Source organism: Thamnophis elegans, chromosome 3 (assembly GCF_009769535.1).
Source record: "Thamnophis elegans isolate rThaEle1 chromosome 3, rThaEle1.pri, whole genome shotgun sequence".
NCBI lineage: Eukaryota > Metazoa > Chordata > Lepidosauria > Squamata > Colubridae > Thamnophis > Thamnophis elegans.
Genome location: NC_045543.1, coordinates 75,926,094 through 75,998,182, shown reverse-complemented (window position 1 = coordinate 75,998,182; position 72,089 = coordinate 75,926,094). Strand labels below are relative to the sequence as shown.

The 72,089-nt window shown below is 40.2% G+C and overlaps 1 protein-coding gene across 2 annotated transcripts; it reads left to right on the top strand.

The window, feature by feature from the left end:
* Positions 1–36,932: 36,932 nt before the first annotated feature.
* On the top strand, positions 36,933–71,635 carry VLDLR (very low density lipoprotein receptor). Of its 2 annotated transcripts, XM_032214696.1 has the most exons (19): positions 36,937–37,777; positions 51,284–51,403; positions 55,909–56,031; positions 57,209–57,331; positions 58,228–58,608; positions 60,148–60,270; positions 60,989–61,111; positions 61,332–61,451; positions 61,537–61,662; positions 62,030–62,201; positions 63,578–63,802; positions 64,439–64,557; positions 64,969–65,108; positions 65,618–65,759; positions 66,795–66,944; positions 67,736–67,813; positions 68,930–69,010; positions 69,777–69,946; positions 71,045–71,635. In XM_032214696.1, the coding sequence occupies exons 1-19, from the start codon at positions 37,699–37,701 to the stop codon at positions 71,078–71,080; spliced, it is 2,631 nt and encodes an 876-aa protein (XP_032070587.1). In that variant the 5' UTR covers positions 36,937–37,698; the 3' UTR covers positions 71,081–71,635. The 2 variants fall into 2 exon arrangements, with proteins under 2 accessions (XP_032070588.1, XP_032070587.1); XM_032214697.1 differs by lacking the exon at positions 67,736–67,813 and having other exon boundaries at positions 36,933–37,777.
* Positions 71,636–72,089: the final 454 nt, after the last annotated feature.

Here is a 72,089-nt window from a genome sequence, read left to right as displayed (position 1 = left end):
GCAGAATTACTAGTTCAATACATCAGGTGGAGACCCATTACAGGTAGTCCTTGACTAACAAACATCCATTCAGTGACCAGTCATTCAAAAAAATCATTTTATCAAGTCCTTACACTTATGACCAACACAACATCCGAGTGATCAAAATTCATGCATTTGGCCACAGATATTTATGTCAGTTGCAGTAACCCGGAGTCACAAGATTGCAATTCCCAGCCAGCTTCTAGCAAGCAAAGTGAACAGGTGAAGCCAGATTTGCTTAATGACTGTCCTTATTCACTTAACAACTGCATTTGCTTAATGACTGTGGCCAAAAAGGTCATAAAATTGAGTGGTACTCACTTTGAACCCTCTGGTTTAGCAATCAATTCTGGTCTCAGCTGTGTTCATAAGTCAAGGACTGCCTGTAAGAGCAGCCTTACAAAACTGCCAAGGTGGCGCAGTGGTTAAATGCAGCACTGCAGGCTACTGCTAGATCAGCAGGTCAGCGGTTCAAATCTCACCGGCTCAGGGTTGACTCAGCCTTCCATCCTTCCGAGGTGGGTAAAATGAGGACCCAGATTGTTGGGGGCAATATGCTGACTCTCTGTAAACCGCTTAGAGAGGCCTGAAAGGCCTATGAAGCGGTATATAAGTCTACTGCTATTGCTATTGCTAAAACTAAATTAAATAAAATGTAGACTGTTAGGCCTTTAAAAATATTTCCCTTCCCCCAACTCAATGTCTCTCCCCTACCCCAGTGTTTCTCAGCCTCAGTAACTTTAAGGGGTGTGCATTTCAGCTCCCAGAATTCCTTAGCCATTCCTACCCTGAAAGTATAAATTCGTCACTTACAGAGGGGATTTGCTAATTCTTTTACTAGCAGTTCGGGTGCGCTCCCATGCTTGCTCCCGCCCACCCACGATGCTTCTGCGCATGCACAGAAACATCCAGGAAGGTGGGTGGAGCCTCCTGCCGCCACTACTACCGGTTTGGCTGATCCGGGCCAAACCAGCAGCAACCCATCTTTGATCACTTATTGCAGTGTTTTTCAACCTTTTTTGTGCAAAGGCACACTTTTTTCATGAAAAAAATCACGAGGCACACCACCATTAGAAAATGTTAAAAAAATTTAACTCTGTGCCTATATTGACTATATATAAAGTGTTTTTCCCACGGCACACCTTACACTGTGTCACGGCACACTAGTGTGCCGCGGCACAGTGGTTGAAAAACACTGACTTATTGTTCTGCAGAGGTGTCAAACTGTTGGCCCATGGGCCAGATGTGACACACTCAGAACATGTGAAAGAAAAAAAGTTGCAATATGTCATGTGACGGCAACATGATGCTGCAAGTTTGACACCCGTGTAGTACGGTAATAAGATAATAATCATATTGTAAATCCTTTGGAAAGAAATGGATTGAGTTTATGGTATACCTTCCGTGAACTGCGATGGCTAATCTCTGAAAGTTGAATCAGCCATCTATATAATAAACCTGGATATTCAACTAAGTAGAGCTGAATATAAGAGGCTTGACTTCAAAAAGCGGTTGATTGAAAAGGTCCCATTCATAGATAATTGTATACAGTATTTATCCCATTGTGCTATGAATAATTCTATTCATAGTCGTCCCCCTAATATAAATATATATTTTATACTTTAATCTCCCATTAAAACTAAGGAGGGCTTCAGTGCCGGAAATGTATCAATGAGACATTTTTATAACAAAAGCTCAGGAAATGCACACATGTGGGGGTTTTTTGTTCCTAGCTTTTTATAATTAACGTACACGAATTTAGTTCTATGTTTTTTGTAATGTTTTCTAGCATGGATGTGCTTTAAAAAAAAAAAGAACTATATTTGGCTGAGCGGCTGGAGCCCCATTCAGAACTGCTTTTGATTAGTGCCTGCTGCACATCAGCAATTAAAACCCATTGCAGAATCAGCTTCTCATCAACTTGTGAAAGAAAAATTCAATTAAAAAAATGAAGACAAATATTTTCAGTCCTTAATTTGGGAAACGACTGGTTATACCGGTGGGGGTGAGGAAGCAGAAATTCAATGAAGTTCATTGGGGGAGAAAAATGTTCTGGTATTCAAGTTTAAACAAGCACCTCAGAAATTTTACAATTATACTAGTTATCTGGGTCATCTTAAGCACCATTTTCAGTATTAGTGGAGTACTGTGCGCTCATGAATGGAGCATTGTTCATTCATTCAGGTCTGTTTTGGTCACTACATTTTTTTTCTTCCTAAACTACCATACACATTGAAAAATATATTGTTAACTGTTGCTTTGTAGCCTGTGTTGCTTCCCAGAGAACTAAAATGGTGATATTGATTCTCCAAAGTCTGCTGACCCTTCAGAAATGGGCAGTGCTGAGTCATTATACAATTGGCACAATTAACTTTATTCAGATTAAGATTAAGGCACAAGTAAGATGATCTTAAAGGGATGCGGTGGCTCAGTGGCTAAGACACTGAGCTTGTTGATCAGAAAGGTCGACGTAACAGAGTGAGCTTCCATTACTTGTCCCAGCTTCTGCCAACCTAGCAGCTCAAAAGCATGTAAAAAATGCAAGTAGAAAAATAGAGGCCATCTTTGGTGGGAAGGTAACAGCATTCTGTGCTCCTTCAGCATTTAGTCGTGCCGGCCACATCACCACGGAGACATCTTCAGCTTTGAAACAGAGATGAGACTGCCCTCTAGAGTCAGGAAAGACTAGCATATGTGTGCGAGGGGAAGCCTTTACCTAAGCTCGTCTTGAAGTTGTGAGCACTATTCTTCATATGTGTGTGTATGCACACACAATCATTCATGTGTGTGTGTATGTACACACAGAGAAAAACATACATGAAACATACATACAAATGTGAAGAATACATACATACATATACATATATCTACACACATATGTTCACACACTCATGCATAACTAATTTGTGAAGCCATTATCTGTAATCTTGGGAAGAAACAATGAGACAGCCTCATTGTGTGTGAAATGAGGTGGGGTTTGCCCTGGGATTCTGCTTTTATCAGTTTGATTCCTGCAGACCCCTCCCTGCTAATATCATTTGCTTCAAGAGAGACATTTTTTTCCCAATTTGGCTGCCTTTGCTGGACTGTATTGAGGAATAAATGAAACGCCCCCAAATAAAACCCCTTTAGGCATTATAAAATGCTTTGGCCTTACCAATGAGTCAGGTATGAAAACCTTCCTATATATGGTAGCGTGCCCTTGGATGTTACTAGATAATTAGCTTCTAAAACAAAAACTGGTTGACATGGGCCTCAGGAAGAATTATTTTAGCCTTGGATTTCTGCTTGCATGAAGTTTTTACAGTAGAAATGCAGATGTAAATGTGGACAAAAGTATCAGCACCACTTTATTCATGGCCCTGTGAACTGGATGTGAAATCTAGGACACTGCATCTAACCCTAGCAGGCATATTTTGTTTTGTTCTTTATAAGTTAAAGTTAACGCACAGACCTTGTGATCTATTTTGTTCCCGCTTGAAGGGAATGGAAATGTTAATAGCTTTTCTATGTCATCCTCTATGTTAATAGATGTGCTATTTATAGAAGATCCTATCACTGAGAAGTGTTTTAAAGGCTTTTTTTCTGACTCTGAAAAAAGCATTTAGTCTAAGAGAAGTACCAACAGATGACCTTTGAGTGTTCCATGCACTTTTTCCCTTTTGACTCTGTGAAATTAAAAAAAAAATCCATACCTCTATAAAATGTTTACAAGAAAAAGTCCTGATGATTAGAACAGTAGGAATTGGAAAAAGATTTACTCCTACACACTTCTGGAATATTAAAGTGTAATTAAAAATATGTTTATTAAAAAAAAACCTAATGGATTGCATTAAAATCAGAAAAATGTATATTTAGAGAAGGAACCTGCCATAGCTTGAATGGCTTGGCTCAATGGAGTACTGTATATAAATGGTGGGATTCAAAAATGTTTACTACCGCTTCTGTGGGCGCAGCTTGGTGGATGTGGCATGGCTTGGTGGGCATAACAGGGGAAGGATACTATAAAATCTCTATTCCCAACACACTCCAGGGGAAGGTTACTGCAAAATCCCCATTTCCTCCCAGTCAGCTGGGACTTGTGAGGGAGACAGTAGATGGGGGCGGGGCCAGTCACAGGTGGTATGTACTGGTTTTCTGAACTACTCAAAATTTCCACTAGCGGTTCTCCAGAACTAGTCAGAACCTGCTGAATACTACCACCTCTGCATGCATAGGAGAGCCACCAAACGCAACAAGGCCAGCTTACCATATTTTGAAAGAGTAAACATAATAAACCGTCAAAAGCGCCCCAGCTCAATAGAATATTCCAGCATTTGTAGAAGAAAAAGTATTTCCTATTTCCACAGTTCTGCTCATGAATATTTTTTTTCCCTGCAAACATTTTGTAAAATAAGAAATTTTATTTTATTGATGTTCAAATGCAGAGTCTAAAATGATTGAGCGTTATTTCGGATAGATGTCCACCCACCAAAGGCTATGCTTCATGCATATCTGGATTAATGATGCGTTCACAGCTGGAGAACTTTCCAAGGCGAGTTTTGCTGCCTGCAAATTTTCAGTTATCAGAAAAAAGAGCAGCCAGCTTGCTGGTTGATTAAAAAAAAAAAGAAACTGAAAAAGTCTCAGCCTCAACAGATGGAAAGAGAAATTGAGTTTGAAAATGAAAATAATCCAGCAGTTGAAATTTCTATAACCTTACGCTCTTTTCTTTCAATAAATCTTGGAAGAAGACTTTATGAAGATCTTGTTGGTTGAACTGGCTACAAAAGACCTGACCTATGAAACTCTGGTATGTTCCAGGATTCACATTTAATTCACAGTAAGCTATTTATAAAGATATTGTAAAATGAGCATTAGGGATGCCAAAATGCTCTATATAGTTTAGGAATTCTCCAGCATTCTAGATCATTTGAAAGGGGAAAAATTAGTGATGGAAGGAAATGTCTATCTTCTACTGTATAAAAAGGAATCAATATAGGTGCTCATATGATTAGGTAAAAAGTGCTGGCTGGGGAATTATGGGAGTTGAAGTCCACAAGTCTTAAAGTTCCCAAGGTTGGGGACCCTGTGCTAAAGAATCTGTTGAGTGATCCCTATCACATTTGTTCCTGGTCTGTATTTGGTCTCAGCTCTCAAACTTACATTTTCACTTCCTTTTTCTTATCTTCCTTGTCTGTCATTCTATCCTGCTAGGGCCAGTCAAATACTATTTCTACAGCTGCTATCAGCATTTATTTGTCTTATTTTAGCTTCCCCAATGGACATCTGCCACCACATCATTCTTCTGTATCATATTTTCTTGCTAAATAGCTTCACTTTACTTCCTTTTTGATTTTATTTTGTTTATCTTGTGGTTTATTCCAATAGAGGCATATCTGCTATCTTGCCTTCTGCTATCACTGAATCTATTGCTCAGCTTCCTTCGTGATTAAAGATGCCAAATGATCTCTCTCTCTCTCTCTCTCTCTCTCACACACACACACACACACATATACACACACACACATTATTTCTTACTCAGGACACTTTTTATTCCCTCAGCAAAATTTTGCAATGGCAGAACCATTATCCAGATGATATAGTCAGCAATGAGGGCTTTAAAAGCCAGGTGAGGGTCACACAGCACACCTATTGACTGGCTGTATAATTTAAGAGACAAATTTCAAACAAACAAACAAACAAACAGGAACTGACCTTCCTAAAGTCCAGGTGCTACTGAACTTTTATTGCCATTTGTTTCTACTAATAATGTCCTTTAAAGTTGTTAGAACATTCAAATATATTTAAGGAAGTAACAGAAACAATGAAATTAGGGGTCGGAATTCAATTTAAGGAAGCATTTAAAATTAATGAGTGATTTGTGTTTTGCCTGCGGTATCCAAGAGTGTTTAGTTACCTACGACTCAGTAATCAATACTATTCTAATCAATTTTTACTGAGATTAGATATTATATTAGAACCAACATTTGATATATTGCTCAAATTAGGCTATCATGGTTTTCAAACATGATCAGATGTTGGAAAGAGGAGATTCTTCGCAGAGAACATCAGTAATATCAACTACCTCTGCTTACAACAGGTAGATCTTGACTCAAAAGATGGGTTGCCAATATATTGCCCTTGAAGAGTGTTCGAAGACTCCAATTAGTCCAGAATGCAGCCGCACAAGCGATTGTGGGTGCACCAAGGTACACCCACGTTATACCTATCCTCCGCGAGCTGCACTGGCTACCTATTAGTCTCCGAATCCGCTTCAAGGTGCTGGTCGCTACCTATAAAGCCCTACATGGCATCGGACCTGGGTACCTGAGAGACCGCCTCCTGCCGATTACCTCTCTCAGACCAATTAGATCGCACAGGTTAGGTCTCCTCTGGATTCCATCTGCCAGCCAATGTCGGCTGGCGACTCCCCGGGGGAGAGCCTTCTCTGTTGCAGCTCCGACCCTCTGGAACAAGCTCCCTGTTGAGATCTGGACCCTTACTACCCTCCCGGCCTTCCGCAAAGCCACCAAGTCCTGGCTGTTCCAGCAGGCTGGGGGGGGGGGGGCTGAGAAGCATTTACCTCCACGGAAATTGTGAATGTTGGTTTTGTTTTTAATATGTTGTCTTTGTCTCGTTTTCCCCCTTTCCCTTGTCTTTTGTGAGCCGCCCGGAGTCCTCTGGGAGTGGGCGGCATACAAGACAAATAAATAAATAAATAAATAAATAAATATTTACTACTGGTTTAGGCGCGCTCCTATGTGCGTGCGCTCACGTGATGCTTCTGTGCATGTAGAGAATCATCCAGGCGGGTTGGTAGAGTCTCCTGCCACCGCTACTACTGGTTCGGCCGATCTGGGCTGAATCGGCAGCAACCCACCTCTGGTAGGATCAGAATTTCTATTGCCAAGAAAGGAGTTAAGTGAGTTCAGCCTCACAGCACGTCCTCAGGTCCCTGTATCAACTCTGTCACCATCTTCTGAACCTGTTTGGGAAGCATGAAATTTCCTTAAGCCTCCAGGCTGCATGTAGCCCACAATGTATAGTACAAACAGAACAAAGGTTACATGGGGCTAGGAGGAAAACAGAATAGAAGAGTTAAAATCAAAACATAACCAAAATGGTATCATGCATTATGTATGCTTTGCAACAATATAATTAAAACACACAAGCATAATTAGTTGTTGACATTATTTAATAAGTCTGCAGTGATTAGACTGATAAGGGAAAATATGATTTGGCGTGCTTGGAGGCTACACCTGTCAGCAGCTATTTTAAAAAGCCATCTTTGATGTCTCTCTTCTTAGATGGGGAAAATAAATGTATCACTCAATAGGAATGCAAAATCTGAGTTTCTGTGAAAATGCCATCAAATGTGGATGGCACAATTGCTGAATATTTCTAATTTTTCTCCATCTTGTTTCTAGTCTGGTTTTAAATCTCCCGGCTACCAGTTTAGACAGATATGTCAACTACACACACTATATCCTGCACTGTGAAGCATTTGATGTGCAGGATGGACTCTCTAACTAGAACATTTCCAAGCCCAACCGAATGTCCATTTTGAACTTCAAAGGCTGAAATGAACTGAGGCCAAAGTACTTGAAAAATCCTCTCCACCCATATAAGTCTGCTGAAATATGCTTTTGGGTGCCATCTCAAAAAATCTCTTTTGTTCAGTCTCTTCAGTATCCTTGGCTTTTAGTTGCAGTTAATGGCTTTACATTTGAGTAATGTCTATAAAGTAGATGCTTGTAACTGTCCCTTTTATTGTTTTTTTAAAGCATTTTCTTAAATATAAAGTGACCTAGATATACTTAAAGGAATCAAGTCAAAATTAGATACAGGGATTTTTCTTAGGCTGTTCAGTGAATGTTTATCAGTTTTAAGAGTTGTCAGAAAGTTTTGCATCTTTACGCTACCATGCTGCAAACTTCACTGAAGGAGGGGTATGGGTGGGCAGCCTTTTTGTTTGTTTGGTTTCCCTTCAGGATGCCTCTCCTGAAGCTTTTGCCTTCAACGCTGACAAAAGTGTAGCTTCAATCTTCAACAGTAACCAGCAGTCGGTAACATCACTGGTGCTGTATGATACAGTTTTTCACAAATCATTGCCAATAAAAAAAAGGGAATAAAGACTGGGAATCCCGGAAGATATCAAGAGGGGGCCAATTGCTGTTATTAAGTCATTTCTCATTAGTATTTTGCTAATTAATTTTCTGAGAATAGAAAAAAGATTTGATAGCAGAAAATCATTCTCCAGTCATTCTAATGATGGATAATTCCCCACTTAGGAAAAACATAGCTCCATTAGAAGGTTCAGACCTACAGTATTTTACTGTAGCTAAGATTTACAGTATCTATTTCCGTGGCACGACAAAACCACGCTTGTCAAAATAGCGGTGATAAAACCGCATCACTGAAGCCGTGACGTCATCACCGCAACGTCATCACTGCCGCGACAACAGCGTGGCGACAGAAGGGCGCTTTAAAACAGCGCGGCGGCAGAAAGCCGATTTAAATTAAGGTAAGGGTTAGGATTAGGTTTAGGGGTTTGCTTTAGGGCTAGGTTTAGGTTTAGGGTTAGGGTTAGGTTTAGGGTTAGGGTTAGGGTTAGGGTTAGGGTTAGGGTTAGGGTTAGGTTTAGGCTGCTGAGTGCTTCGGAAGGCGCGGATTTGCCCTCCGCGGTTATGTCATCGCGGTAGGGTCGCCTTTTTCCTTAGCGCTTCGGACGGCGTGGATTTGCCCTCCGCACTTATGTCAGCGCGGATAAGGGCTTCACGGTTTTGTGGTGGAACCATCTATTTCAAATTCTAACATTCTACAGGTACTCCTCAATTTACAACCATTTGTTTAGTTGACTGTTCAAAGTTACAATGGCGCAAAAAAAGATAACTTATGATTGCTTTTCACACTTATGACCGTTGCAGCATCTCCATGGTCACATGATCAAAATTCAGACTCTTGGCAACTGGATCATATTTATGGCGGTTTCAGTGTCCCAGGGTCATGCAATCAATCACCTTTTGCAAAATTCTGGCAAGCAAAGTCAATGGGAAAGCCAGATTCACTTAACAACTGTGTTACTAACTTAACAACAGCTGTGGTACACTTAACAATTGTGGCAAAGGGGGTCATAAAATGGAGCAAAACTCACATAACCGCCTCGCTTAGCAATAGAAATTTTGGGCTCAATTGCTCAAAATTGCTCAATTGTCAGTCAAGGGCTATCTATATAGAGCACTATTATTTCCCTGTGACAATCCAGACCATGGGTACTCAAAGTCATACAACATTTTTATTACTCCATTAATTAAATACAATAAAAAACAACAAAAATGCACAATGCAGAAACTTATAAAGAATAAAAAATAGATTAAAACCACAGGGTATATATTTGTAGTAGATGCATCTTAATATGTAAAACATTTACAGTTTCAATAAAGAGTAGCTATATTTCATTAAAATCATCCATAATTAAACTATGTCAAAAAGAAATTTGTTCATCCGTTAATAAAACTAACTCTGTAAACCACCGACTAATTGAAGCCATATATTTATCCATCTAATGTGAAATAAAAAGGGTTTTTTTTTTTGCTATAAGTGAGATAGATAATATTTCTTTGCAGGTGTCAATCTCCATGCAATAGGGGTAATGACAAGGGGAACATGAACAGCTGAGAATATAAAAACTCCATCTTATCTGACAGTTCAGTTAATATATATAATAACCTTCCCCCGAAAAGATAAACTATAGTTGATTGTACAAACTTGTGTTTACAGTATTAATCTCATTGATCTCCTGTTGCAGGATGATTTACTCCTACACTGATCAATAAATTTGAAGTATTATTTTTGTTGTAGAAGATGTAGTTTAATATTTATTGAAGTTTTTGTTATTAATGTTAATACCTTTTCCTATTGCCAAATACCTTTTTAAGATTTCAGGGATATAATTGCTGTTTGTTCTTCCCTATCAGTAGTGGGATTCAATTTTTTTTACTACCGGTTCTGTGGGCGTGGCTTGGAGGACATGGTTTGGTGAGCATGGCAGGAGAAGAATACTGCAAAATCCCCATTCCCTCCCCACCCCACTAACCTGCTTTCCAACTCCGTTCTCCTGTGAAAGGGCAGCAAATAGATGGGGGTGGGGACAGCCAGAGGTGTTATTTTCCAGTTCTCCGAACTACTCAAAATTTCCACTACCACTTCTCCAAAACTGGTCAGAACTGGCTAAATACCACCTCTGTTCCCTATCCTTATTCAAATTCATCCAATCTACCATAAGATGAATATTGTCTGATCAGTGTCTGTTTTTTTTTAAAGTTTAACTTTTTAAAAGAATGGTTAATGTATAACTTTTTGCAATCTATTTACTGAAATGTATTATTTGGACATTAATCAAAAAGTAAGTTGATAATGAGGTTAGTTGGATGTAATATAAATTTCATTAAATGATAAAAAGCTTCTCCCAATTTTTTTTCTTCCATTCAATGATGTCAGATTCACTGAGGACAAGTTGCTGTAGTTTTCCTGGCAAGGTTTTCCAAAAGTAATTTGCCATTGCCTTCTTCCTAGGGCTAATTGCTAATTGCAGGTGATACATTTTAGTAAAAGAGGCCTCTATATCCTCTTGAGATTCTCAGGCTGACTGTACAGATTTTAGAATTTATGTGTGTAAATAAACTGTAACATATTTTATTCCTTACTAACAATTTAATACATGTAATAATTCTTTTTGTCTTTAAGCAATTTACAAAGATTTGGCCAGATTTCCCATTATTTCCCAAATACATTTAACATCAACATCAACATCAACACAGATCTTTATGAGAAGGGATTATTTCACTCTAATCTAACATCCTGCATCTCTCTATTTAAACTATTAATAGGACTTGTAGCCATCTGTGCTCAGAGTTGTACCTTGTTTTTCAAACTGTAAGCTGCTCCTGACCAAACAGTATTTTCCTTTGGTTAATTCAGTCCAGTTTACAAATGTAAACTCTCCATTAATAGACCTACTTGGGGGAAAGATATTGAAGGCAAAGTTACTAAGAGAACAATTTCTGTCCACTGACTGGCATCCTGGACATAAATTGTTTCAGCTCCTGCCCTCAAAACAATGCTATAGAGCACTGCACACCAAGACAACTAGACACAAGAACAGTTTTTTCCTGAATGCCATCACTCTGCTAAACAAATAATTCCCTCAACACTGTCAAACTATTCACTAAGGCTGCACAACTATTACTATTAGAATTCTTATCGTTCCTATCACCCATCTTCTCCCATTTATGACTGTATGATTGTAACCTTGTTGCTTGTATCCTTACGATTTATATTGATATTAATTGCTTCTTGATTGCTTATTTGTATCCTATGACTATGATTAAGTGCTGTACCTTATGATTCTTGACAAATGTATCTTGTCTTTTTATGTATACTGAGTGCATATGCACCAAAGGCAAATTCCTTGTGTATCCAATCACTTGGTCAATAAAGAATTCTATTCTATTCTATTTTGTCTGCTACAAAATATAATTCTATAAACTTTGCGGGGTAGATAAGTTCCATCTATCTAAATGGCACTCAGTTATAAGGAGACATATCATTTTGCTATATGCATATTTAATTGATGTATCATCAAGTGGGTATCAACTCTTGGAAGATATTTTTGATGATTGTCCCGAGCCCAGTTTTTCTATCTTGTTGCTGGTCATTCTCTTCCATTTCATTTTACCCTTCTCAGCAGTAATGTCTTCTTAAAAAGCTAGATCTTTGCATAATGTATCAAAAGTAGGATAATTTGAACGTGGTCATTTGTGCCTGAGTGAGACCTCTAGGTAGATTTGCTTGATAATCCATTTCTGTTTTCTTGGCTGTTCACGGTTTTCCTAGAAATTTTCTCCAGCACCAAAAGGATTATCACACCTTAGTGACAACAGCCCCATTCATCCCGGGTAGAAGACAATAACTAACTATCCCTGTATTTTTATCAAGAGAAGCCCCCATTTTTTAAGCTATTTTCTTCAAGGAAGTTAAAAAACCATGCAGTCTTCCTGTCATTTGGTTTTGAATTTTAAATATGTTCCTGCAAATCAAAAATGGAAGCCATCTAAATTCAGAAGACCGGATTAATCATTGGTAACATTTCTAGCCTGGTTAAAAACCACCCACTGTAAAGGTGAGAAGAAAAGAAATAAAACAATATGTGCATCTCAAACTAAGCTTTTCATTCATAGTGTAGTTTATCTAAAGAAACATCAGGTATATTCAGACTTGTGAACTTCAGCTCCCAGAATTCCCCATGCATGGCTGGCTGGGAATTTTGGGAATTGAAGTCCACAGGTCTAAAGTTGCCAAGGTTGGACACTTCTGATCTAAACGGTCCCAAAACCCAAATAGGTTTTCTCTCTGGGTGACAGACTGGCCTCTGTGGTCCTCCCATATTCCCAACGAGGACTTTTATTGAGAAGGATGCAAATGAGAAAACGTCCTCAACACTGTAGCTACCACGTATTTTGCATTTATATACATTTTCTCTTTGTACTACAAAGTTTGTAGAGACATTTCGCAAGGCAGTTGGTTATTTGTAATTAATCAGTAATATTTAACAAAAGCAGATCCGGGAGTTGTATGCCACAAACTTATTTATAAATCAAATTTGTTCTTATACTTGTTCAACCATTGCTATTCCAGTAACTTTTAATGCCTTACATGGAACTCGCTATTAAAATATCTCACTCCGTATTTCTATAGAGCTGTTTCTAATAGAAATCTGAGCATTTAATTCAAGATAGGCAACTCGCGGCTCCCAGTTTAAAAGCCACCTTTGCAATTATTTCACGCACTTCTTCGCCCAGCGTGAAACCGCCCTCCAGTCAAATTGAAGGAGGAAAAAAATGGGACAGGCGGCTGGGATTGGAGGAGGTCTCAGCCAACCAGCGATCGCGGAGAAAGATATAAAAGCGGCAAGAACGTCGTGGAGGTGCCCGTCGCTTTTTGCCCGCATTCTTCTCACCTGCGTTAGCCAGCCAGGGGCTCAGGTCAGCTAGGCGAGCCTCCCTTGCACAGCGCCCCCTGCAGTTCTCGTCACTTTTGCCGCCCGCTTCCTCTCCGCCTTTCCCGGAGTGGTTTTGCACGCTTGTTGTCGGGGAACCAAATCATCAATAGTTATTATTTTTTTAAAGGGAAAGATGAACGAGGCTCCCCCACCCGATTTCACTTTTCCCTTCCTGAAGGATGTGAACTGGTGGCGGGCGCCGCGAGCATCGGCTTAGTGAGAGGAAGGGGTTCCGAGCCCTGGGAGGGGGGGGCACTAGTCGACCATGAAGGCGCAAGAGGCAGTCCGCGTTTGCTTTACCCGGTGAGGACTTTTACCCCTGAGGATGTAGGAGGAGTTGAGGACTCCCTTGTTCCTCAGTTGCATTAATTCATTCTTCTAAAGAAGGGCTTGACAAAATCACAAATGAGGAGGTGAGAAGTCGCCTGGGAAAGCAAAGGAAAATCATCAAAGCCATTAAAAAGCGAAAGTTAGAATATTTTGGACATGTGATGTGACACCTAGAAAAATCCTTCACTTAATCCTCCAGGGGAAGTTTGAAGGCAAACGAGGTCCAGGCAGAAGAAGAACATCATGGTTTCAAAACCTGAGGGACTGGTTTGGACAAAATTCAGCAGCACTTTTTCACCTGGCTGTTGACAAAAATAGGATTGCCAACATCATTGCCAACGTCCGATGATGGCTATGGCACAAGAAGAAAGAAGGGCTAGGAGTATTGTGTCTTTAAGCAAAGGCTTGTCCTCCACCTTGGGGTGTAGGATGGAAAGGCAGAGGTGCACTGCTTTCCTGTTGTGGTTGGGGGGGGGAGGGAAGACAAGAGAAGCCTCAATGCCTACTGAGGAGCCCCATATGGAGAAAGGAGTCACCAGATTTCTCCTTTCTTTTTGGGGGGCTGCTTCACAGCCCTTGATAGCAGCCCACATAATTGCTAGGTTTTCCATTTATCCTGGAAGAAAGAAATGGGCGGCAGGTTTTGAGGAATGTGAACGTGGCACGACATAACCGTGAACGTCAAAAGTGCGCCGACAACACCGCGGCGCTAAAACCGCGATGTCAAAAGCGCGCCCACAACAGCGCGCCGACAGAAGCGCGATTTAACTTAAGGTAAGGTTTAGGTTTAGGGTTAGGTTTAGGGTAGGTTTAGCGTTAGGTTTAGGGTTATTTTTAGGGTTATGTTACAGCGCGCTTCTGTCGGCGCGCTGTTGTCGGCGCGCTGTTGTTGCACGGTTTTGACGGTGCGGTTTTGTCACCGCGCTTTAGTCACACGCGCTTTAGTCTACCGCGGTTTTGTGGTGGAACCGAATGTGAAACATGGCATAAGCTTAATAATTTTTTAGAAAATATAAAATTTATATAAATTTTACAAAGTTATATAATTATACATTTATAAATAAATGTATAATTTATTTATAAATGTATAATTATATAACTTAGGCTCTTCCCATACTGATAGAAGGTAATATTTGGAGCTCAGGGTTGAATTGTGGGGTCCTACGGTGCTCTTTGAGCTTGCTGGTTTCCTTTCATATTGTTGGGTTTGTGAACTTTTAACTCTGATCTATTACAATAAATTATATGTTCTACTTAATGGCAGTTGGGATCATCTTACAGTATACAGATGTAAGATTAAAAACAAAAATAAATACAATTGTTTTCAATTACACTAATGCACCATTGGGGGGGGGGTTGTTGGGAATGATGGCCTCAAATAAATTTCTAAAGTATTTCTACAGTTTGGTTCTCTGAAAATGTAGTAATGAAGGGGTTCTTTGAATATCTGGGGAATGAACTGCTCTCAAGGAGGTCAGCCATTACCAGAAAGTATTGAGTGCTAGTTCCCTGACCTGGAAATTCTTCAGCAAACCTCTCTTCCAGAGCATATGGGCCCCTAGCTCTGTAGGGCTCTAAAGTGACAACCAACATTGTTAGTGGATAGACATTGATAAACTTATAACCAGTAGTGGGATTCAAATAATTTAACAACCGGTTCTCTGCCCTAATGATTTCTTCCAACAACCAGTTCACCAAACTGCTCAGAAAGTTAACAACCGGTTTTCCAGAAGCAGTGTGAACCGGCTGAATGCCACCACTGCTTATAACCATTTGGGCTGGTGTGTGCTATAGCATTAAAGTTTCCAGGTGATCTTCAAGAGCATTATCACGCAAAATGTGTTGTGATGTGACAAAGATCATGACTGACTGAGAAAAGGCCTCTTGATCCTGGGAAAGTAGAAATTGGTGCACAAGATGCAGTTGTATAAAAGATCACAGCTTCCATTTTCTGAAAATGGGAACTATGAATCCATTGATGTGGCCAAACACCCAAACATCTGGAGGGGGATTCCCCAACCAGAGTTTTCCAATCCGTAGCATCTGTGCCTTATACAGAAATGCTAACAACTTCCAGGTGCAACAAGACCCCAATATATCTTCTACCCAGCTAAAATAGAAATAATTAACTGAACATCGCTGGCATACTAAGGTTACCTCATTCTAGGCCAGTGATGGCGAACCTATGACACGCGTGTCAGTGTTGACACGCGTAGCCATTTGGGGTGACATGCACAGGATTTCATGTGATTCATCCTCGGCTCCTGCACGGCCGCCGAGGATGAAAGAATCTGTGCTGGAGGAACCGGGGGGGGCGGGACGTGTGATCTCCCCCGCCCACACTCACTTACTGTATCGCCGCCGCCCCTTTCTGAGCGCAGGGGCTGCTGGTAAGGCGTGCGTGCCGTGCGCACACACGTCATCAGCGCGGCGAGGGAGGACCCGCAGGAGAGGAGCGCGGGAACAGTGCGCGCCTCTCTCCAGTCAGGCCGGCACAGAGAGTCTACTCCTGGGACTGTCGGTTACGACCGCACCACACTTATCTCAGTTCACAGCAGGGCTGTGGAGTCTGCTGCTTCCAGCTCCACGTCCTCATCAACATGCCGCTCCGGCCCGCCCCCGCTATGAATATTCATATTCTTCGCCCTCGTGTCACTAGGAATATTCATAGCAGGGGTGGGCTGGAGCGGCATGTTGATGAGGACGTGGAGCTGGAAGCAGCCGACTCCACAGCCCTGGTTCACGGCACCCCAAACAAGTTCAATAATATCAAGGGCAACATACGAAATCGACTGATGAACAAAGAAGTTACTAAGCAGGTATGTTAAATACTTTGTTTTTGGTTTATTAAATACAATTATATATTGCAATTATACATTTTTGTAGTTTAAACTATAAATTGTGCAAAATTATGTTTTTGTCGAAGTGACACACAACGCGAGTTATGCTCAATTTTTTGCCGATTTTTGACACACCACACCAAAAAGGTTGCCCATCACTGTTCTAGGCCATTGATGTAAAGTAGATGCTAAACAGTAAAGGGAGAGGACCAAGACCAGAAGACTTAAAATACCTGTGGCAAAAACTAATGGTTCTAGGTGAGCAAGCTAGTCGAGAAAGACCCACAGAGAAGATAACTGCTGTATTCATAGATATTAAAAGTTCAACCCTGAAAGAGATGGGGCCCTGACCACAATGAAAGATGCCAAGACTACTGTGACACTAATTGTGAAGACCCTCAATGTTTTTAGTTAACACTTGGGAGTGTTTGAGTTGTTTAATCATGAATCAGTTATCATTTGAACATGCATTTATTTTTTCAAGTTTGCCTCATTTGAATTGGATACCTATAAGAAACTCAAGAGCTCACATACAATTAAGTATAAAAACTCCCAGTACTTCATATTTCTGCTGGTTCCTTCTTTTCTGGGTTGATTTAAAATTTCAGTTGTTAACTACAAAGTCCTACATGGCATAAAACTGTGATGGCAAACCTGTGGCATGTGTGCCAGAGATGGCACACAAAGCCCTCTCTGTGGGCATATACACTGTCACCAGCTGCTCTTCATGCATGCTATCAAGCTGGTCTTCATGGCATGAAAACGGCCCCCAAACCGGCCATTTTTTGGACTGTTTTTGGACCATTTTCAGACTGTTTTTCAACCATTTTTGGCCCATTCTTCAGGCTGTTTTCAGGGTGTTTTGGGAGCTGTTTTGAAGAGTGTTTAGGCTGTTTGGGGGCTGAAGAAATGTCCAAAAATTGCCTGAAAACAGCCCCAAAATGGCTTGAAAATGGCCCCCAAAACACCTGAAAAATGACCTGAAAATGACCCAAAAATGGCTGGAAAATGGCCTGAAAATGACCCGAGAAAGAGCCAAAAAACAAGCATGCATGCACCAGCCAGCTGATCTTTTGAGTTTCTGGCTGGATATTCCCCACCCGTTCTTATTTAGAAGAGCCATGAACACCTGGCTCTTCATCCAGGCCTTTGGTAAGGGAGAGTGAGAATCCCCACTTCATTCCATCTGCTCTGTCATTCTTGCCATCTTTTATCTTTGTTTATCCTCAAATAATTAGCTCCTATGTCATCCAGAGTGTTGGGAGTCAAGAGATGTACAAGTTTAATAAATTATGATTACATAAAACCACTCAGTGTCACTAATAATTTGGATTGCATTTGCAATTAGGATGATGACTTCCATCTGATTCCTTGGCCAATTGGTAGCCACTATATTAACTTTCCATTTATGCCTGAGCAATATTTATCTTAACTCTAAGGTGAATTCTAGTCTGTATTAATAAGAACTGTAGTTGGATTGTTTTGTTTACTGGAATTCCTGGAAGTTTAGAGGCATTATGTTTACTGCAGACAGAGTGGCCTACTTACCCAAATCAGTTATTTGCTCATTTTCCACAAGTCTGATTTGCATTCTTATTAGAGATTACAGCTTTCATAGAATGATGTGAGCATGTTTATAGTAAAACTGGGCTTTGTTTGGATTTGTAACATACAGAGTAAAATTGGATACTAGCCAGAACTGATTGGTGTTGCCTTTTTTATCATTGAGGAATGTTGTATGTAGCATAGATATGATTAAGCTTAGTAACCCAGTCTAGGCTTCTCCATCTTTCTGTTAAGGAAGACATAAAAGTCTCGATTGAACAAAGCCATATCAAATAGCAGAGGTCAACATATGTGGTCTGTCATTTAAAAAATTACATCTTAGACTGGAAATGAATTAGTGGATGAAATAAAGGTATATACATATGTATTTATGAAAGTATATAGCATCTGAATAGCAGAGATCTGCTCTTATGGAGGTATAAGCTTGAATGAATGAATGAAAGGGCTGGAATAGTATGGAAGTCAATATGTTTCTCTGTAGAATGAACTCTACCACCCAAGAAGTAAATCCATGCTTCTCCTGGGTCCTTGGAGCAGCTAGAAAGGGATTACAGCATAGAGGAATTTCACTCCAAACAGATTGGCCTTGGTTTCTATTACAGTGGAGTTAATGGGTTACATAGCTTGCTGATATTGGGAAGGGGCAAGTGCAGCTTCTTTGAAAACGTAGCCCAATCTTATGCAGTGAGCAACATAAAACACTGAGATTCAGCAGCTATAAAGCTTTATTGATTTCAACATTTGAGAAGATCAACTGCATGTTCATTCACTCATACCACTTACATGTCTCCTGCTTGTAGGTGAATTAACCAGCTCAACCTGGGTTAAAGGGTGGGAAAAAGGACAGATTTATAGTTCAGGTGGAAGGTGTGGAGTCTTCCAAAAGGAACAGTACAGGTTATTTTTGTAGTTTAACTCACCTGTGTGTGTGCGCGCGTGTCTGTGTGTGTGTGTGTGTCTTACTGCTTCAGATTTTTTTTAATCTGTTAAGGTTAAATCTGATTTGCTGCATGTCAGGTAACTTGTTCTTATCTCTGGTTACTGTCCTCTGGTCTCAATTGTATGAGTGTACAACTAACATGCCCAGCTAGAGACCCCATTCTTCCATTCCCAGATAGTGATAACATTGAGATTTTTGGCTTATTACTTTAACTATCACACTTGCAATCTCTGGCAGCTTAGTCATTGTAGTTCAAATGGGGAAAATGGAAAGCGTAGACCAAAAATATTTGGGTTTAGTTGTGACCTCAATCTCCCCCCCCCCCGTTGCTTTTGTATTTTGGTTCAGAATTAGGTTATATCAACATCATGTATTTTGGATGCAGACATCAAATCTAGCTTGAACCTTCTACTCTTGGTCAGTTTCTTGCATCCTTTCCCACTGGGAAATAAATTTAACTTAACCTATTAAGTGGTGGTGGTGGCGGGGGAAATCTACTGTGATGCATTCATTTGTTACTGTGCCGAACAATTTTGAACAAGTTCCAAGAATTGTAATAAGTTAAGAACTAAAGCTCAAAGCGCATTTTGTCCACTCTAGCATCATAAGTTGATTAGTACTGAAATGACCTTGTCCAGTTGTGGGTCAGTGCTTATGTGAAAACAGTAGACTGTCATTTTTCTGTAGTTTCTATATACATTGTTGAGCAGTGCTGTGTTTTATATAAAGTCAGTATAGAGAAGTTGCGATTTATAATAGAAGATACCCATTTGCCTATCTGTATTACAATGATGAAAGCAACAGGCAGTGCTTTTCTTCCTGTAAGAAACCTAAGCTATTTTTGTTCCTTTGTACTTCAGAATGCACCCAACCACTAAGCAGGCCTGCGTGTCACAATCTGTTAACCTTGGAGTGCTATAGAATTCTTCAGTCTGCTGCAAGATACTAATCCAGCTTTTGTATTGAAAATCATCACTGACAGTGGAATATAACAGGCTTCTTATTGTTACAGAGGAGTGAACCTGGAGTTTGCATCTAGTATTTTTATTGACCTCTTCATGGCATTGTAGCCGAAGAAGTCTTCCTGTATTACAAAAGGTAGCAAAATTAGAATCTTGGCAAGTTTGTTTATATTTATATAATGGACCAACTTTTGAAACTCTGACTCTGGGCAATATATATCAGGTTAAAAAAAACACAGAAGAATATAATTGCAAATAAAAGACCATACAAAAGTAGAAAGAAAATCCATAAGAAACACAGAAAATTGGGTCAACCAAAAACATGTTCCATTTTCAAAGATGGACTCATATATTATCTTAATCTAATACTTGGAGGAAAGGTGTTTAAAACTTTCAGGAAGGCTAAGAGTTGGCACCAGCCAAGTATTTAGGAATGAGTGGGGAGGAATCTCTCTTAAAGGGCAGGAGCTGCCACAGAAAAGACATTCTTTCAGATGATATTGTATCAAAGTAGGGATCTGGAACATGTCCATCCCATGGGATCGGCAGAGATAGGTACTCCTGCAAATAACCTGCTCTTGTGCCATGTGGGTCTTTATAGGTGACAATCAGTATGTTGAGTTGCAATGAAAAGCCTTTTAGAAGTTCATAAAATAATGGTGTTATTTTGCACAACCTGGTGCACCCAGGACTAAGTGCATGAACCAACTAGCAGCTGAAGCTGTCACAGCTGTCTGAGGATTTCTGGGAGTTCAGGTCCAGACGTTTTAAAATTGCCAAGTTAAGAACTTCTGCTCCAGACACTAAAAGGGCGGCTTTGATAGCATTACTTGGTTAGCAAGGGGCAAAGATGTACAACCAAATATTAACTGATACTTCAGTGCACATAGATTCAACACATGAAGATTCAACTTCATGTGGAGGTTTTTAAAAAAAGTGTGAGCCCTTAAGCATCCCCAGAAACAGGGATCCAGGCTAGACTTTTCTGCCAATACTAATTCCTGTCCAGGGGAATTGACTGTAGCCAATTCCAGAGGAAAAACGCTATGCCTCCCATATGCCTCCCATATGCTATGCCTTCCAGTTTGGTCCAGAAGGATGCCATAACTGATGTATCAAAGATCAAGGAAGACAAGGATAGATGTACTGCCCTATCTCAAGCCTCCCCCACCCCTATAGGCTATCAACAAGTGAGACCAGTGCTACCTGCGTACCATATCCTGGTCTGAACTCAGACTAAAAGAAGCCAAATCATCCATTTCCTCCAGGATGCAATAAACACACAACTCAATTATCTGCTTTCTCCATTGATTAAATCATTTCCCCTCTTAAAACCATACAGTTGTTTTAAAAAGTGATAATTAAGTTGTTTAGCTAGCTAATATAGGGGATATCTGTAAACTGGCCATTCCATTCCTTTATAGGAAATACCATTACACTCTGAAGGACAGCTCTTTCAGTGCCATTTGGGTGTCCCTCAGAATATCTTTGTTTTGCACACCAGTCTGTCTGCTGGAAATGCCAGCTTCTCCTCTTGTAACGTACCATTTAGTCACAAGTATAAAACCTCCCCTTAACCAGCAATTCAACTGTCTGCTGAAGAATCTGTTGGGTGATTCCTATCACTTTGGTTCCTGCTCAGACCTCAATAATTTACTTAGTGTTCTAACTTACATTTTCACTTCCTTTTTCTTCTACTGTCTTTCTATCTTGCTAGAGTCTGTCAAAATATTTCTTCAGATGGTGTACTTTAGTTTCTCTACTGTACAGATGTATCATTATACCACCATCTTTTTAACTGATGTATCCATTCTTGCTAAATAAGTTTCACTTCCTGCTTTTTTTTGTTATTCTACTAGTTCATTTCCTTAAAGCAGAGGCATGTATTGGTCTTCTGCTGTCATTGAATCTATTGCTTAGATCTGCTCCAGTTTGGTTCTTATTAAGGAAGCCAAATGATGAATTCCCATCTAACTGATGCCTAGGGTTTTTCTCTGCCATATAAGCTTTATCTTATTTTATAGATTTTGGCATCAGATAAATTTATAAAATAAGATAAAGTAAGACTTCTGCTTCATAAATATATAACAGCAATGAGCATATGTAATAGTGCTTTCAGAAGCTAGGATCTGTCATCTAGAATCACAATAAATTGGCTGCCACAGAATTGTGGACTTGAAAGGGCATTTAAATTTGGTCTCCTTTCCTAGCATTACATGCTAATTCTACTCTGAAAAATATTCATCATTCTCTTTGTCTTTATATTCATCATTCTCTTTGTCTTAATCTTATATTCCCATTCAGAGTTCATGGCAGAATTTTTTTTCTTTCTCTCCCCTTGATCCATTATTAACATTTCTATGCGTCAGGCTTCTTTGAGATGCAGCAAGTGGAATACAAATTAAATAAATGAATGCAATAATACTTTTAAAAATTGTAAATTACAAGCATGAGCCACGCAAACTGTTCTCACCCAAAGATCTTAAAGAAAACAAATAACAAACTTTGATGGGCATTCTTTGGCCACAGAGCTTTCTCATGGAGCCATTTTGAAGCAAGAATGAACAAAACCTCCCTAAAATTGACTTACTGTACTTTACAAATTAAAGAACTGTCCAAAAGCTGGAGAAGTAGACTGAAATTCCTGTATCACCTATCATATGCTCTGATTGTTTTTCATCCTTACTTTGTCCTTTGCAGGCTTAGCCTTGCTCACAAATATTAGAGCCCCAGTTTTTCCACTTGGAGGAAACTGATTGTCACCTGCTGTAATTTGGTTATGGTAGGACAAGGCTACTGAAGTTATCCTCATAGCTACATCTTCTGTTGCTGTTCTAGTGAATTCCTAGTAAAATGAAAAGAGCTGATGCGGAAGGTAGTTTCAGAGGTATTGTTGTTACTACTAATCATATACCACGGTTCTGTATATGGTAGAATGGACATAGACAAAGAATACAAATATAACTTACGCAGAAGTATAGATGTTAAAAATGGGATATTTCAACTAAATGGTTAATATAAATGAAAAACACGGTTGCTTTTATTATATGAGGATGGGTTGTAAGAGGCCTGTATATTTTCATGGCTAATGTAGGATAGTTCTGGAGGGAATCCTGATGAATTAGAAGAGGATTGTTGCAGTGTGGCTCTCCACCTTTAGGCAGCTTCTTGAGCAGAAAGTTTCTCCTTGTTGGTGGAAGTAAGGGAGGGGAGCCTTTGCAATCCACCTGTTTCCTTCACAAAAAAATGGCAGGAAATGATACTTCTTGGAAAACCCCAATCAATACTTTAAAAGTCATATTTGGCAGCCAGGATATCATACATGTATGGCTCTTATCTGGCATGCAGACATCAAAAAGGCAAACATGTTAGCCTTTTCTAACCTTTTCTAAAGGTAACCCATGTTACCTTTCTCCATAAGAGAAAAAGGTATGTCATGTCAATTTTGTAAGCAAAAGGAACCACTCTCCAGGATTCTCAAGGGACTAGTAACTCTGCAAGGTCGTTCTTCAATATTATTATTTGACACCAACTGGGAGAAAGTTTTTTTCAGTCATCTTGGCCAGATCCTTCTGCCTGATAGGTCTAAAGTTGGTAAACTAGTTTCAATTGATGTTAGTAGGAGGGTGGATTTTATTTAAATCAACTCGATTTAAATCACAATTCTAAAAGAGCAACTGTCAAATCTGTCCTGCAGCAGCTCCTCTGACCCACTGTTGACTCACAGACAATCCCATTCACTTTAATGGTACGGCTGGTGATGCGGCAGTGACACAACAAGGTGAAGGACGTGACGGGCAACAGGTGAATGGATGCCTGTTAACGAGCTGCAATGATGGATCCTAAATGACAGGTGCTCTTTAAATGTAAAGACTCATTCTTGCCGGTAGTTAGAATTTTTATTATTGTTTGCAAACAAAATGAAGTTTTCCTATTTGGCTTGCACAGCTTGGATTCATTGAATGAGTTTATAACAATTATAACAATGTATACATGTATATTAGATTGATGATACTAATAATGGAAAAAACATGGAATTGAAAATTATTAGAGAATGTTATCAATGCTAAAATAATAGAATGACTTAGAATAGGATATTAAAAATTATTTATTATTGGATATATTGAAGATGATATAATGAATCATTATAAATGGATACATATTTAGAATACCTTGTTTAAAATGGAGAAACAATAGTGATAATCTAACAAATGAAGTATAATAATAATGTATAAAAAGATATTTGATTGACAATATGTGATTTTTGATAAAGCTCAAGTGATGACTATGGAAAGGATGCAGAAAGACCTTGTAACCAATCGACACACATGCAGTTGAAGAGGTTTTATGTTATATGTTTTGTGTGTTTGTGTTTGTCTGAAAATAAAAATTTTATTTTTTAAAAAAGAAACTCCACTGGTTTCAAGTGGGGCCAATGGGGTGTTGGGGGCAAGGCATTCAGTTTATAGGCTAGATACCAATATTGTAATAGTCATATTTTTTGTTTTCAATCCCAAAGGCTTGACTTTAAATTTCAAAGCCTTAAATAGGTTGGAACTAAGTTACTTGAAGGAATATCCTCACCTGGCCAGATTTTTAAATGGCCTCTTTTCATTTATTGCTGTGAGCAGGGCAGATTAGCAAATATAATGGAGGTGGCCTATTCCACACACCTTGTGTGGGCTGTTGTATGGGGCCAGGTTGACTCCATTGTTATAGGCTTTAGGTAACCATCTCAATAACTCTTGTTGGGTCATTTCTTAAAACATGCACTTGGTTTTTACCTGCAATTTTGAGTTTACATTTTAGTTTTATCTGCTGTGGATCCTTCTTACTATTCCCTCTGTTTATTTATTTGAAGAATCTGTTATGACAACTTTTTTTCTATGAAGCTGAGCTAGAAACACCTAAATAAATCAAACTTTTTTTAGACAGTAGGGTAAACTTTTATAAGCTTCAACTATTGCTGGGAAGTTTTGTATCTTTACACTTTCATGCTGCAACTTTTTATGTTAATTCCTGGATTTCCATTGTTTGAGGGTGGTGGTGAAACAACTTTTTTTGGGGGGTGGGGGCTCTGTTTAGTCTCAATGCTGGCAAAACTGTAGCTTCCTTCTTAATGGTGGCTAGCAATCAGTGACATCCCTGGTGCTAAGCAGTGAATTTGTTCTACAAATCCTTGCCAATAAAAAGGGATAAGAATTCCAGTACGCATTGGGAGTACTGGGGATGTCAAGCCTGGAACAGCTGCTATTATTAAGTCATTGCTCATCAGTAATCTGCTAATTAACCTTCTAAAAATAGAAACATTTTTGCTTAGTGGGAAATAATTTTCCAGTCATTGTAATGACACACTTGGGAACAGGACTGACATCATTACAAATTTCAATCATTCAGTGTTTAATTGTAGCAGAGTATTTCAAGTTATAAGCTTCTCTTGAGTAATATTATTTGCCTTTCGCCAATCTAACCCACTTGACATATGTACAGAGTGTGACCTCCATAAAGTGAACTATACTCGTGGAAGACATTCACAGCAAACTTAACTGAAATGTATTCAGTGCTCATGGTGTTGTACTGCAACTACAGTTCTATATACATTGCTGGGTTCAATCTGATCTGATCTTCAATTTGAAAGCTACTTTTTAAAAAAAGGAGGTAAACATTTGTATATGCCTGTATATAATTAATTTATTAATGGCAGTTTTGTGTAGTTATTAAGGCATATGGTTACACACCAGGAGACTGCGTTCTACTTCCACCTTAGGCTTAAAGCCAGCTGGGTGACCTTGGGCAAGTCAGTTTCTCTCAGTCATAGGAAGGAGGTAATGATACTCCTTCTAAACCACTTCTAAAAAACCTTGCCAAGAAAATTGCAGGGACTTGTCCAGACAGTCTCCAAGAACCACACACAATTGAACAGAAGGGGGGAAAAAATCTCCAAGCAGGTCAAAGTGTCATTGTTCTTCCTGCAATGTTAAATTTATCACTGTTTTAAATTTTAATTTTAATTGTTGCAAATCACAAATAGCAATCACTTTGAGTTCATGTGAGCTGATAAACCACTGGTAACATTCCAAAAAACTGAACAGTGGAAAAACCATGGGCAACAGAGGTGAGAGTAATATGATAAAGATATAGCCCATTAATTGGGGGTGGGGGTATTAGAAGTGGAGGGGGGTATATCATGTAAATAATACATTGTTGGTGCAAATGATCAGGTGAGCTTTGTGTTTGGGTGATGGTATGAATCCCACACAGACTCTTAATGAAAACATTACAAAAGAGCAAAAGATAGCATTACAGTGACTACAAGCATCAGATTTTGAACATATAATTTATATATCTCCCCTTTGAAGAATTCTGGCATTCAGCCTCAACACATACTAATTCAACTTGAAACCTGAAATATAGTTGACGTTTAGCTAGAGAAAAGTACTACAATTGTATTTTGCAAAGCCTTGTTTATAAATTAAATGCATTCGTATGTTGTGTACCTGTGTGATATTTTATCTCACAATTTCTAATGTTGCTAAGATGGAACTAGATCATTTAGTCTATGTCAGGGGTCAGCAACCTTAAACACTCAAAGTGCCATTTGGACCTGTTTCCCACAGAAAAGATAACACCGGTCTGGGAGCCACAAATCCTTCTGGTGCCTGACTATTTCCTGAGCGGCCACAAAACTAGCATATGTAGATGAATTAAACATTCTGTTTTCTTCTGAAACTTAAAAAAAATTATCCATGACTGGCTACCGGTTGAAAAGCTCAATAAATTGCATGCCGGTGGGTGTCGCACATTGGGAGTTATGACGCATATTTTGAGCAACCGAGAGCCGCAGCAGAGGAATGAAAAAGCCACATGTGGCTCCACAGCCGCGGGTTGCTAACCCTTAGTCTATGTAATCCAGTATCTTCTACTCCGATTGCAAGCAGCTTTGTATGTTTTTGACTAGGGACCTCTTCCATCATTTTGGCTACTGTAATGTGCTCTACATGGGGCTGCCTCTGAAAAATAGAATCTTCGATTGGTCCAAAAAGGTGACCCACATGGTTTTGTGCAAGACTAGATTTGCACATGTACCACCTTTCTTGTGGCTGCCAATTTGCTTCCAGGTTCAACTCAAGGTACTGATTGTCTTATTTAAAGCCCTCCCTGGCCTGGGGCCAGATTATTTGAAGGACTATTTTCCTCTACTTATATCTACCCAATCCACCAGAGCCAGGGAGAGAAGGGATGTTATGGGTCTCCTCTCCTAAGGAGATCCATGTAGTGGAACCAACAAGGCGGCTTTCCCTGTGGTGGCTCACTCCCTGTGAAACTTTATCCTTGCAGAAATAAAATTTCCCCCCACTTGATCCTTTTTTGAAATGCCCCAAAAACATGGTTTTGCCAGGTGGCCTGAGGACTCCAGGATGATGTGTAGCCCATCAAGTGATTGGATGTTGTTGCTAAGGGAGGTGAGGGGGGGGGTTATTGGGTCTTGTATTGGGGTTTTATTTTTGAAAGCCCCCTGGGACCACAATTACTTAGGTGGGCAGCTATATAAATTTCCTTAATAAAAAATCATCTACATCTCAGCATTTAACTTCAGAGGTTGTCTGGATCTTTGGTTTATATGCAGTGGCTGCACCAATATGAAACACACATACAATATGCAAGAGCTCAATTTGGACCTTATGTACCATGTTTCATAACTCCTGATGCTTCGGTAAGAAAGAGCAAGACACACAAGAGAAAAGGCTTTCCCACCGTTTGCATTAGATGTCATCTATTAACAAGCCATGACAAAATTGAAATGATGGCTTATATCTTGATGTCATGTTATATAATTTGTCTTATGAAGTCTCAAGTACATGAAGTATTGGCATGATGTTACAAGACACATGTCATCTTTTACTCCCCTTTGGACTCCCATGCTTCACAACAACTCCATCTATCACACAGCTGGCAGGAATTACTTGACACAGCCATTGATAGAAAATAACTTTCCCCCTTTGATTGAACTAGATTGCAAAAAGTGAACTTGGGACCTTCGGCAAGTAAAAATGCTATCAGAGCTAGGCTCAAACAATTAGCATTACTAATGTCTTGTGTTTGCTCCTTCCCCTTGTTGCTTTTTTACAAACACAGGAAGGGTGCAGTACATGTATTTTTTAATTACAAATTTTATTAGTTTATTGAAATATAAAATACAAAGAAAAATTAAATAATGGAAAAATAGGGAAGGAAAAAAGAAAGAGGAAAAAGTGGGTAAAACAGGAAAGAAAAGCATTAACTTCGAACTCTTAGTGCAATAGAATAAGGTAATAATATACCTCAATGTTTTACTTATGCATAGTAATATATACTATTCAATTCTATAACAACAAACCTATCTAATCAGCAAAACCCAAAATCAAAGTCTTATTTTTTTCCACCTCAAGCACAGAGTCCGAAAGTGGTTTTCAAGTAAAAGCAAAGTGAATTATCTTCTTTAATTAAAGAGTCTGTTTAAATGACACCATCATTTTTGCAGCCAATTCTCCATTGTGCAGTGCCTGTACTTCTGATGTCAATCCAAGTAAGTCCAATGATCCAAAGCATGAGAAGAAATGGGGTTTCTGATGGTAACAAGAGCACACAGGATGCGCTACACTGAGCAATTTCCATACTAGTGAATCAATATCCCGAGGAAATGAAGTCATTGTGCGAGGACTGGATGTCAAAGACTGGTGAGAACGCTACATCGCCTTTGTGCATATGGAGGAATGTGTATCCAAGATAAGCATTCCTCTAGATGACTGCATTGTATCTTATCAGTTTTATACCAGGGTCATTTTAACATTTTGGATTCTGGTTATAAATTTCAAAAGTAAAAAAAAAAAGCATTCAATTTCTCTTTCGTTTGTAGGAGTTAGACCCAGGATCGAAGTTCAACTTTTCTTCCGTGTGATCCTATTGTTTTCCTTTGTTTTAATTTATAACAACTAGTTCTGGAACATCTCTCTTGATGGACAGAATAATTGAAAAACTGTTCTTTAAATTCCCTTTCCTCTTAATTATTAATATAACCTGTAATTATGTTTGTGCTCTTGAAAAACAGTAAAGTTTAAATCTTAGCAAAAATGAAGGATAGCCTATGATCCTTTAAGACTTCCTTCTGGGAGATATATGGCTGCTTCTGGGATATATATGCTGGCCACATAGGTGACTAAAGGTTTTAGAAACTCATCTGTTCTCTCTGCATTTTAATTGAAAAAATGTATTGTATTTGCTGATGACAGGCATTCCAAGGTTGTGTTTCATTGCAACAGGCTGCACTTGAAACTGTTTACAATTAATATCACCGAAGTAGTTTTATGATCTTACCTGCCTTGAAAAGATGCTGATTTTGAAAATAAATCTAAAATAAATACATAGCATCAAATAAAAATATACCCAACAGGGAGATTTGCGGTCCGATTGCTTCTGCTGAAGCAACACATAAGGATGATGTTGAATTGTCTATAAGTCATAAAAGCTTCACTACTGAATATGTAAAGCAAATGAGAGACAAGTCTCAAGCAAATCAAACATAGTGGGAGATGTCCGTGCCCCTATTTTTCATTTAGGAAACATATTAAATACTTATGACCATATATTCTTTAATATGGGACACACCTTTGATCTATTTATCAAACTGATAAGTAAGTGAAGCTATAAAACAGACTAAAACAGAAAAGATGCCTGGACCAGATAGTTTATTGGCTTCTTATTACAAATGTTTTGAGGGTGAACTCTTAAAAGCTTTACAAAATTTAATGCATTCTGTTTTACAAAGGGAAAAGATGCTGGATAGATGAATAGAGGCTAATAAGGCATTAACACTTAAGGGGATCAAACTTTGACCTAACCCCCCCCCCTATCACCAGATATCATTATTGAATAAAGTTTATAAATTGTTTTAAATAATTGTGGCTGAGAAGTTGAAAATAAAAGAATTTGGCATGCTAGCAGATTTTAAGATTAATAATCAGAAGACAGATGTTAAGAAACATAGAAATAGATGATTAACTAGAGCTGGTGGATTAAACTGGTTTTAAGATTGAGAAAGAGTAAAATATTGGTATTGTTATGACAAATGTTAATCATATGTTATTTCAACATAATTATGTTAAGACATGGAATGAAATTTAAAAGACATGCTAAGATGGGAGAAACCACAATTGTCACTGTTGAGGGAGAATCTCTGTGGTAAAAATGGGTGTTTTGTATGGAAAGGAAAAATATAACATATACAAGATGCAAGAAAAAGAACTGGTTTACCTGGTGTGAAATAAGTTTTTCCAGCTTGTTGTCTGGTTTGGATGAGAGGACGGATATTGCTAAGAAATAAAAGACTGTTAGAATTAAAGGAGCATAATCTGAGATTAAATTAACTATAGCTACATTTCAAATGTCTAATTTATTTGTATTCTTCCTTTATTATTTTTACAAATAACTCAAAGCAGCAAACACACCTTCTTCCTCCTATTTTCCCCACAACAACAACCCTGTGAGGTGAGAGTGACAATCCCAAAGTCACTCTCAAAGTTGGCTTTCGTGGCTAAGGCATGACTTGAACTCATTATCTCCTGCCATCTAGCCTGCTGCCTTAACCACTAAACCAAACTCTCTCTCATGAAATCTAGTGTAATACTTCTAAGAATCCAGAATGGAAACTGCTAAACAAATATAACAATTATAATGCATTTTATTTTAGAACTTTCAAACAATTATTAAACACTCTCATCAAAGACTTTGAATAATATTTGTTACACCCCCCCAAAAAAAACCTAATGCTTAATTAAGTAGCCTCTCCTGTGTGCTATTTTTTTTTCACCAAAAAATGTCACCTGAATTGCCTTGTGAGTTTGCTTAATTCATCTTAAGTGAAACTCCCCTAACAGATAATAGCAGTTTTGCTTCTTTCATGTGGAAAATTCTGTATAGGGTTAAGGTTCTGTTTCTATATTTATATACCTAACCATCTTTCTATACTTGGATGTAAGAATTCAAAAAGCAAAGTGAAAAATAATTACGCATTTCTCAGATGATGCAATATTCCTCCCCCCACCCCGTTAATTTCCAAACTGTTTTCTCTGCCCAACAGGTCCATCTTGTTCTTTGTCGATTTCATCTTCTATGATCTGCAAAAAGGTTTTATTAAACATCTAAAAGAAAAGATGGATCATTCATAATGCCAAATTATACTTTAAAAACCCATCAACTTCTGTAGACTAGGAACAAGGAAAATTCTGAACCCTTGATGATTTGGCATGTCAGTTCAGAGATTTTGCATGATGCTTGCTGACAGTTCTTTCTCAACACATACACACATACAAAAGTTGTCTCTGCTAGGATAAAAAGCATACTAACAACTAACATCACATTTTACCTCCAATTGAACAACTGCTTTTTAAGGAGGAAGGAATGCCCTAGACTAATTGACAAACACTTGTTTAGCTGAAAATACTTATTTGACTTCTGTAGCCACTCATGTCAACAAATGTCTCTGGGTGCCAAACAGGTAATCCTTGACTTACAACCATTTGTTTAGTGGATGCTTGAAGTTACAACGGCACTGAAAAAGACATATGACCGTCTTTCACACGACCATTGCAACATCCCCATGGTCATGTGATCAAAATTTGGTTGCTTGGCAACTGGCATGCAATTATGATGGTTGCACTGTCCTGGGGTCATGTGGGGTCATTTATAATTTTCCCAGCTGGTTTCCAACAAGCAAAGTCAATGGGGGAAGCCAGATTCCCTTAATGAGCGCATGTTTCATTTAACAGCTACAGTGATTCACTTAACGACTGTGGCAAAAAGGTAGTAAAATGGGACAAAATTCACTTAACCGCCTTGCTTAGCAATGGGAATTTTGGATTCAATTACGATTTTAAGACAAGGATTACCTGTACATTCTAAAATGTAAAAAAAAAAAACAATTAAAAACAATACAAAATAAATACCTATGGCTGCCAAATATACCTATTGCCATAGATGTTAATATATGCATGAAATAGTGTCCTTAATACATTTGTGGTGCCAGGCCTGAGTACATAACCAAGTCTTCACAGCCTTATGGAAGTCCAGCAGGGTCATCGTGATCTCCGAAGGGAGAATATCCAATGGTGGTCGCTATGGCAAAGAAGGCACATCTCCTGGTCCCCTTCAGCCAACATTTCTTGAATGACAGGGCCTGCAACATGTCCAAGTTGTCAGACTGTATTGAACAGGTAGAAACGACTGGGAGAAGATAGTCCCTTAGATAACCTGCCCCCAAGACATGAAGGTCTTAGAAAGCTTAATTAAAACTAATTAAGAAAACTTAATTAAGAAAATATTTTGTTTATATATCTAATTGTTAGCTACCACCAAACTGGCTCTGTGTTTAATGCTAACATCTAATTGTTAGCATTATTCTGCGAATGGAAAGCTTTTATATTTTATCTACATTTGTCCCCAAAAGAATGTGTGTCACAGAGCTAGAACAAAAGTCTAAACAAACTGCAAGACAATACCCTTTCCTGCCTCTCTCCACATCAAGCAGTCTTATGTAGGAATGTTGTTGTTATACCATCCTATGAAACATAAAAGTCTGGGCTCAAAAAAAATCTCTGCAGAAGGCAGAGTTGGTGTTAACTTTAGGCAAAGTGAAAAAAAGTCTCAGTAATAAGTGAGTTGCTCTCTCTGAGTGGCATTAGAGAAGACAGCTGTGTATCACAGGCCTTCCCTGAATCTACACTATATTGCCAAAAGTATTCGCTCACCCATCCAAATAATCAGAATCAGGTGTTCCAATCACTTCCATGGCCACAGGTGTATAAAATCAAGTACCTAGGCATGCAGACTGTTTTGACAAACATTTGTGAAAGAATGGGTCACTCTCAGGAGCTCAGTGAATTCCAGCATGGAACTGTGATAGGATGCCACCTGTGCAACAAATCCAGCCATGAAATTTTCCCGCTCCTAAATATTCCACAGTCAACTGTCAGCTGTATTATAAGAACGTGGAAGTGTTTGGGAACGACAGCAACTCAGCCACGAAGTGGTAGGCCACATAAACTCGTCCAACATCAGTGTGTGACCTCACAAATGCGCTTCTGGAAGAATGGTCACAAATTCCCATAAACACACTCCTGAACCTTGTGGACAGCCTTCCCAGAAGAGTTGAAGCTGTTATAGCTGCAAAGGGTGGACCGACGTCATATTGAACCCTATGGATTAGGAATGGGATGTCACTTACAGTAAGTTCATATGCGAGTAAAGGCAAATACTTTTGGCAATATAGTGTAAGTTAGCTACTGCCTTCAAATGCAGAAACTTGCCAGGGCTGTGTTGTGTGTGTATCCACCCGCTTCCCACCCATCCAAGTAACCCCCCCCCCCGTTAATGCAGAAAGAAAGCTGAATTGTTAGTCCAGTGATGGCGAACCTTTTGGCACCAAGTGCCCAAACCGGAACATACATGCGTGTGCACTGGCGCACCATAAACCTGAAGACCAGCTACCCAGTGCAAACATGCCTGGGGTTTTTTGGCCATTTTCCGGGCCCCTTTTTGGCCCCTTTTCAGGCCAAAAACGGCCCACAAACCACCCTAGAAAACAGCATGAAAACGGCCCAGAAAACAGTCTGTTTTGGGGACATTTTCAGGCCATTTTCTGGTGCTCCGGTGGCCGGAAACCAGAAGAGACGGTCTGTTGCCACCTTTGTCACGTGTGCCATAGGTTCTCCATCACGGTGCTAGTCTATTGGCTTTTGGCTTTTGTGACTTGGAGGATCTGTCAAGCAACAATTTGTTATGGACAAGGCCTAGCAGCCAGATGTTCATCCATTAAGTAATGAATTCAGAATTCTTGTTTGCTCTGGCACCAAAATTCTCCCCTGTCCATTGGGTGAGGATGTGAACAAGAATGGTGTCCTCAAACTATTCTAGGCCACCACGAAGTTCCTCTTATTTCCATGCATTTCAGAAAACAGATTTTTCCAGAACGGCCAGTACAAGTCACGTTTCATAAGCTCCAGCAATTAATTCTTGCTATGGAGACTGAAGAAAAGAGTTTCTTTCTAAAGATATCTCTACTTATACATGATAGTACCAAAATGACATGTCACGACATCACAATGCAAATTTTAATCATTTATTTAATGCATTTCCCCCCCCCCTCCATTTCATTATAGTTTGGTTCTCTGACACTACCTGGACAAGTCCCTGCAGGTTTTGTGGAAAGGTTTTTCAGAAGTTTGCCACTGCCTCTTCTCTGGGGTTGAAGCAAAGTGACTAGTCCAAAATTATTCCGTTTCTTCAGGCTAAAGCGGGATTAGAACTCACAGTATCCCAATTTCTAGCCTGATGCTTTAACCACCAGACCTGAGGAGAGGGGGGTGCAGCCGGTACATTGTTCCGTGGCCCATGGAGCCCAAAGGGAGCCCATGAAGGGGAAATAAAAAAAAATAGAAAAACAATATTGGATATATACTTCATACTCTATACTTTGTGTATAGCAAAACCGCTTTGCAGCCTTGTTTGACATAACCTTTATTAAATTCATTGCTTATATATATTGTTTTATTATTGTTTATATACTAATGTGTATTATAGTTCTTATTATATTTTACAGAAGTACCTGTCCTCTTTTTAATATATTTGCAAGTATGTTTGAATGTAATTAATAAATGTACAACTATGACATTATTGATTTATGTGTCCATGTGTAGGTGAGGGGGGCCATATTAGTCTTGTTCCAGCACTTAATAATCCTCTCGGAGGCCCTATTAACTACTACAACCAAACTGGTTCTGTGTTTAATGGATAGGCTACTCCAATTTGTTAGGGGAATTCTGATTGTGCAGCTCACAATATGCAACAATGTAAATCATATTGTAATAAGCTTATATGCAAGTTCAAAGGACAAAGGGGCCCTTGTTGCTCTCTGAGCTTGGTTGTTTTCTAGCAGACATTTTATTACCCAAACTAGGTAACATCAGCAGAGTGCTGATGGTGTTATCTAGTTTAGGTAATGAAATGTCTTCAAGAAAACAATCAAGCTCAGAGAGCAACAAGGCCCCCTCATTTCAACCCTGAGCTATAAATATTCTCCTTTACCAATATCAAAGGCCAGAGTTTATATTATGTTGAGTTTATATTATGTTGATTGGGGAAACCTTCCCCAATGTTTCTTTCATTATTCTTAGAATTTGGTCAAATTTTCTGCTTTCCCCCAAATTACTTTCCCATACGGTACAAAAATAAGCAAATTAATGAAACAACATAGAGAGGAAAGCAAATACGTGCTAATCCTGACCTCAGGATGCTTATGAATTCTCAAGCCATTTTAGATATTACATATTCTATAAGTATGCTATGCATACAATTTCCCGTTTATTATATCACAGAATGCCATTGAGGGAAATTTAATTAAAAGGAATTTTGAACTTTATGCATTGTTATGCCAATAACTGCCTTACTGATCACATCTAATTACTGGCTATAAACAAGTAAGTATAAAGTTATCTATAAACATGCAGTTAAGACAGATCAAAGGAGGTAACTGGCTATTCTTGAATTTTTGAAGATGTTTGGCTCTTTCATGTAATACATGTTTTTATTGAAGTACACTGGCACTGTAGCTCTAGCACAGAATGGCTGTGCAAGTACAGTGTGCCTCTAATTCAGAGTATAAAGGTAAAAGATTCCCCCTGCACATATGTGCTAGTCATTCCCAACTCTAGGGGGCAGTGCTCATCTCCGTTTCAAAGCCGAAGAGCCAGTACTGTCCGAAAATGCCTCCATGATCATGTGGCCGGCATTACTAAACGCCAAAGGCACACAGAACACAGTTACCTTCCCAACAAAGGTGGTCCCTATTTTTATACTTGCATTTATACATGCTTTCAAACTGCTAGGTTGGCAGAAGTTGGGACAAGTAACAGGAACTCACTATGTTACGCACTAGGGATTTGAACCACCGAACTGCCAATCTTTCTGACTGACAAGCTCAGGGTCTTAGCCACTGAGCCCCAAGTCCCCAATTCAGAGTATAGTGGAATCTAATTCCCCCTAAAAGACCAGACTTATTCAATATAATTTAGCAAAATCACTTCAAACTTTAATTTTGTGCTTTTCTATATGCCTTAATAAAACTCAATGGTTCTTCTATTATATGCCTTAAGAGTAAGACACTAAAAATGCAATGGTAAGGCATATTTGTTCTATATTTTTCAACCCTTCCAATAAGTTCAGAATCTGCCAACACAAAATACAGTTGCTGTGTTTAAATGATATACTAAACTATAGTTTGATTAGTCATGGTTTACTACATGAGCCACAATTACTTTCACACAGTATACCAGAAATCCATTATTTTCAGGCAATGGCTGGGTTCAGACAACTTGTTGATTGACAAACCTTAGAGAACAATTAACCAGTGGAACGACTTGCCTCCAGAAATTGTGAGGGCTCCATCACTGGAAGTTTTAAAGAAGAGATTGGATAGGCATTTGTCTGTAAGGTCTCCTGCTTAAGCAGGGAGTTGAAGAATTCAAGACACTTCCAAGTCTGATACTCTGAAAAATCACAATTTGGCATATTGTATTATGTCAAGTCAGTTAATGGAGTACAGAATAAACATGTGCCAATCTATGTCTGCAAGAAACAGTCAGCTGAAAAATTCTATCAAAAGGAGAGGGAAATTTTGCAATTTTCCATCACAGCATTTTCTCCCGAATTTCAGGCTCATGCTTAACCCATAAGGACCTAAATTGCTGAAGTCTATAGATGACAATCAATGGCTTACCAAACTCCAGAATCTTACTCCACAGCCATACCTTGTCTAAAAGAGAACAATCCTATGAACTCCCCCCCCCCAAATCTAAGCTGAATTTAAGAGATTTACTACCAACAGAAAACTACCCTTTAATTTTAACGATTCAATTGCTGAGACTTGACTTTTAAGTAAGCCGCCTTCTAAGTAAACCTAAAATAGAAAAGACTTACAGGACTCCCAGTAAGGTCCCATCGCATTCTCCGGGGGGAATTACGCCCCAGTGCAGCGGGCAAGATTCTCGTCGGAGAAAATGCTCGAAGCATTTGCGTAGCAGCAATCCTGTGCAATATTCACCAGGAAGTAAAAACAAGACGGGTTGGAAATCGCTTCCCTGGAAACCCGCATCGGATCCCTCCGGCGTTGGCAGCGTTACGCCGACATTAATACCAGCGGCACATACCAATAAGATCCTGCCCCGAGTGCCATCATGCACAGCCCCAGGAAACAGCCGCAAACAGCGCGCAGGAGGCGACAGATCAGACACCTCACCTGCGTGCCTCACCATCAATAACCTCCTCATCCTCCTCAGGTGGTCCACAGGGGCGGCGCCGCTGGTTCGGCCGAGGGATCCAGCGCAGGCAGCGTCTGGTTGCCGGGCGAAACGCTCTCCCAGCTGCGGCGGCAGGTTGCGTGGATCAGGAAATTAGGGCAGCCGGTTGGGATTGGAGGCGCTCGCGAGCCAACCAGAGGCCGCCCAGGAGTCCGTGAGTCACCGGCGCGCAAGGAGAGCGGAGCGGGGAGGCTGGTTATAAGAGCGGCGTTGAGCTGCCCTCCCCTTTGTGTACGTTCTTCTTCGGCTCTTCCTTCACCGGCACCACCGGTGTGTGCGTGCGCGGGTGCACGCGCGTCGCCTTGCCCGAAACCGCCTGGATTTCTGCTTCTACAACCCCCCCCCCCCACCCGCGCCTGCAACCTTCCCTCTCCCCCCCCCCCACCCGCGCCGCGCGCGCTTTTGCCTCGGACTGGAATTGCCTCCTCGCATCGCCGCTGCATTGTCTGCTTCTGGCCGCCCTACCTGGAGCCTTCCCCCCCTCCCGCGGAGGCTCTTTAAATTTCTCAGAAAGGGGAGGGCAGCGAGGAAAGAGTCCCCCCTCCCCGCCTGCGCGTCCGCCTTCTGCCCCGAACTTATACAGTGAGGAGGCGCCGCGGGCGCTTGCACGATGGACACGTTCTGGCGGCGGGGACTGAGGCCGGGGCTGCTGCTGCTGTTGGCGCTGGGTTGCCTGCGAGGAGCGCGTGGTAAGTAAAGGGGTTGCCGTTAAGGCTTCGGAAGCTGCCGCGGCTCCCGGTTCTCTCCCCGGGGACGCCTGGCAACCGGGTGGGCGGCGGGGCGAGGGCGGCGGGAGGGACGCGGCACGCGAGCGAGCCGGCGCGGTGGCTTTGCCTCTGGGGAGCGGCGGACTCCCTCGGTTCTCCAGAAATGCCTCCCGAAGAGCAGGAATTGTAAACCCCCCCCCCCACGCGCACACATACGCACGAACGGCTACGTGCCCTTGCGCCCGTAGTCAAAATCCCTTTTTTCTCTCTCTTGCCCGTCCGCCTTGCCGAGACGCCGGGTAGAAAGGCGGCGGCGGGCGGAGGGGGGGTGTTTGCTGCTGCCGCTTTCCACTTGGTCTCGGGTGGCAGTCGTGGGAAGGCTCACAGGTGCCGGAGAGAGAGTGCGTGGTGAGAGGAGCAACCTGGCCTCCTGCGGAGGGTGTCCCGGCCTTTCTTTGTTCTGACAGCTGTTGTGGGCTCCGACGTAGCCTTAACCCTGAAGTTGAGCCCTTTTGCTCAAAGGGGAAGCTCCTCAAGTGCTCCCCTGCTCCCCCCCCCTTTCCCGTGGTTTGGTACATCTGAAGGGACCAAGGAATGTTGGTCGCAGAACTTTCCATCTGCCTGGGGATTGGGGGGGAGCAGGCCCTTGAAGAGTTCCTGTCGCACCATATTGAGGACACTGTAGTGCAAAATGTTTGTGCTTTCTCTGTGTCTCTCTATTCAGGAACTCTAAACTATGGTTTAATGGCATTTATAACTAACTGACTTGATGGCTGGGGCAGGCACCATTGGGCTCCCAAGTGAGAGGGGGGGTCAGTGGAAGTGTTACACAGAAGAGGAAGGCTGTAGTAGCAGATGCTGAGAATGCTAAAAAGTCAGGGAAGTACTCCAAATAAAAAATGCAGATGGTAGATACTAGTGATAGATCCGGGGAACATAGTTTGGGCAATGTTGCATGGCCTGCAGGGACCAGAGACACACAGCGCATTGTTCTCGGCAGTATTTTAGTTGGCATATGGAGCTGGTTTTGAAGGCCAGTGATGTTTTTTAATTAATGCTTGAAGATGTGTTTGAGTGGTTTAATCATGGAATAGCTACTCCCTTAAATAATCCTGGTCTGCTTTTCTCTGCTTGCCTAACTTTCTTGAACTGCTTAAGCAGCTGGAGAAGATAAAAACTGGGAGAAACTCCTCCACACAATTAAGAACTCCCCAATCCTTCATGGTTCTGCTAGTTCCTAGTTCTGTTAAATCTATGCAAGGAAATTATCAGGAATAGGATTGCACTTCAAGTGCTTTGGATGGTGACTTGCAATAGTTGGTGGCAAATGTTAATTTTATGGCTGGGGGAGGCCATTTAAAGCCAAGCTAAAATTCCAGGTTGTCTTAAAATAGGAACATGTAGGTGAGATTGTTCAATTTATTAGAACAAATTCTTTGGACTCAGCTACATTATGACTAGGATTATTGCAGATGGATTTGCAGTACTTGGCCACATCACTGGTTTGCTTCCTTTCTATAAGTCTAACTTGAGTAACCTTTAAACTTTAGCGCTTGGGAAGCAAAATGCCAATCCACCAAAATGGTAATCCTGCTTCCCTGCCAATTATTCTATTGTAAACATGCTGTGTGTGTATAAAACTTACAATACTTGTAAAACTTACAATACTTGACTGTGGTATAAACATTTCTAGGCTCTAGTCTTCCATCAGATAGAGAAAGGAATGGAATCTTACATTGTATTTGTTTCCTTGTGTTTTTTTTTTAATCCCTGCTTCACTGGAAATCAATATACATTGATAAGTTTTCTTTGTGATGTTTTTTAAATATCTACAGTTCCTACTGAAGCAAGCTTTCCTCATCATGCCACTTAAGAACTTTCTTCTTTTTCAAGCATTAGCAATTTGGCCAAGAAACTTAAGTTTCAAGATCAAGTAGTGCCAATACCAAGTTACATGTGTTTCTTCCAAAGGCATTAGAGTAGGAGTCCATATGTACTACATTGCTATCAGTGGAAAGGACAGGCAGTCCTTTTTAATTTAGTTCTAGCCCTAAAGTGGAAAACCCACAGGATTACAGTAAGCATAGATAATGATCAGAAGATAATAAGAATTACGGGTTCCTCATCTTTGTTTTTAGTGTATTTGTTAATGTAAAAGAAAATATTGGATGTGAAAATATTGGATGTGTTCAAAACTCTGTTCAAAATGGTTATTCCAGTTTTCCACAATTGTGATGGTATTTTAACCATACAAGTAATCCTTGACTTGCAACCATTTGTTTAGTACCAAAGTTACAACAGTACTGAAAAAGTGACTTTTGACCAGTTTTCACATTTGTGACCATTGCAGCATCTCCATGGTCACATGATAAAAATTTGAGTGCTTAGCAACAGGTATGTACTTATGGCAGTTATACTGTCCTGGAGTCATGTGATCACCATTTATGACCTTCCCATCTGACTTCCAGCAAAGTCAATGTGGGAAGCTTCCTTTAACAACTGCATGATTTACCGTACTTAATAATTTTGGCTAAAAAAAGTTGTAAAATGGGGCAAGCTCACTTAATCACCTTACTTAGCAATGGAAATGTTGGGGTTCCATTGAGGTACGTTTGAGGACTATATGGTACTGGAAAGTTTCAAGACCTCAAATGGGGTGTTTTAAAGTTGGAATACCTATTGTCAGAAACAGATCATGCCAGATTAATCTTATTGCATTCTTTGACAAAGTGACAAAAATAGGTGGACCAGAGGAATGCCGTTGATATAGTGTACTTGGACTTCAGTAAGGCATTTGATAAGATAGACCATAACCTACTACTAGATAAAGTAGAAAAATGTGGGTTGGACAGCATCACCACCAGATGGATTCGTAACTGACTCAACGTTTAGTCCTCAATGGAACTGCATCTACATGGAGGGAGGTATACAGTGGAGTACCCCAGGCTCTGTTTTAGGCCCAGCATTCTTCAACATCTTCATCAATGATTTGGATGAGGGAATAAATGGGGAACTCATCAAATTTGCAGATGACACCAAGCTGGCAGGAATAGGCAACATTGCAGAAGACAGGCTTAAGATACAGAAGGATCTTGACAAACTTGAACATTGGGCACTATCTAATAAAATAAAATTCAATGTGAAAAGAGTAAAGTTCTACATTTAGGCAAGAAAAACAAAATGCACAAGATACAGTATAGGTGGCACCTTGCTCAATAGTAGTAACTGTGAGAGGGACCTTGGAGTCCTAGTGGACAACCATTTAAATATGAGCCAGCAATGTGCAGCAGCTGCCAAAAGCCAACACAGTTCTAGGCTGCATAAACAGAGGGATGGAATCAAGATCACGTGAAGTGTTAATACCACTTTATAATGACTTGGTAAGGCCACACTTGGAATACTGCATTCAGTTTTGGTTGCCACAATGTAGAAAAGATGTGAAGGCTCTAGAAAGAGAAGAGCAACAAAGATGATTAGGGGACTGGAGACTAAAACATATGAAGAACGGTTGCAGGAACTGGGTATGTCTAGTTTAATAGAAAGAAGGACTAGGGGAGACAGATAGCAGTGTTCCAATATCTCAGGGGTTGCCACAAAGAAGAGGGAGTCAAACTATTCTCCAAGGCACCTGAGGATAGAACAAGAAGCAATGGGTGGAAACTAATCAAGGAGAGAAGAAACTTAGAACTGAGGAGAAATTTCCTGACAGTTAGAACAATTAATCAGTGGAACAGCTTGCCGCCAGAAGTTGTGAATGCCCCAACACAGAAAGTCGTTAAGAAGATGTTGGATAGCCATTTGTCTGAAACGGTATAGGGTTTCCTGCCTAGGCAGGGGGTTGGACTAGAAGACCTCCAAGGTCCCATCCAATTCTGCTATTGTATTGTATTGTGTTATGATGGAGTCAAGATAGTTTTGGCACTCTTTGATAAGTGCAACACAGCCATCGTGACCAGACCTACCACCAATCACAGTAAACTAATGAAGTGAAATATAGTAAGTAGGTAAAAACATATTTAAACAGCTGTCCTGCTTGTGATTAAATTTGGAATACAAGAGTTGATTGCCCTTTGCAGCATCGAATATCATGAGCTAAAGTGTCAGTTTAACATTAGATTTGGCATGAATCTTTGAATTGGGTATCAGCCATCTTTAATTTTTGTGATGTCCAAAATCATATGAGCTGCAGAAGCCTTTCATACATGTTATATGTTTGTCATATTATTTCCTTACAAAGTAAATGATACTATAAAAATGCTGACAGAGTAGCTAGTAAGCAAAAGAAACTAAAGGAAAAGAACAAATAAAATCTTACTAAACTATTCCATTGTGTTTATATTGCCATGTGTGACTATCCTTGCTTCCACTATACCCATATACTAATGCATTGCTTTGTTCTTTAAACTTATCTTTTGCTCTCTTTTTTTTGAGAATCATCAACTTTCTCCAATCATGACTTTCTTGATCTTTCTTTTCCTTGCAAACCATTTTTCTTCATGTATTTGTCATCCTTATACATCTATATACTCTAAAGGTATACATAGACAATACTTTATATAACAAGGTGGACATACACTTGTTTTCATGTATGTCTACATATTTTCAGTTCTTTCAAGTTTAATTCATTCCTCACAATAAACCATATATTACGAGTACCTTTTTACTAGACACTTTCAGGATTTAGAACAATGTTTTTCAAACTTGGCAAGTTTCAGTTATGTGGACTTCAACTCCCAGAATTCTCCAGGGAGAATTGCTCAGCATGCTGGTTGGGGAATTCTGGGAGTTTGAAAAACACTGCTTAGAATCACTCCCTCATTCTCTAAAGATCTAAAAATTCATCCATTTCCTTGCATTTCTGCCATTGTACTGGTAATTGTTCACTTCCCTTTTGACAGGAGATTTTCAGAGAGAAATGAAAGCCACCTAATAGTTTCATCTCACATTGCAAGCTGTATTTATTCATAGCACTGTACTCTGAAACAAGTGAAGTTAAAGTGAGGATTGTGCATTTAGCAAAACTTTCTGTCTGCTTGTTGGGATTATTCCAATTAATTACACATTCAGAGCTTTACAGGGGAAGGAAGATCAAGACTAGGTCCTTATATGTGCTACTCAGCATATATAAACACTTATTGACTTTCTTCTAGCAGTTTTTGTAATTTAAATTTGGTTTTGACAAGCACATTCCACAAGAGTGGCATTTAAGAAAAGCTATTTAAATTGTGGAGATTAATGTATTCATTGGTTTTCTATTCAGGGAGAAGCAGAGATCTAGCTCACAGCTTTAATAATAATCAATTTTGAAACAAGCTTATGTATTGTGACAAAAGATGTATATGCTGGTGTGAATGCCTTAACTTGAATTTTAATCACATCTACCTAATGCTTTACTCCAGAGACTTTGCCAATGTTTTAAAAGTCTAAACTTCTAATGTTTTAAAACTTTCAAAACTCCTTAATCTTGGGTGTCATGAGGTGGGATTTGTCCAGTATAACTTTCCCCAAATCTCCATCCTTCAGTTCTGGAAAATAATCACAAGTAATCCTTAACTTGCATCTTGTAACAGTTCAAAGTTACAATGATGCTGAAAATTATTTTGACTAGTCCTCAACTTATGACCAAAGCAATATTCCCATGGCCATGTGATCAAAATATGAACATTTGATAATGGACACATACTTACAATGGTTGCAACGTCCTGGGATCACATGATTGCCATTTGCAAGATTCCCAGTTGGCTTTTGCACAAGGAATGTCAATGGGAACAGCTGGATTTGCTTAAGAACTCTGTGATTCATTTAAGGTCCACAGTGATTCGCTTATGGACCATTGCAAAAAAGGTCACAAAATTGGACACAACTGCATCATTCTATAATGGAAGTTCTGGTCCCCAATTATGGTCACAAATTGAGGACTACCTGTACAATGTATGTTGACCTTTTGTTAAATACTTGGTGTGCAAGAAAAGTAGAACAACCTTAAGCTGGACCTTGCCAAAAATTCGGTTAAAGACAACTTGTTGTTTTAGTGAGTGCTAAAAATAAATGCAGCCTTGATAACCTTCAGGTGAAAAAAGTAAATATCTACATGATGCAACAAATTAGGAAAGGCTTGCATCATGCTGCGTACTTCCTTGGCCTTTAAAATATTAAATGTCAAGGAATTCCAGATAGATAAACCTGACTGTGAAAACCATGCCTTACTGTATTTCATTCAGATCATCTTAATAGGGGATGAGGTATGGTACAATGGTTCTTACTTATGCCCTGGGTGTAGAAAGCCCAAGCACAAATCCATCCTAAGTTTCACTGTATTAAAAAACAATATTTTTTATTATGGTTAGTTAGTTGCCCAGTGAACCAGAGGTTTAGACAGGATTTGGCATTTGTACTTAATTTCCAATTTCCAATTTTAATAGATTTGTATGCCGCCCAATCCCAAAGGACTCTGGGCGGCTTACATAAAAACAGTTTAAAAGTATTTTAAAAAGTTAAAATACAAGACAGAAACAAATTAAAAGAAGGACACAACATGCACTCGATCTTAATGGGGCTGAAGGTCAATCCAGATCAACAGCCCCAGGCCTGCCGGAACAGCCAGGTCTTAACAGACTTACGGAAGGCCAAGAGAGTGGGGAGGGTCCGGATCTCAGGGGGTAGATCGTCCCAAAGGGCCAGGGCAACTACAGAGAAGGCTCTCCCCCGAGGAGCCGCCAGACGACACTGTGTAGTCGATGGTACTCGGAGAAGGCCCACCCTGTGCGATCTTATTGGGCGCTGGGAGGTATGTTGCAGGAGGTGGTCACGGAGATATCCAGGTCCTAGGCCATGTAGGGCTTTAAAGGTAATAACCAGCACCTTGAAGAATGTTCGGAGACCAATAGGGAGCCAGTGCAGGTACACCCAGTATCGCTCGCGCAGCTGCATTCTGGACCAATTGTAGTCTCCGAACACTCTTCAGGGGCAGCCCCATGTAGAGCGTGTTATAGTAGTCAAGCCTTGAGGTGACGAGGGCATGAGTGATCATTTGGAGTGCCTCCCGGTCCAGTTAGGGCCGCAACTGGTGTACCAGGCAAACCTGGGCAAAAGCTCCCCTGGTCACAGCTGACAAATGATGTTCTAATGTCAGCTGCGGGTCCAGGAGAACACCCAAGTTGCGGGCCCTCTCTGAGGGGTGTAAGATTTCACCCCCCAGGTTTAAAGATGGAATGTCTGGACTATTTTTGGGAGGCAGCATCCAAAGCCACTCAGTCTCGTCAGGGTTGAGCGCAAGCTTGTTCATTCCCATCCAGACCCTGACAGCTTCCAGGCACTGGCGCATTACTTCTACCGCTTTACTGAGTTGGCACGGGGCGGACAGATACAGTTGAGTATCGTCCGCATACTGGTGGCATTTAATCCCGTACTGACGAATGATCTCACCCAGCGGCTTCATGTAGATATTAAATAGGAGGGGGGACAAGACTGAGCCCTGTGGCACCCCGTATTCCAGGGGCCTAGGGGTCGACCTCTGTCCTCCGACCAACACCGACTGCGACCTGCCAGAGAGATAAGAGGAGAACCATCGTAAAATGGTGCCTCCCACTCCCACCTCTTCCAGCTGCCGCAGAAGGATACCATGGTTGATGGTATCGAAGGCCGCTGAGAGGTCAAGAAGCACCAGGATAGAGGAATGCCCTCTATCCCTGGCTCACCAGAGATCATCGGTCAGTGCGACCAAAGCGGTTTTGGTGCAGTAACCAGGTCTGAAACCAGACTGAAAGGGATCTAGATAATCCGCTTCATCCAAGGTCCACTGGAGTTGGGAGGCCACCATCTTCTCAACAACCTTCCCCAGGAATGGGAGGTTGGAGACTGGACGGTAGTTTTTAAGGACAGCTGGGTCCAGAGCAGGCTTCTTAAGGAGGGGTCTCACCACCATTTCCTTCAAAGGTTGCGGGAAAGACCCCTCCCGAAGCCAGGTGTTTACAATCCTCTGGATCCAGCCTCTTGTCACCTCTCTGCTGGTCAAAACCAACCAGGAGGGACAGGGGTCCAGTAGACAGGTGGTGGTACTCATCCCTCCAATGGCCTTGTCCACTTCCTCAGGAGTGGCAAGCTGGAACTCACTCCACAAAATTTGATCAAGGCTCTCCCTCGGCATCTCTGCTGGTACTGTCCAAATGGAGTCCACGTCCATCCGAGTCTGAGTGACATTTTTCCGACAGAAACTGAACAAATTCCTCAGCTCTTCCCTGTAAGGGTTCACTCGCATCCCTCCCTTTCAGAAGGGAGCGAGTTATCCTAAACAGGGCGGCCGGGTGAGATTCTGCAGATGCAATAAGGGCGGAAAAATGGGCACATTTTGCCGCCTGTATCGCCACTAAATAAGACCTAATAAAGGTTCTCAGTAGTGTTCGATCGGATTCGGAGTTACTAGCCCTCCAGCGTCTCTCTAGGCATCTCTTTTGGCACTTCATCGCCCGGAGTTCCTCGGTAAACCAAGGCGCCCTCGATCCACTGCCGTGGAGAAGCCACAAAGGCGCAATCCGATCTAGTGCCCTAGCCGCTGCAGTATTCCATGCAGCGACCAAGGACTCAGTCGAATTGTGGGCAAGGGAGTCAGGTATCTCCCCAAGCTCCGTCTGAAATCCCAATGGGTCCATCAGATGCCTGGGACGGAACCATTTAATCAGCTCCACCTCCCTGCAGTGGGGGAATAGCTTCCGGAAATCAAGCCTCAACAGGAAGTGATCTGTCCATGACAAGGGCGAGATCTCAATCCCCTTTAATTCCAGATCACGTCTCCACTGCTCCGAGAGAAACACAAGGCCAAGCGTGTGTCCCGCCACATGAGTCGGACCCTGAATTACCTGGGTCAAGTCCATGGTTGCCATGGAAGCCATGAACTCCTGGGCCCCATCAGAGTGTTCGCCAAGAGATGGCAGATTGAAATCCCCCAGTACTATAAGTCTGGGGAACTCAACCACCAGTCCGGCTACTGACTCTAGGAGCGCAGGCAGGGCTGTTTTGACGCAGCTGGGAGGTAGGTACATCAGCAACAAGCCTACTTGACCCCCTAGGTCCAACCTCACAAGAAGGGACTCACACCCGACATTCTCTGGAGCAGGGATCTGCGAGGAACTACCTATTGAATTTACCTATTGAATTTACCTATTGAATTCTTCCCAAGTACTTGAGATAGTCAGATGTTGGTGTTTGTTGGTGTTACAAATATTGTTGCAGTATATAAGTTGCTCCAAATACAGCTACCTTTTGCAATTGATGGTGATTTTGTCAATATCAATAGTGTTCAAGTTACGCTCCAGATATTTTGAGATTGCATCCAAGGCAAGGTACCTGTTACCATTATCTTTGCTTTCTTTTTCCATAGTTGTTCTATTTCTATTTGAAGGTTTTGTATTTTTTTTTCTCTAGTTATTTCTCTTCTCTTCTGCGGCCTGCGAGAACTGCCATGTCCACTATCCAGACGATTTTTTTCTTTTTTTATTGACAGTTTGGGCAGTTGTGTGGCAGGTGCTCATCTACTTGAATTGTAATATTGTTTGTCGCACAGCCAGCCAGATGTTTAGACTGGGTTTGACATTTTTATCCACCTATCAAGGCCTTCCCAAGGTGGTGGTATTTCACTTTTTATGGATTACACAATAGGTAGCTCTTTTTCTGCCAGTGCTGTATAGGTAAGATATGAGCAAGCAGTAGCTCTTCCGCCCCAAGGAAATGAAACTCGTAATTTTGCTATATTGGAAGGACTGTTGCCTCCATGGTGGATACATGCTTCAATTTTATCTGTGAGATGTCTCAATTTAATCTCTGGTATCTTCATATGGGATGGGAACTTTTGTCATAAGAGATTCTGTAAAACTGCTGCCAGTTTGAGATCACTAATCAGTGATCTAAAATTGCTAAGGCAATTTTCTCTTATTCTTATGTATGATGAAACAACAAGCTTGTGTTATGGCAGATAACATCAAGCATCCATGTGCTATGGAATTGTGTCCTTGATAAATTTATTGCTCTTATTAACAGAATAACAGAGTTGGAAGGGACCTTGGAGATCTTCTTGTTCAATCACTGCTCAGGCAGGAAACTATATACCATTTCAGACAAATGGTTGTCCAATTTCTTCTTTAAATCCTTCAGTGTTGGAGCACTCACAACTTCTGGAGGCAACTCATTCCATTGATTTAATTGTTCTGTCAAGAAATTTCTCCTTAGTTTTAGATTGGTTTTCTTCTTGATTAGTTTCCATCCTTTGCTTCTTGTTATACTTTCAGGTGCTTTGGAGAATAGGTTAATGCCCTCTTCTTTGTGGCAGCCCTTCAGATATTAGAACACTGCTATCATGTTACCCCTTGTCCTTCTTTTCATTAAACGATATGCCCAGTTGCTTCGACTGTTCTTCCTATATTTTAGCCTCCAGTTCTCTAACTTTTTCTTTTCTCTTCTTTGCACTCTTTCTGGAGTCTCACCATCTTTTTTACATCATGGCAACCAAAACTGTATGCAATATTGCAAGTGTGATCTTTTCAAGTCTTATCAAGGCATTATAAAGTGGTACTAACACTTCACATGATCTTGATCTTAGCCATCTGTTAATGCAGCCTAGGATTGCATTGGTTTTTTTTGGCAGCTTCTGGCTCATATTTAAGTGATTGTCCACCAAGACTCCAAGATCCCTCTTGCAGTTGCTAGTATTGAGCCAAGTAACATCTACTATACCTGTGTGTTTGTTTTTTCTTGCCTAAATGTAGAACCATACTTTTTTACCATTAAATTTCATTTTGTTAGATAGGGCTCAGCATTCAAGTCTGTCGAGATCCGTCTGTATCTTAAGCCTATCTTCTGGAGTGTTGACTATTCCTCCTAGTTTGGCTTCTTCTGCAAATTTGATGAGTTCCCATCTATCCCCTCATCTAAATTATTGATGAAGCTATTGGAGTACTGGGCCTAAGGCAGAGCCTTGGGGTACTCCACTGTATACTTCCCTTGATATAGATGAAGTTCCATTAAGGATTACATGTTGAGTGCTGTTTGTCACCAGTCTGGTGGTGATACTGTCTAATCCGCATTATCCTATCTTATCAAGTAGTAGGTTGTGGTCTATTTTATCAAATGCCTTTCTTACTTTCTGAAGGCCAAGTAAACTGTATCCACAACATTTATCTGGTTCGCTGATTTTGTCACTTTGTCAAAGAATGCAATAGACTTGTTTGGCATTGGTTTTTTTTTGGCAAATCCATATTGGCTTCTGGTTATGACTTTCTTTGCCACTAGGTGTTTGCAGATTTGTTCTTGATTTTCTTTTTCCAGAATCTTCCCAGGTATTGATGTCAGGCTGATAGGTCTGTAGTTTCCTGGATCCATTTTTTTTCTTTTTTGAAGATGGGAACTACATCAGTCCTTTTCCAGTTCTTTTATTATTCTATCATACCGTATGAATAATAGTATTTGGTTTTTTCCCTATAGTAGTAATTTATATGTGCATGTTATATATTTATTAAACTTATAGCCCATCCATTTCCCTGATAAGGCATTTTTATCATAATATCCTATGCTTCCTATTATAACCCTCTTCCATATCCTTCTATAGCATAGACCATGTTTTTATAGAAAGTGGTAAAATACAATCTTCACTTTAACCAATACCTTACATGCACATCTCATTTTGTTAGTTTTATAGTGATAATATGAAGTTGGATTTTATTTAGATTCCCCATGAGCTTGTATCCAAGGTGTTGGGATATTTTTGGAGGGGAGTGATGAGGGAAAGGGAGGAGTTAGTAGTTCTTACGCTAAAGCAAAGTTTCTAAAAACCAGTCTGTCAAATACTGTAAGTGCTATCAACCCCAAAACGTAATGCCAGAATAAGCAAGTCGTTGGTGCCTCTCATAAGTGCTATGCATCTTCCATATCTAGACATATATGAAGGATGCATTTGTTTCCTTTGTATTTTCATGAGTTTCTAGGTCTAAGATAGATAGTATGTGGATATCTCTGTAATTAAAATCTGAAAAAGGGGGGAAAACATCTCTTTCAAGATCGAATAAGGGAACAGTTCTTAAGTGTGCCAAGACAATATATTTGATGTCCAATTTATATTTGCACCACAGTGTTGCAGCTATTTTTTTTTCCTCCAGTGTAGTGTGCTTTCAGCATCAAAAGATAAGTTCTTAAATACTTTTCTGTTTAATCTTTCAAAATGACCTTTAGTTTTTAGTACTTCCTGCTAGAGTACACTTGAAGTACAATTTTGCAAATCAGTTTCTCCATTTTTGTACCAATCACTGACAAATTATGTTACTGGATTCCTTACTTGGCTCAACTTTCTTTCCCATTGCTGAGGAAAGAAAAAACTAGTTTTTTTTAAACCCTTCAATAATTTGTTATCTTCATCAGGATGAATGGGGTACTTTATAAAATATAAATCTTCTTAAAACCCAGGAGTAGGCAGAAGATATATTTAGATTTGCTATTTGGATGATGCTTTGGTTTATGTTCTGAAATAGCTTTTTCTTGATTGATGTGGAAATGAATGATTTAACTTGAATATCTGAATAAGACTGATTTTCTGAATAAGATCAATTTTCCAAATTGAAATAAAGATTATTTGAATCAGATTTTGCTTGATTCAGATGGTTCATTCATAATTAACTCTAATTTTCTTCTCTTACGCGAATGTTATTTACAGTATTTTCAGATATTCTCTGCATTTTTTACAAATCCATAATTGTAATGTTTATTTGGTCAATGATCAACCAAATACAACTATGTTTTATAAAGTTTCTCCAAAGAAATTAAAACCTTTCCCCTTAAATGACATGTCACTTTCTCAGCCCTGGGAGTTTTATCAAGTTTTGAGACTGGGTGCTAAGCGTTCCTTGTACTGTATATACAAGTTTAGAATTTAGAAAGGAAATAGTATTTGATTTGGAAAAAACTAAGCTACTTCTCTAAATATTCCATAGATTTCTTCCCCAGTGTTGCGTGTAAGATTCCTTAATAGATTAATACCTCACCTAATTCATTTTTAAAGTATTTAGGTATCTTCTCTTGGAAATGGGGTGATGTAGAATTTCTGTATAGATAAATAAATAGAAGTATGTACATATGCCTCCATATGTGATGCTGTTTTATAAAAAAATATTAAAAAGTAAGTATCTCCAAATTTCCTTATATTATCTCAGTGATTATTTGCCCAACATATTGATTCTACCAACTTTTAGAAATAGCTATGTCAATCTTAGCCTAAATCAAGTTTAATAAATAATAGTAATAAATAATGTATCAGAGCTGCTCCTTTTTTAAAACTGCAGTATTAACTGAGCTGCATGAAGAATGGCATTTTAGGAGCAATCACTTCATAATCACTTGAAAAACTTTACTTTAGTTCCTAGATGACTGGAATTGTCATTCTTAAACTTTGACATGTTCTGCTGCTTCAAAATCTATTGGATCTAATTGTAATCTGTTTCTTAATTCAAGGTACAAGGGTAACATGTGATGAATCACAATTTCAATGTCACAATGGCCGCTGCATAACTCTGGTGTGGCGATGTGATGGGGATGAAGATTGCTCTGATGGCAGTGATGAACTAGCATGCGGTAAGCTTAACATGGCCACTGACCCAGTCTCTTAGTAGTAGGGTTTGGTTTTTTATATGTATTTGAGTCATCTTAACTCCGATGACTTCCTGGACAAGTCCCTGCAGTTTTCTTGGCAAGGTTTTTCAGAAGTGGTTTGCCATTTCCTCCTTCCTAGGATTGAGAGAGAGAGAGTGACTGACCCAAGGTCACTCAGCTGGCTTTGTGCCTGAGGTGGGACTATGACTCACACTAATCACTACACTGAACTGGCTCAATGCTACTAGCAAGGTATTCTTATAAATAATTCAGCATGGCTCTGACAGCCAGCCAGAAAGAACAACAATTATAAAACAACAACAATAGTGGTTCAAATTTTAAGAAGGGTTATCAAAGCATCCAACCATGTAAAGCAACTGTGAGAATAGTAGCCATAATCTGAATAGTTTAGGATAGGAATGCTAGTTATATCAAGTTTCATATTGACCTTGGTATTGAAGCCTACAAGCAGAACTGGGCTTCTTGCAATGCCATTTCTTTGACCTGAGTTAGACAGAAAGAGCAGACATCTAAAAATCTACTCCCAATTGCTAGAAAAACGTCTTTGCTTCTTAGTGTCTTTGCTTCTCAGATTTCAGACCTAATTAAAAAGGGTTCTTGTGTAGTGAGTTGAGGCTATCTTAGTTCTGCTCTTACCATTTTCCAGGATGCGGCTGGAAATGCAGGATATTGAAAGAGTATGATTTCCTTCTCATTGTAGATAGAAGAATTGAACATGCATCTCCTTTTTTAAAAGGGTCATAGATGTTCCTATTCTGCATGGTTGCTTTTCCATGATGCTGCTAGACTCTTGTTATATTATTATCTAATATCTAGCATACACAACTCTGGCTGTGTTATCTAAACACTGAAGGAGAATAATTATATTAGTCTATAGGAGCTAAAAACTAGATTTTGACAATGCCTTTTCCAATTAACAAATAATATTTAAAGGTATAACCTCATTTAGCAACAATATTGAGTGAAAATTTGCTGTACTTGTTGCCTACTTGTAGGCAACAAAGGTTTCAGGCTAGTGCTAAAAGTCTCAACAAAGAATGGGCTTTGAATAAATTGTTATTGGAAAAGGCACATACAAACTATATTGCCAAAAGAATTCGCACATACACACTATATTGCCAAAAGTGAAACATAAAAGTCTGGGCTCAAAGAAACCTCTGCAGAAGGCAGAGTTGGTGTTAACTTTAGGCAAAGTGAAAGAAAGTCCTAGTAATAAGCGAGTTGCTCTCTCTGAATGGCATCAGAGAAGACAGCTGTGTATCACAGGCCTTCCCTGAATCTACACTATATTGTCAAAAGTATTCGCTCACCCATCCAAATAACCAGAATCAGGTGTTCCAATCATTTTCATGGCCACAGGTGTATGAAATCAAGTACCTAGGCATGCATACTGTTTCGATACCATCGACCATGGTATCCTTCTGCGACGACTGCGGGAGGTGGGAGTGGGAGGCACTGTTCTGCAGTGGTTCTCCTCCTACCTCTCGGACAGGTCGCAGTCGGTGTTGGTGGGGGGGCAGAGATCGTCCCCGAGGCCCCTTACTTGTGGGGTGCCGCAGGGTTCGGTCTTATCCCCCCTACTATTTAACATATACATGAAACCGCTGGGCGAGATCATTCGGAGGCACGGGATAAAATACCACCAATATGCGGACGATACACAGTTGTATCTGTCCGCCCCGTGCCAACTCAATGAAGCGGTGGAAGTGATGAACCGGGGCCTTGAGGCTGTTAAAGACTGGATGAGAGCTAACAAACTGGTGCTCAACCCGGAAAAGACCGAGTGGCTGTTGTGTTTTCCTCCCAAAAATTTGGTTAATGTTCCATCAATCAGGCTGGGGGGACAAAATTTATACCCCTCAGACAGGGTCCGCAACTTGGGAGTCCTCCTGGACCCACAGCTGAGTTTCGACCATCATTTGTCAGCTGTGACCAGGGGGGCATTTGCTCAGGTTCGCCTGATGCGCCAGTTGCGGCCCTACCTGAACCGGGAGGCCCTCACAACAGTCACTCGAGCCCTTGTGACCTCTAGGCTGGAATACTGCAATGTGCTCTACATGGGGCTGCCCTTGAAGAGCACCCGGAGACTTCAGCTAGTCCAGAATGCGGCCGCGCGAGTGATTGTGGGCGCACCACGGTTCGCCCACATAACACCGATCCTCCGTGAGCTGCGCTGGCTACCTGTTGGTCTCCGGGTGCACTTCAAGGTCCTACTTACCACTCACAAAGCGCTCCATGGTAGTGGATCTGGCTATTTGAGAGACCGCCTTCTGCCAATTACCTCCCTGCGTCCCATCAGATCGCACAGGGTAGGCCTCCTCCGAATCCCATCCGCCAGTCAGTGCCGACTGGCGACTACGCGGAGGAGAGCCTTCTCAGTTGCAGCTCCGACGCTATGGAACAATCTCCCCGTGGAGATTCGCACCCTCACCACCGCCCAGGCCTTCCGCACAGCCCTCAAGAACTGGCTAGCCCGTCAGGCCTGGGGATGAAAAATCTTAGTTTGTCCCCTCCCGAATGATGAATGAATGTTGTGCTCTATTTTTAATATTATGTATTGTCTTATGTCTTTTGTCTTTGTACCCCCTTTCCCGTGTTTTGTAAGCCGCCCTGAGTCCCCTCAGGGAAAAGGGCGGCCTATAAATTATAATAAACATTCCAAACATTCCAAACATTCCAAACATTTGTGAAAGAATGGGTCACTCTCAGGAGCTCAGTGAATTCCAGCGTGGAACTGTGATAGGATGCCACCTGTGCAACAAATCCAGTCGTGAAATTTCCTTGCTCCTAAATATTCCACAGTCAACTGTCAGCTATATTATAAGAACGTGGAAGTGTTTGGGAACGACAGCAACTTAGCTATGAAGTGGTAGGTCACATAAACTGATGGAGTGGGGTCAGCGGATGCTGAGGTGCATAGTGTGAAGAGGTCGCCAACTTTCTGCAGTCAATCGCTACAGACCTCCAAACGTCATGTGGCCTTCAGATTAGCTCAAGAGAGCTTCATGGAATGGGTTTCCATGGCCGAGCAGCTACATCCAAGCCATACATCACCTAGTCCAATGAAAAGCATTGGATGCAGTGGTGTAAAGCACGCTGCCACTGGACTCTAGAGCAGTGGAGATGCGTTCTCTGGAGTGATGAATCACTTCTCCATTTGGCAATCTGATGGACGAGTCTGGGTTCAGCGGTTTCCAGGAGAACGGTATTTTTCTGACTGCATTGTGCCAACTGTAACATTTGGTGGAGGGGGGATTATGGTGTGGGGTTGTTTGTCAGGAGCTGGGCTTGGACCCTTAGTTCCAGTGAAAGGAACTCTGAATGCTTCAGCATACCAAGACATTTTGGACAATTCCATGCTCCCAACTTTGTGGGAGCAGTTTGAAGCTGGCCCCTTCCTCTTCCAACATGACTGTGCACCAGTGCACAAAGCAAGGTCCATAAAGACATGGGTGACAGAGTCTCGTGTGGAGGAACTTGACTGGCCTGCACAGAGTCCTGACCTCAACCCAATAGACCACCTTTGGGATGAATTAGAGCGAAGACTGAGAGCCAGGCCTTCTCGTCTAACCTCAGTGTGTGACCTCACAAATGCGCTTCTGGAAGAATGGTCACAATTTCCCATAAACACACTCCTAAACCTTGTGGACAGCCTTCCCAGAAGAGCTGAAAAGGGTGGACCGACGTCATGTTGAACCCTATGGATTAGGAATGGGATGTCACTTACAGTAAGTTCATATGCGAGTAAAGGCAGGTGAGTGAATACTTTTGGCAATATAGTGTATCTGTCTCATGTTTATTTTTATCCTGCCTTTATTATTTTTTTACAAATAATTTCAAGGCAGTGAATATATCCAACATATTTTTCTCCTATTTTTCCCACAACAACAGTCCTCTGAGGTGAGTTGGGCTGAAACAGAGTGGCTGACTCAGTCATCTAGTTTGCTTTTATGACTACGGCAGGACTAGAACTCACAATCTCACAATGTCTAGACTGGTGCCTTAACAACTACGCCAAACCAACTTTCATATGTAATCTGTATCTTCATAACCAATCTGTGCTCCGTAACTCGCCCTCGTTTAAATCCTACATCAGTTTAGCCATTCTGTAAATCTGATGGTATAAATTTTAGCTTATAGAAACGTATGCCTTTTAATAATAATATCTGTTGAAAGTCTTAAATCTGTTTTAAAAAGTGCTATCAGGCTCCTGTGTAGTAACTAGGATAAAATTGGCTACGTGTCTTTCTGAGAAATGAAGCTGTTCCAGCAATTAATTAAAAAAAAAACCTGGCTGTTACTTGTTTTCAGAGTCGTAGGTCTGCTATGCTATCAAATAGGGGTGAGGCTTTGAACAATTCTGGAAGGGAAAATTCGAAATAACTTTTAAGCAGAGCACTTGAAACTATGCAGCAGAGTTTTTCCTATATTTTAGGCAAATTTAACAAAATATTACTCTTATACAGTGAAGAAGACATGTTCTGCAACAGATTTTGTTTGCCAGAATGGGCAGTGTATACCAAACAGGTGGCAGTGTGATGGAGATCCTGACTGTGAAGATGGCTCTGATGAAGGATCTGAGATTTGCTGTGAGTAGGCTGACATCTATGCTGCAGGTCGACTGCACCATCTTCCCTTTTAAAGACAGAACTAAACTGCCTATGCATCAATACATAATTCATCTGTATAAAGTAGGCCGTCAGTAAAGATCTGTTGTTAGATTTATGTCCCTCCTGTCCTTCAGAATTCACACATGCCTTTTCCACCCCATAACGTTCTTCAGATTGAGCTGGCCCATAGATAACAGATAAGTAGGCCTGAAATAATTTCAGGTTCAAGCTTTTATGGCATTATTCAGTCAAAATACTTTCTTTCAATTGAAAGTACAGCTTCACCATTCTAATGTTCTTCAGATTACTTGGTTATGCAAATTTTGTTTGTTTATTTCACTATCAAACTTCCAGACCACCCATCTCATTCACAGAATTGGAAGGGACCAGGCTAAAAGCAGTATTTGAGAACTTTCAACTTAATGGGAGAGGCCATAGTAACATGATATTTTGTTTTATGATAGAGATAAAAACAACCACTAAATTTAGATTATATACAAACCTTAATAACAAACTGACTGGTCCCGAAGAGAATCTCTACTTGGTATAATTAGTTCTGATAGCTTATTATTTTAAATGTCTATAGAGCATCACACATTTCAAATAGATCCATACAATATTGTATTAAATGAAGATATGTCCTCACTATAGAGATTATTCCCAAAGTATCCTGAAATACTTAGTATAATGCTACATGGCTTATTTGCCTCTGGATGGGCAATTCCTGCACTTCTGTAGCAGATAATATGCACGTCATTGTGTAGCTTTGCTTTCATGCTAAAACTGTAAAAAAGATGCAAACATCACCATCTAAATGAAGGAGGGGAAACCTTTTGGGGATTGAAGATAACATTTAATACTTTGGAGGTAGACTAATAGGACAAAATGTGTGGGGATGGAATATACAAAGATTGAGGTAAATTTGGGGATTCTACTAAACATTTTAGGTATATTTTATGGGTATGTTTGGCCCCAGAATTGTGAGAAGCTGCTGCAACTTCCAAACAGTTTTGGCAGATGGGGCTCTAGGGAGTTTGAGAAAAGGTTTTATGGCTTTTGCATATAGGTCACCCTTGATTTGAAGAAAGGTCCTGACTCTTCAGACTGAACTGTCTTCAAAAAGCACCTAAGCAAACCCTTAATCACTTTTCTATAGATAAAAGAAAATGTACGATAGGTGAAATCAGCTGTGGTCCTCTATCAACTCAATGCATTCCTGTATCCTGGAAATGTGATGGAGAAAATGACTGTGGTGATGGTACCGATGAAGAAGGCTGTGGTAAGCCATAGTTACTGGGCATGAAAGGGTTTTAGCTAACTAGGCTGTGCCATAATTTCCCCATAAAAATTAGAAAGTGTTTCGTTATACTAATAAGATTCTGAACAGAGATATTATTCCTCCTCCTCTAGTTCCTGTAACTCCTAAAAGTAAACGTTGCTTTGGTTCCCTTGTCAGTGTTAACTCTTGAACTAGGCCCTGCAGTTTACTCGGCAATATTTCAGAAGTGGTTTGTCACTGCTTCCTTCCTAGGACTGAAAGAGAATGACTGGCTCATAGTCAGCAAGCTGGTTCTGTGCTTAAGGCAGTGGGACTAGAACTCAGCCTCTCAGTTTTTAGCCTCTTGCCTTAACCACTACATTAAACTAGCTAAGAGTGTAATTAGGGCTTGCCAAAGTCCTATTATTGTTTTGAGGAACTGGGACATCTTAAGGAGATATGACATTAATTTTAAGCATTAGTGCCTAATATAGCAAGGACATTAGCTTAAATATTATGTAAAAATCGGGCCTTCTGTAATGAGGCCTAAATCACTTGAAATAAAACTAAAACAATGCTATATCCATTAGAAATAGTTCTTTCAAGATGCTATTTTATAGTAGGTTAAGCTGTCCTAAAAACGGACATTTTCACTGTATAGGACAGATAGAACATAAATTAGGCAGTTTCATCAGTCATGCAGTTTCTGTGTTGCATACAGTTCTTCCAGTATCCAGCAGCTTGAACCTTGCTAAGCCCTGATTGCCGAAATGTTAGAATGCTAGATTAAATGGCAGTTTGGGCACAGACCTAGAAATTAATCTCACCAGGATAGCAATATTCTGTTTACATTTCTTACTGGCTTCCCAAGAAGCAGCACTGTTTGCTAAATCAAATTATTTCAACTGTTCCTTTAGCCAACATAACATGTAACCCTGAAGAATTCACATGTGCTAATGGGCAGTGCATCTCAAAATACTTTGCCTGTAATGGGCAGGAGGACTGCAGTGATGGGACCGATGAGGAGGGCTGCGCCACTTCTACCTGTGGATCAGGGGACTTCCAGTGCACAAGCGAAAGCGACATCTGCATCCCAATTAACTGGGTGTGCGATGGGGAAGCCGACTGCACTGACAGGTCAGATGAATCTCCGGAACAGTGTGGCCATCAGCCTATCCAAACGGCGAAGTGTGGGGACAGTGAAATGCTTTGCGATTCGGGGGATGAGTGTTTTCACAAGAAATGGCGCTGTGATGGCGATACGGACTGTAAGGATGGAAGCGATGAAATCAATTGCCGTAAGTAAGAAGCTGTCACTTGGCAACAGAAGTTTTATTGGAAACCAAAAATGATTGTTAAAAATTTATTAGACTTGTTTCCTACTTTTCCTTCAGAAGCTTAAGGCAAAGTACATAGCGTCTTTTTTGACCTGCAACAACCTTGTAAGATCATCTGGGTAGGGATAGTAATTTGTTTAAGAGTTCCTTACAAACTTTTATGGAGACAGAACTATGATTAAGGACTTTCCAGCCAGATCCTTAGATAGTGTTCACTATTTTCACCCTAAAACAGAGTTTAAACAAAAAAGTAAACAGTGACAGAATCATAAAGCTCTGAATAAAAATGTTATTGCTTCTATACATTGATCTTGAGATGTACAAACATTTAAAATATCTCTCCTCAATGTTTTGGTACAGAATGGATTTCTACAGAAAACCCCAAAAACCTATTGGGGCAAAAAAATTCAATGGATCCACAAAGAGTTATACTTTGAATGAATTTATTTATTGTAGTTTTCAGAAGTCTTTGTAAATATCACTGACTGTATTTTAATTTTCCAGAGTTTTGTGATAATAAACCTAGTAGCTAATACCAGGAATTGTGTAAGTTCGTATGTAAAATCAATTTATGTCATTGAAGTACAGTTTAAAAGCAGCATGAATCATTATTGGTGGTTTTTCCAGTTAAACAAATAAAAAGACTTGACTAATTTGGTTTTATCATTAAAGATGGAAAAGTATAATAATTTGCTTGTCTTTTGGTTAATACTATCTGGAATAGTACAATTTATGTTGTGTAATTATAGGACTGGTGTTACCTATCAAAAATCTCCATAATCAGTTCTGATTATCATAAAACATTTAAAATGAATTCTGGGATGAGATTCATCGCATTCATATATATTTGAAAACCTAAACTTCAAAGATGTTTTGTGATATTTATCAGTCCAACAATTCTGGTTATATCTCGGTTTGTGGGGTATAGCTAAAAGTATGTATTTTCTGATATTTTGTAGTTCTCTAAAAAAAAGGATTAATTTTAAAAAAGGTTCCTTTCTTAGTAAAATTAAGTAGAGATGTACTATTCAAATTTTCTTAATAATTTGAATTGAAGAGACATAGTTATTTTATGAAGGAATGATCAAACCTGGCCTATTTGGAACTCAGTTGGTATTGATAATCATTCTTTTTGAAAAATATATTTAGTAGGTTTTCACTTATTGTTTTAATTCCACAAAATTAATTCTCTTCCCATTGTGTGTAGTGAATATCCTTGTCCTTAAAATTCAAGTCCTTGGAAAAGGAGATAAAAAACCAGACACTGGTGTTTATACGATTTCCAAGGTTCTGCAGAATGATGGAACATTTTAAATGTGTACTTGGGATAATAGATATTAATTTCTTAAGTCAGATATAAATGCCACTCTGATCCTAAGGAATTTCACATTAGCATATAGTAGATATTTAATTTTCTAATGAATAAATTGTTTCAGTTAAAACTATTGGCATGAATAGCTGATAGAAGCGTTGTCCTTAAATGGTATCTCCTCTATTCAGCTTCTCGGACCTGCAGACCTGACCAATTCAGATGTGAGGATGGCAACTGTATTCATGGAACCAGACAGTGTAATGGTGTACGAGATTGTATAGATGGGACTGATGAAGTGAACTGTCATGCTGGTAAGCAACAAGAACTTTAAGAGTTTGCAGATGTCAGTATGTAACCTGAATATGTAGGAGCCATATTCCTTATGCCATGTTCTAGAGAACCTTGTGGTAATTTCCATGAAAGATTTCTTCAGTTGGTTATATTTGCTTCTTGGATCATGCCCTTTGAGACTTTTATATTACTGCAGCTCAGTGTTACAACTTTCCTGATTTATCATAAAATACCATATTTTTCAGAGTATAAAAAAGAGGGTGAAAATCTGGGTGTGTCTTATACACTGAATACAGCATTTTTGGCCTCCCAAAACTCAGTCCCTTCACCAAAATGGCCGTGCATAGCCTTTAGGAGGCTTCCAGAGTGGTCCTGGGGGCTGGGGAGGGCAAAAATGAGCGAAAACCATGCCATTTTTTGCTCGTTTTTGCCCCCCCCCCCCCCAGCCTCAGGAGCACTCTACAAGCCTCCTAAAGGCTAGGCATGCCCTTTTGTTTGGAAAAAATGGGCCCATTTTCGCAAAAAACGGACTGTTTTTGTGAGGTCTGCAGAGTGCAAAAACTTTTTAAATTTGCCTCTTCAAAATCTTGGTGCATCTTATCCTCCAGTACGTCTTATACTCTGAAAAATATGGTGGTATTGATTCCCTGAAATGGATAATTGAGTTATGCCACAAGGAGGCATTAAGTTGAGCATGGAGCTATTTATTTAATTGTGGCTTTTCTTTCCATCCTCCAGTTAATCAGTGCACTGGACCTGGAAAATTCTTGTGTAGTAGTGGTGAGTGCATAGATTTCAACAAAGTGTGCAACCAGAAACAGGACTGCAGGGACTGGAGTGATGAGCCTCTCAACGAATGCCGTAAGTTGTAGTTAAGAAAGCCAACTATAAGTAAAAGTAATGAAACAATTTCTCATCTCAAGGAATAATGCAGCATCTATTGTCAAAGGACCCAATTCCAATCCGGAAGCTCTATAGTTGCACAGAGTTTTACAGTTTTCCCTCTTTGAAATATTTGCATTGCTGATTCATCCAAATAAATAACAACTTGAATGGCATTACTAATTCTTCTCCTTTTCAGATGTAAATGAATGTTTGTTGAACAATGGAGGCTGCTCTCACATCTGCAGAGATCTGGTTTTAAGTTACGAATGTGATTGTCCAGCTGGCTTTGAGTTGATAGACAGAAAAACATGTGGAGGTAAAGATCCTGAAAAAGAAAACATTTCTGAAGTTACCCTTTGTTTATAGTACGTTGCAGCTATGAGTATCTTTTTCCTTCCTAGACATTGATGAATGCCAGAATCCAGGTATCTGCAGTCAGATTTGCGTCAATACCAAACTGGGCTATAAATGTGAATGTAGTCGGGGCTACCGAATGGATCCACAAACAGGAGTATGCAAAGCAATTGGTAAGTAATTGGAAACAAATACCCAACTCAAATTCTGTCATAGAGTCTTAGAAAGGCATGACTAACACTTCTTATACTGATAACTGTTGATCAAATAGGTCTGTTTGTCCAGTCTAAATCTATTGAAATTTGAGAGTCCCATCCAGGCTATCATGTTAAATTTGCATTGCTGACTCCCTCTGGAGCGTTATCAGCATTTGGACTCTTGAATACGCAGTTCCAGTTAAGGTGGCTGAATACATGGATGGTTAAGCCCATGCCTGCATGAGGCTTGCAACTTTATTTCAAGAGCTTTGGGGAAGAGCTGTTTCTTCAGCAATTGACTGTAGGTTTTTATGCCTAGCTTTACACAAATTTACTCTTGCAGGAGGAGAACCAAGCCTGCTTTTTACAAATCGTTGGAACATCAGGCAGTTTGCTCTCGAAAGACAGGACTACACCCAGCTCATAGGAGACCTAAGAAATGTGGTTGCTCTGGATGCCGACATGGCTGACCACAAAATCTTTTGGGCTGACGTTGGACCAAATGCAATCCTCAGGTAAACTAACTGTGTAAGCTCTTTCTGTGTGATGGTGAAAACGTAACGTATCTGCCATATCTTACAAACCAATCTGTGAGTGTCAGTTCTTTATGATAAAAATGCTTCTGATTCATGGTTAACATATATAGCCTTCTTGCTTCCTTTGGGCTAACCTTTGGACTTCCCCAAGCTCATCCTACTGAAATTTAGTAACACGTTTTCAATCTTTGCAGCACAATTGTTCTTTTTAAAAGGGAATAATGTTCATAAAAGTAAGCATATCAAACTTCCAATAGCTTAAAGCACTTATTTTGAGTAGAGGGAGTAAGTCAAAGCTCCCCTCCCAATTTAAAAAGGACTAAAGAAATTGACCCTTCCACCTTCACTGCTTTGCCTTGGAATACCTTTCTTAATTCAGTCTCTAAACGGGAGCGAATTCCTGCCAGTCTTTAAAGATTTATGGCTTTTCTTAGAGACACTGTACAACATCTGATCTGTACCTGGGTCTTGTCAGTAGTCTGAAGTGGCCTATGTATTTCATTTATAGCTCTAGTTTTTATAGGTCCAAGCAGAGAGGGTAACGTTTTGGTTTCTTCTTGGCAGTGGAGTGAAGGCAACTGCTACTGGTGGGACAGGATCTAAATAGTTCTGTGGGAAATGACATGCTTGGCTCTTGTCTGCTAGCAGTTGGGTTAATCTAAATCAGGCATGTCCAGCCTTTTGGCTTGCCTGGGCTGCATTGAGTAAAGACGAATTGTCTTGGGCTGCATATAATAAAACATGTAATATAGTTAATGGATATAAATGCACAAAATATTGTTAAAGGTTTATGATCTTGTGGGGCCATATTACTAACTGTCTAGGGTCACATGCCTCCTGAGGTTTGGAGGTTGGACACACCTGATCTAAATAGAAACATCTGCAATGTTCTCCTTGCTTTCTCCCAAAATCTTGCTTTCTACCCTGCCAAATGTCTTTTGCATTAACCAGCCATCACTAAAATAAAAATTAACAATATGCCTTGTTTCAACTGCTGTTATGATTGATGAGCTTTTTACGCTAATCTAGGAGAACTCTAGCTGTAATAATTGGCCAGGTAAACTTTGAAAGCACCATAGAAGCTCTTGGCCAACTATATATTCTTGACAGATTTTATCCTAAAAAGCTTTGTTTGAACACAACTATCTGAATGTTGTAGGAAGCAGTTTTGGTGGAAAAACATTTAAAAAGGTAGATAAAAATTGAACAGTAGCTGAAGCTAAACTTCCAGGCAAGATCTAGGATTAGCTTAGAACCAGACATGACCTGTTCTTTGTGCCTTTGCCATATGCTTACATATGCTTAAATATAGGCTGTTCCTTGGTGACTGCATTTAATGAAATGTTTCTCCCTAGTGCCTCAATTACTTCTAGTAACAAACCAGTGCGACATCGCCGGATTGTAGACAATGTACTAAGTCCTGGAGGAATCGCTGTTGATTGGATTTATAAGAACATCTATTGGACCGATTCCTCCCTAAAGTCCGTTTTGGTGGCCAGCCTTGATGGCATTAAAAGGAAAGTCTTATTTAACACTGACTTAAGGGAGCCAGCGTGTGTGGCTGTCGATCCACTTTCTGGGTAAGCCCATATTTACATACTTAATATGGAAGTATCTGAGCATTAATTCTGAGAACCTTTAAGCCTCTTTAGTAGAATTGTCCTTCACTAATAGGCAGCCTCCTGAAATTAAACACTCCTGGATTCCTGTGACTCCTGAATCACATAATTTGAGGAGTGATATTGGAGGGTCTTCTAGGGGAGGGCCCATGCAGTTCAGAAGAAATCCTAAAGTGATTGTAATTTCACTTCAGAATCTCTTTCACAGCTGTGCTAACACCAGAAGCAATGTTGACAAAGATATAGCAGGAGGTGGCATAGCAAGAATTGCTAGTTTGTAATATTAGATACTTGCCAGTGATGCTTACACATCTTACTTGAGTGTCTCTATTAATAGCTGCTGAGAAAGCATTGTGTTTCTTCAGAACATAGAACAATGCACCCACACAATAGAAAGCCTTAAGAGAAGTGAACTTTGTCATTCAGTTTCTATAAGTGACATTTGAGCCCTAAGGATAAATAATATATTGGAGGGGGAGGTGGCTCAAATTTAAGATTCAGTTGAAGAAGAAACATGCTTGGAAGGAGACGGTAGAAATAAAATAACTGTCTCACAAGAGTAGACTGATGACAGCTCTTACCTGGTTTCTCTTACAGCTTCATGTATTGGTCTGATTGGGGTGAACCAGCCAAAATTGAGAAAGCAGGGATGAATGGACTTGACAGGCAGCAACTTGTGACAACAGATATTGAAAGGCCCAATGGGATTGCACTAGGTATATTAATGTTATTCATACCACGTTGGAGTTCCTTTCTTAAGGAATTCTTGGAGTTATTGGTTAAATTAGACTAGTATATTAAGGGTTGAAGGCAAGTGACCTTCTGTAATGAAATTCCATGTTAAAATGTTCTCTTTTCTTCCCACCCAAAATATCACTAATGCCTAGCTAGGTGGTATTGACCTACCTATATCTTGGCTTTTGAATGGCCATGGCCATCTTCTTCTGGCTGTGATAAGAATTCTTTCAATCACTGTTTGTCATGGCTTTTATTTACCCATTGTGTAGTCAGGAATGCTACTTCATAACTTCCCTAGACCTCCAGGTTTAAAGAGAGTTGAAGCAAGTAAGGAAGTTGCTAAATCATGGTTCTTCGGTTCTTCTAATTACTGACGTGTTTTTGTTTAGATCGCGTAAAAAATCGCGTTTACTGGGTTGACTCCAAACTGCATAAACTTTCCAGCGTGGATATGAATGGGCAAGACCGCAGGATTATATTTGCATCCCATGAATTTCTTGCTCATCCTCTTAGTTTGACAATATTTGAGGTAAGAATCAATGTTTGCAGATATGTATTTTGAGAGGTTGCAAGATCTAGTTCTTTTGAGGGGTGGGGAAATTGCATTGCTAAAATTTAATAGACATATATGAAATCCTTGCATCATCTTACCTTTTTTTCACATAAGAATTTCAATGAAAAGAAGTTGGAGAAGCTAGACTTAGTATTTTAAAAAAAAACGCACCCAAAAATATAGCCTTCTGTCCTGTCTCTTTTTATGGTATTACTGCTGTATTTCCTGCAACCTTTAGGGTTGGTCTGGGTGGGGCAGGAAACAAAGTATGGGAGACAAAGAATGACCCTGGTCACAAAAAGGTAGCAAATGTATAAGAAAGATGAGTTCATTTGGAAGAGATTTCTTTTTTTAACCTATTACTTTTTTTAACCTATAACTTATAGTAATGAAATGCATGCTCTTTAGTGTACATTCCACTACTAAAATATGAGGAAGTTAAAAAATAATCCTTCAGTTTGGAATAATCGCTCTTTTCTTCCTAGGACACGGTTTACTGGACAGACTGGGAAAACGAAGCCGTCTACAGCGCCAACAAATTTACAGGATCTGAGCTGCAAACAGTAGTAAACAATCTCTATGATGCTCGAGACATCATTGTATATCATGAACTTGTTCAGCAGTCAGGTAATAGCAGGGGCACAGGTGTAAAATTCCAAGCAAAAACTCTTTGAGTTCTCAAGTACAGGTGGGATAAAAACACAGTACAGATAGTCCTCCATAGGGATTACGACCATAGCTGAGCCTGGAATTATGGTTGTAAATCATGTCTGTCTTAAGTGGATCACCAGCTTCTGATTTTATGACTTTTTTTATGGTGATCATAAAATGCCACAGTTTTTAAGTGAATCCATTGTCTTCAATGGATGTTTTTTGCTAGTAATCAGAAGGAAACACTGGTTTCCAACAAAAATGCATATATATATAAATCAAAGTTACATGACTGCAGGATGCTGCAAACAGCCATACATGTGGTCACAGGACTGAGGGTGGCCATTAGAAGTTCACATCCAGATCATAAATGGGATGTCCATTGTAACTTTGGTTGTTAAGCAACCAATCATAAGCCAAGGACTGCCTATATTGTTTAGGCCTCCCTGAGGAGTAAAACGTTTGGATGATTTCAATCTGTCCATTCCTTTTGACTTTTTGGTGGTATCATTTCAAAATGCCTTGCAAATGCCATCTAGTATTGAGAATAGAAATAGTGCCTTTAGGTGTGCAGCTATGGCAACTTGAAGTCCATAGGTCAGAAATTTGCCATAGTTTCCCCCTCCTGCTTTGTAACATAAAAGATTGGGTAACTCAGCTTGTGCACTGGATATCCTGGAAGGGGTAGTGGGTACAGCACTCCTGTAGCACCTTCTCAGTGGTGGGTTTCAAAAATTTTTGGAACCTCTTCTGTAGGTGTGGCCTGCTTTCCGGGGCCACTGGTGGAACCTCTTCTAACCGGTTCGGTAGATTTGACGAACCGGTTCTACCGAACTGGTGCGAACCGGTAAGAACCCACCTCTGCACCTTTTCAACCTGATCTGAAGTGGAAAGCCAAGTAAGACATTGTAATTGTTTCAAATAGTAAGTAGGCTGCAACCTTTGCTGCTTCGTTAGAAATCGTGGTCTTTCATCCTAGAAGACCTATGTTAAAAACTTTTCTACCCACAGGGAAAAACTGGTGCGAAGATGAGAACATGACAAATGGAGGCTGTGAATACCTTTGCCTGCCTGCACCCCAGATAAACAGTCGTTCCCCAAAGTATACTTGCATGTGTCCCGATGGAGATGCCCTGCAAGACAATGGCTTGAAATGCAAAGGTATATTCTGTGACTCATTGTGGTTGTATAGGAAGCGCTTCCGTCCTGCCATCTCATGCATACAACTCCTGCTAAAGTATTAAGTTTGGCCATTAAACAGCATCCCGACTGCCTGGCTTCTGCATTTCATGGATACTGCATGCTGTGTAGAACATTAAATCTGAACATCAGCCTGATTTAATTATCAGCCGTGATGTACCTGGATACAAGCCATAAAAAGCTGCTTCTCTGCCAGGGGTTCATAAGCTCCTTGCCTCAAACTCCGATTGGCAATATATAATTGTAATCTATAAAGAGGCAAGATGTTTTGAATAATTCAAATTTTATGTAAATACTAATCCAGGGTCTTGGATTGCATAATTGCAGTTGGCATTCTGATTTGGATATAAAAGCACAATAATATGCAAGTCAGTTAAGGTACGCTAAAGGACACTTGTGTGCTGGTGGTGATAGATTTGCAGCTTGATTCAAACAAACTTGATTGAGTAGATCTTTTCATTCTGTTGAATTGAAACTGCAATATTTGCTTTGTTTTCCGCGATGATTCTGCTTACACGAACTGGCTAAAGAAGTGATTCCTAGCATTATGATATCTGACCATAATGATATCCTTGCCTGTTGGCTGCATCTTCATAGCACAATAAATCTAACACCTTTCAGGGCCAGATTAACTAAGCCTGCATGACCATACTCATCTGCTGTGGGTATTCCACATCCACCCCAAAAATGGGGAGAAAAATGAAAAAAAAAAGCCAATGCAGAGCTTCAAAATTACTGATCTGTAATTTCAGGTACAGGAACTGCTGTGGCTTTCACTGAGACAAAAGAGAGCAGCAGAACAGACAAACCACCTGGACCACTTTCTGGAGGTATTGGTCCTGATCCAAGGCAGCTCAAAAGAGTTGGTGGTAAAACAGGATAAATTAAGCCAAAGCTTTGACTGCGTAAGCAGGAATGAACAGCTGTTAGTCTTGCTGGGATTATTTCGAAGAATGTGGAGCTAGAGTGACTTGGCTTGATTTGGCAAACCATTTAAGTTCTTAAAGAATACCTAGTGAAACTTCTGGTAAAGTTGTACCTTAAGCCTTGTTTGCAGCGTTCTTCACTGCCTAGGTAAAACATTCAAAGCAACTAGTTAAAAGAAACCATTTTAGCAATCCAAGAGGAACAAAAAGCAGGAGGGCAAAAAATAAGTTTGACTCCTGCAGAAAAAGGCCCCGAGTAAGAATCAACAGTTTTTTTAACTAAAGCAGACCAATTTCAGTAGGAAGTTTTAATACCTTGGAAGCAAAGTCACATCTAGTTAGACTTCCTTCAGCCATGGGATGCAGAGCAATGCTTGGCTAGATCTTTGCAAGGAGTTGAGCAGCTTTATGGTCCTAAGTATTTCGTCCTTCAGATTTAAAAGCAAAACCCAACTTGAGCTCTGAAACAAATGAGCAATGCAGCTGCTGAATTACCTGCACACAGTTCAGGTAGAGCTGCTATGATTCTGTGAGTCATACAATAGCTATGTGGGCACTCCAAGTTCTGATAATCCAAAAACAAGGCTGGATCTAAAAATAATCTCAGGGTGCAAACATAAGATGATCCTTCAGTCATGTCAGAGGCTCATTACTTACTGCTGAGACTAGAACATCCAATTTCATATTGTCTGGGATTTCAGTTCTTTTTAACAGTATTTGTGGATGCTCATTGGGTGGAGCTTAGCTGTCCCGCAATGTCCGTCCATCTCTGTTGCTCCAATCTGTTGTTGTTATAGCAAGGAAGATGGTCATGTCAGAAGAGTGATGAAATATTTTTGAACAGATAATGAAGTGATTGTGAACTGAGCTGATATAAATCAAGGCCATTTCTTGATATATGTAGTTTCTTTACTGGGCAGTGTTTTAGATAACAAACTTGATCAGACTATCCTTAATGATAAATGTATTGTACTGTAAGTCGTACATTGTAAATTTATTGTAATTGTTTTCTTTCCTTAGGTCAAAATCAGAGCAGTCCAGTATCAGAAGAACTGGCTTCCTCCAGAAGTACGTCAGCAGCATGGGCTATTCTTCCTATCTGTAAGTATGAGGCAGTGCCCTGAAATCAGGAGAAAAGAACATTTTCAGCATAGGGTTTTTTTTTCCACCTCCACCATGTTTTCCTTTGGGATATAAAATTCTTTTTGAAAAAAGCAATATATAGAGGTAACAGGAAGGGCATAGTGGTCAGAAGACTGAAAAACAGGGGTGGGTTGCTGGGGGTTTGCAAGGGTTTGGGAGAACCTTTAGCTAAGATTCTGTGCAATTTGAAGAACCCCCAAATCCCACTCCAGGCTGGCCCCGCCCACCCCTCCCAGGAGTACCCATATGGCCTGTTCGGGACGCAGGTAAGTGCTAGGCTCGCGCAGAGGCTCAGGGAGAGAGAAATATGGGCCTACTGGAAGTTCAGAGTGCCTCCGGAGCCTGGGGAGGGCAAAAATGCCCCCGCCATGGTGCAGGCGGCTGACTGGGCCACACCCACCATGGCCTCACCCACCCAGCAACTGGGCAGAGAACCCTTGCTAAAAATTTTGAAGCCCATCCCTGCCCAAATAACGTTGGAAGAAACCACATCTAGATCCTGACTTGGTAGTAATGCCCAATGGGTAGTCTTCCCCCTCATCTCCCTTTCTCAGCCTAACTTGCCTCGCATGATTATTCTGAAGAAACAAAATAGAAGGGGAGACCATCATGAGATTCTTGAGGAAAAGGCATAATACAAGCAATGAAGTCTTAGTCTTTAAGTCCTACTTAAAACCAAATAGGCACTCCAGCTGAGTTTTTAAAATCTCACAATTTCTCATAGTACTGTTAGTAACAGCAGCAGCAGGAGGCTACTTCATGTGGCGCAACTGGCAACAGAAGAATATGAAAAGCATGAACTTTGACAACCCAGTGTATCTGAAAACCACAGAGGAAGATATCTCTATAGATATTGGAAGACACAGCAGCACAGTTGGGCACACGTATCCAGCAGTAAGTGAACTACTATTTTCTATCAAGTCACTGATAGAGGTAAAACAGGCGATTCTACTTGGTACCCAAAATATAAAGAATGATTTTTGGAAAATCATGAAAAGCTTTTCACAATTCTTATGGCATCTGATTAGGGATCCCAACAACTGTTGTAGTCTGTATTTATTCCAGGATATGGATTTTTAAAGATTAAGCCAAATCTCAAATAGGTCCTGACACTTGGGGTAGATTGTCATGGAGAAGATCTATCTATGGTGGTCACTAAGAATCAACAATGAGCCTATAATCAGTCAATAAGTTTCAAAATCCCGACCAGTTTCTGCCAAGAACTAGCAATAGCAATAGCAGTTAGACTTATATACCGCTTCGTAGGGCTTTCAGCCCTCTCTAAGTGGTTTACAGAGTCCGCATATTGCCCCCAACAACAATCCGGGTCCTCATTTTACCCACCTCGGAAGGATGGAAGGCTGAGTCAACCTTGAGCCGGTGAAATTTGAACAGCCGAACTGCAGTCAGCTGAAGTAGCCTGCAGTTCTGCACTCTAACCACTGCGCCACCTCAGCTCTCTCTGCTTTTCAATTGAAGGCTTTAGGGCACTTAATCAACATATTAGAATTTACATGTTTAAAGCTTAACAATAGCAGTTGATGTAAAACTATCAGAGCTTCAGCAGTTACTCCTTGGTTAAAAGGATATATGGGGGGGGAGGTGTGTGTGTCAATGAGAACTGATGGCACAGACAAGCTTGTGTTCCTATAGTCTGCAGGTGTTGAGTGGAGGAGAGATTCCCAGTGGTATGGGCCACATTTCACATTTGGAAGAAAGTGAGCAGACCGTGCAGTTTTGGATAGGGAATGTTTTTTTTCCTGTGAATATGTTGCAGCACTGGGTGGTCTGGTCAATTTGTTAACCAAGTTGCATTTAGAAAGCAGTTTTTAGGTGCTTTTGTCTTCAAATGAAGGGATGCACATTACTGAAATGTAATGGAAAGCTTGGAGGTTTCAGTTTACCCTCAGCAATAAACAGCTGATCCCTAAACCTTACCTGCCTGAAACACAGGTGCATTCATTTTGAATATAACTTTCCTTTTCTCTACAGATATCAGTTGTAAGCACAGAGGATGATTTATCATGAATCTAGTCTACACTTGCATTCTACACTTTTGCATGGTAGCCAGAGAGTGGCTGAAGAGATCCTTGATGAATGAAGGCACAGGTGGAACAAGTTCACAAAAAACAAACAAACACCACTTTCATACAAAGTTATAAAGATCTGTGTTCACTATCAACTTTCAATGGTTCTTACTTACCTGTAACCCTTGAATAAACTTAAGTATTCCCACCACTGGCTATGTATAAAGCACCTTCCGAGAAGCCATATTATAGTAAGTGCTTCAGAAGTACTAGCTGTAAATAATTGTACAGGCCCAATTGTAAATCATCCGGGGAGGAGATAGTTTATTAAGCACCTTGGAATAACATTTCAATGTAAATTATTGTATAATTTTTTTCAATGTTTGGAAAATGGCAATAGGATAAAACGGGTTACTCAAGATTAATTGCCAAAAATTTGTAAACTAACTTTTGTATGAATTGTGAATTTGTCCTCCCTGAACCACCTACAGGGGTGTGCAGAGGACAACTGCTCTGTATCAGATATCACTGTAAATTTCAACACTGAAATGAAAGAGGCAAAACTCTGTATTATGACTTGACTCATTCTTCTTAAGATCGCTTGGTACATGGGTGGAACTTCAGTTGAGCTGATCTAAGCAGCAAGGCAAAATTAAACTCCATTCCCATAACGGACTCTGATATATCTATACCCGACTTTTAAGTATCATATCTAACTTCTTAAAGAAATGGTCTCCATATCACTAATCAGTCACCAAACCTTATATACACTGGTACCCTGTAGGATGGTACTCAATTGGTTTGAAACACATCCAAATTGGTATTCAACACATTTTGACACAAAAATTATGTCCCGGTACTCATCATTTGTTTGGTGCTCAATGCACAAGCTAGAACTTGTCATTTTGTCTGCTGCCTTGTGACTCATTACATTATTCCATATGGGAATAATTTGGTACTTGTTTTTTTTGCATCTACCAGAACCAATTAACAATGGATAGTAAGGTACC

What these genes read in the sequence shown, in the direction of transcription:
- VLDLR (XM_032214696.1), top strand. Translation starts at nt 37,699, where the DNA reads ATGGACACGTTCTGGCGGCGGGGACTGAGGCCGGGGCTGCTGCTGCTG. An exon ending in TGAAGGATCTGAGATTTGCT is followed by an intron (nt 56,032 to 57,208) that starts GTGAGTAGGCTG and finishes ACTTTTCTATAG; the next exon opens with ATAAAAGAAAATGTACGATA. An exon ending in GCCCAATGGGATTGCACTAG is followed by an intron (nt 64,558 to 64,968) that starts GTATATTAATGT and finishes GTTTTTGTTTAG; the next exon opens with ATCGCGTAAAAAATCGCGTT.